This window comes from Mus caroli, unplaced genomic scaffold (genome assembly GCF_978045245.1).
Source record: "Mus caroli unplaced genomic scaffold, Mus_caroli_1 scaffold_11, whole genome shotgun sequence".
NCBI classification, from domain to species: domain Eukaryota; kingdom Metazoa; phylum Chordata; class Mammalia; order Rodentia; family Muridae; genus Mus; species Mus caroli.
The window spans coordinates 37,758,939-37,817,799 of record NW_028227266.1 but is presented as its reverse complement, the minus strand read 5'-3'; the positions used below and the strand labels follow the sequence as shown (position 1 = coordinate 37,817,799).

General features: G+C 38.2%; 4 protein-coding genes across 4 annotated transcripts; 3 read left to right on the top strand and 1 right to left on the bottom strand.

Moving 5' to 3' along the window:
* The first annotated feature begins 6,647 nt into the window (after window positions 1–6,647).
* LOC110301981 (olfactory receptor 10G9-like) lies at window positions 6,648–7,580 on the top strand. Its single transcript, XM_021172716.2, has one exon. It carries the CDS (start codon window positions 6,648–6,650, stop codon window positions 7,578–7,580), a length of 933 nt encoding a protein of 310 aa, XP_021028375.2.
* A 4,791-nt stretch (window positions 7,581–12,371) lies between these two features.
* On the top strand, window positions 12,372–13,291 carry LOC110301982 (olfactory receptor 10G9-like). Its single transcript, XM_021172717.2, is given in 2 exon segments — window positions 12,372–12,780; window positions 12,783–13,291. Coding segments are annotated over 2 exon segments (918 nt in total).
* A 9,545-nt stretch (window positions 13,292–22,836) lies between these two features.
* Window positions 22,837–23,772, bottom strand: LOC110302265 (olfactory receptor 10G7). The gene has a single exon (XM_021173103.2). The coding sequence runs from the start codon at window positions 23,770–23,772 to the stop codon at window positions 22,837–22,839; it is 936 nt and encodes a 311-aa protein (XP_021028762.2).
* A 19,556-nt stretch (window positions 23,773–43,328) lies between these two features.
* On the top strand, window positions 43,329–44,309 carry LOC110302298 (putative olfactory receptor 10D4). Its single transcript, XM_021173142.1, has one exon. The coding sequence runs from the start codon at window positions 43,329–43,331 to the stop codon at window positions 44,307–44,309; it is 981 nt and encodes a 326-aa protein (XP_021028801.1).
* The last annotated feature ends 14,552 nt before the right edge of the window (window positions 44,310–58,861 follow it).

Below are 58,861 nucleotides of genomic sequence, written 5' to 3'. Positions count from 1 at the left end.
AAGGAGGGGAAACTCCTTCCAAAGGGACATAATCTTATTTTCTTCCATTTTGAAATAGAAGGAAAAAAATGGGGCAGGATAAATCTTGTTCTAAGAAGGTGTGAAGAAAGGGGAGAGAACAGGAAGGAAGAGCAAGGAAGACTGGAACTCAGAAGGAAGGAGAGTCTCTGTACTGGAAGAAGAGTCACCTAGTTAAGTGAGTAGGCTTGCAGGCTGGTTGAATAGGTCAGTGTGGAAAAGTGTCCAAGCCTGATGATCTGAGTTTGATTTCTTAGAACCAGTTTACAGGTACCTGGAGAGAACCAATTTCACAGAGTTGTACCAAAGGCATGTGACTCACCCTGCTACCATACACACAGGCACACCAATAATTGTTACTAATGTTTAAAAAAAAATGAAAGAATGAATGTCATTTTCTGAGAGTAACAGAATTTGTGGTTAAATAAAATCAGATTTCTGAAGCAGATTTATTTATTCATATTGTTAGGCTTTATGCATTTTAAACTCTTTCTGCAAGCAAGACAACCTTTTCTTATGAATTTGGACATACAGACACTGCATTCCAGGAATATATTCTGTTAGTAGGAAGCATTAGTGTATACGTTTATTCACTAAGTGTCTGTGCTGATATGTGATTTATATTGGAAAAGAGTGGAAATACAAGTGAGGATAATTAAATAAATTGAAACATTATGCCAGTATGAGATATTAAATGGCAGTAGAGAAAACTAAACCATAGCCACTGTATTTAATTCCGAACGTTTACCTGAGATAACTTTAGTTGGTGGAGAAAGCAAGAGCAGAAGTATGGTTAACCTTTTACTATTTTCCTAAATGAAAAGGGCTATTCAGATATTATGTAAACATAGAGGAATGGGCAGAAAAATATAAATCAGATTACTAGCATAAAGTTAAGGGATGGTGATTAAAATCAAACAAAAGAAACAGTTACACTTTACCTAGCAATTAAAGTAACAATGTAGCAAGTAAGACATAATTTAATAATTTGGAACTGTGTCTTTGTTTGCATTTGTCTCTCTTCCTCATGAATATACATGAGATATATGTGTATTTGTGTATGTTTTCTAGGCAAGTGTGCACACGTGCATGCTCTATTTTAGAAGCCAGTGGTTGAGGTAGGGTGACTTTCTCTTTTGTTTTCTACCCGGGCCTTTGTGGTTATGCAGCACGCACATCATCCAAGTGCCTTTCAAGATCGTTATGAGATATCTCGCCCGACTCCCTGTTAGAAATTTGAACTATACCAACTACTAATGGATGCAAACAACTTTGTGATACTGTTGGCTTTGTTCTGTTGTGAATTATTAATATATATTTTTGCCTAATTTCCATTTAAAGGACAGTTTTTATTGATTTGTGGACATAGTCTAGTTTTTATCTCAATTATTTTTTTGTCAGATATGGGTACTGTGAATAATACCTCTCATTCCAAAGCTCATATTTTCCTGTTTAAATTGTTACATAATGAACAGTAATGATGTACAAGGAGAAAAATTATCGATGGAAAAAAGGATGCCATGCACAGCATCACTTAACAAAAATAATGAAAAATTCTTAGTTTTATTTTTATTTGGAAAGTGAGAATTTTAAAAACATAATTAGAAGATGCTCTATACCCTCCAAAAGCCTAAAATGAAAAAAGTTGGTTATAACAATATACAGAGGGAGTGAAGATGTCAAGCCTTCTTAACAAATCCTTCATTAAGGATTTGTTAAAGGTATAAATCAAACCAATAATATGCAGTTCTTAGGACCCAGAAATTTTACTCCAAGGACTGTCTGTGTGTGTGCATGTGAGTGTGCATGTGTCATGACCAAATATCCATATACAAATTCAAATATGTACCAGAAGTATATCATGTGTAACTGTTTGACCAATAAAATTTTGTAATAGCATCTGTATCTACATAAGTATCTGAAAATGCACATTCTAATTTATTGCAACATGATTTTGAGTGGGGAAAAATGGACAGGAAAACCGCTGGAGTTGAATGAAAAATCAATGGCTGTACAAGCTTTGATTTTCTTAGCAATGTGCTGTAGTGCATGTATGTGTGCTCTGAAAGTATACTTCCCATGTGTTACATCATCTATATCCATGACAGTTCAACACACAATACAATTCATCTTTTCAACATAAAGACTGATGATTCTGCTATCAGTTTTCATTACCAGGGTCATTTGATAGCATATGGACACGTTACATTTAATGGGCATGAGAGGCACAACATTTCAGAGTGCATAAACAGTGCACAGGAAACTCATCTTGAATAAAATGCCAATAACACTGATAATGACCAGATCATTAGCATAAGTAAAGATGACTAACACTTTGGCAACAGAGCTAGCAAAGTACTTTTGAGATCAATGTAAAAGTTGCCAATGAAACAGAGGGCTATAATGCACTAATAGATGAGGGAAACTGAACATTATAAAGATCACATTTCTCCTAAAGCACTTGTACAGATTTGAAGTATTACAAAAAACATTTCAGTGAGTTCTGGACACATGGAAATATAGATCTTAACGTACACAGTACATTGAAATGGAGCAGATGGCATGAATGATCAAGATAGTCTTAGATAAATTAAAAGAAAAAATGGGAAGAGTCCCAAACCTACACATAGAATCCCACTAAGTAGCTATCACTTGAATGAGGACAGACAAATAGCAAAAAGCACACTGAAGAACAATGATATACAAAGGTGCATGCAGCAAGTTTATGCCCAGTGTGGTAGAGAAAGATAGTCTTCTTCAAATGATTATTTTGGATTATGTGGAACTTCAAGTGATAAAAGTCTTGGCCCTGGTTTTCAAAGCATGTATCAGAAAATCAATCACATGTAGACTGTAGTTTTAGGTACACCAGCCTTTGTGATACTTAGGTAAAGATATTTAAAGTAAACAGACAGATAAGGCTAGACATTCAAAATTATACTGTGGACTTCAGTTATTTCACTGTGAAAGAAAGATTTTGCAGTTTACTCTAGCCATAATGTAACAGATGAAGCACATTAAGTGACTGGCAGAATGGAAACCGTAGTTGGAATCTTAAATTTCTAAAAGAGCACATCAGCTAATGAGCTAACCCCAGTGTTAATCCCAGGTTATATAGGAAATAAAACCATGTCTATATAAGTTCTAAGGCAAAATTAAACCCAAATAAGTAAAGGAGAATAATCATTTAAAGCACAATTATGTAACAGAAAACTGATAAACATTTTACACGAGTAAACTTTTGTAAAACAACATAGCAATTGTGAAACTATACTAAAATCTTTGGATAAAATTCCTTAGAGTATTAAAAAATACAGAAAAGTAAATATCTAGATGATGACAATATTGGTGTTTTCTATTTGCAAAAAGTGTTCACATAAACCAATAAGACAACACTAATACTCCAAAGAAAGAAATAAAGGAAGTCTTACCTCTTACAAAGAAGCTAGCATAAGTGTTCTATAGGTTTGTTAAAAAAATACAGAATCAATAAATATGATCATGGCATACAATTGGGAAGCCAGGTTAACCTGTAGGTATTCTTTTAGAAATAGTGAGTCTAAAATGCTAAGTAATAACAAGAAAATTTGGAAAATTTGGGCATTTTATCTCTGTATAAAGATGGTGAAAAAGACAATGATATGAACTAGAGTTCAGAAGGGCATGGCCATCCAAATTGGGAGCAGTGTTCAGTGCTGGTCAAGTAATATTTCATTATGAGGAGAGAGAAAAGGATAACAATCCAGCTTTTCCCTTCTTAGGTATAAAAATTCATTCCAGGAGACATGAATGGTCCTAGGAGGATTCAAGAGAGAAATGCATTAGGGAGATGTGCCTACTTATTAAAATTTTTCCTTGGTGACTTCCTGTTTTTGTACTCATTGAGTGAATATGGAAACCCAGTTTTTTCCTCTGAGACAGAGAACCATGTCAACCACATTAAATATGTGTTCATTTACCCACGTTGACTTCCAGTTTCCACACTTCACATAGTTGGTTGCTGATCAGAAATGGATCAGTTTTTGTTAAGTTGGTGTATCAGTTCTGGGAATGATAGCTTACAGACTAGTACCTTCCTACAGTATGTAGGAGGTGAAACTTTGGGAGGAAAAGCTCAGATGAATTTTCTCCTGCATTAAATCATATCCTGTAAGGTGAGTTCTATTTAAGTTTAACAATTTTCTCCTGCTCTCATTTTCCCTAACTTTAATTTTGAATACAGCAATGTTATTTGAACATTATTTAATTTTATATAGCTAGTTTTCTTATTAAATGAATTACGTGTAGGCAGATATATAAGATCTATAAATAGGTAGATAGGAGGATATATTTATATGTATATGTATGTATATGTATATGTAAAGATAGATAGACAAGGTGGTTATAAATGTGACCATATTGTTAAAGTATATACCATGGATAACACCTGATAAAATATTTTTTCATCAAACTTAAATATGAATTTTTCTTTGTGATTTCACTCTGTTAATATGGTAGAATTTTTAGGCTTGTATTTCCTCCATTTAATGAGTCTTGAAGTAAAGTTGGTAAGTGTCACAAACCTATCTCTACTATCTCACCGTTGAATATAAAGAAACTTTAATTTCTTCTGAAAACTCATCTCCTGAGGTTAAAATAAATTTTATTTTATGTTAAATCTCTCAGTAGCAGATCCTAATTTCTCTTGAATGGTGGACATCTCTCAACATCTCTACCCACCAAAACAATTAACTATTATTATTTCAATATATCAATGAATAGATATTAACACCCATGGCCATATTTCTATTAAGTAAAAAGAATCATAGCTCATTTCATCTGTATGAGATTTCAATTTTTCTTGACATCAATTTTCCATAATTGTCGTGGTGTTATTTTCCTGTGTCAGGTCACAGGTTGTTGAAGAAGCAATATAGACTTGACCAAAATGGAGGTGAATAAGGGTACAGCATGATATTAATGAACTTGTAGTCACAAAATGTTCAGAAAACTAGGTGTAAGGGTGAATGACATGAACTGTTGGGTTCCTAATAGATCCTTTCTGGCACTGCACATAAGATGCTGATGCTCTGAGAGCATGATGGAAGATTATCAATGGAGTAAGAACAGGATCTAAATTATGTTGAGGTTGAGAAGCCCTGTAAGTATCATGGGGTGACTGTGGACACCAATAACAGTAGCAAGGATAGAGGATTTCTGGAAAGCTTTTTTTGAAATGAAGAATTGTCTATAAACACAATGATAGTATACTTATACTTTCTGTAAGTTCCAAAAGGGCAATACTATAGTGCTTCTACAGGGATACAATGTGTGATTGACTATCAGTTATTAAGCTGCTATCACATGACAATGTGCTGCAATAAGTTCTACTGTCTATCTTATTTACTGCTCATGACTTCTCAAGAAGATATTACTAATGTCAACTAACAGGTGAAGGTAACAGTATGACTTAAGGTTGTTGTGAATGTAAGAAATACTCATTACGGCAACAAAATTCTTGCATCAGTAAGTTTTTACATCACCTTTGGAGAGAAAATATAGAATGAGAGGTAGAATTCCCAGAAAGCTGCCAGGCAGCTTACAGTTCTTACACAATCATCTTTTTTCTCCAGTGTGGCTGAATGTCATACATTTGATGGGGGTACCACTTGCATTGACTACACTGCATTATCTGACACTTTGTCATACGGGGTAAGTGGTTGTTCTAGTTTTCAAAGTTTAACTGCCACATTTTAGGAATCCAGATGACTATGACTTCATGGGACCTAGTTTTGCCTGAAAGGATCCTAAAGTCATCTACCACTAATGACCAAGAGCAGAGAACCTCATTCCAGAATGTGCAAGAAATGAAGTTACATGATTGATCTCAATAAAGATGCAAGAGGCTCTTGGGTTGGAGATGAGATTAATTCCCCAGATGATTAAACTTTGAAGATACCTTGAGTAGACACCTAACTGACCTGACTTCTAAGAAAGGATGTGGATACTACATTTGTGTTCTATTCACTACATTTTGTAACTTATAGCATTGGCTGTGGCTAGGTTAGGTAGGTGGCCACCCAGAAGTCTCAGATGGTAAAGACTTGACAAGTTAAAACTCTTAAGGCATGGGTTCTAAATAAGAGGCCTACTCATCATAGAGAAAAACATCCTTAGAAGAGGATATTTGGAACTTTGCCCTTTCCTTCATCTTCTTTATTTTATGTACTGGTCATAAGATGAATACTTTGTCTATGTAACTATTATGATATGGTGCCTTGATGTGACTCAAGAGAAATGGGGCCAGCCAACCAAATACAATAACCTTTTTTTCTTTTTAAAAACTGTTTCAGGTACTTGCTACAGTAATGGAAAGGTAAAATATATGAGAAAGGTAATGAAATGAAACTCTTCTCTGTCATTTATTTGGTGGTGTATGTGCATATTGCTACATCTCCTTTTACATGTCCTTGCCTGAGAGAAAAATAGATACTAAATTCATTTCATCGTCTTTATGAAGGAAGCTTTGAAATATGCCAAATTGGGCAAAAACTAGAATTACATAGCATGGCTGATACAGTGGTCACATAGAGAAGTAATTCTCTGTTCTAAGTTACATGCAAATTGAAATAAACAAAAGATGAGAAGAAATGTTAAATGGAAGTGTAGTGACCACGTTCTTCCTCTCAGGTCTTCCCCACCCACCAGTCCTGGACTCCATGCTCTTTGGGATCTTCCTTGTGATTTATATTCTTACTGTGTTGGGAAACCTTCTTATCCTGATGGTGATCAGGGTGGATTCCCACCTCCACACACCCATGTACTACTTCCTCACCAACCTCTCCTTTATTGACATGTGGTTCTCCACAGTCACAGTGCCTAAAATGTTGATGACTTTGGTGTCCTCACGGGGCGGGGCTATCTCCTTCCACAGCTGTATGGCACAATTCTATTGCTTCCACTTCCTGGGTAGCACTGAGTGTTTCCTGTACACAGTCATGTCCTATGATCGCTACTTGGCTATCAGTTACCCACTCAGGTACAGCAGCATGATGGGTGGGAGAGTGTGTGCCCTCCTGGCAGCAGGAACATGGCTCACTGGTTCCCTGCACTCTGCTGTACAGACCACACTGATTTTTCATTTGCCCTACTGTGGACCCAATGAGATTCAGCATTATTTCTGTGATGGACCACCCATCCTCAAGCTGGCCTGTTCAGATACCTCTGCCATCGAGATGGTCATCTTTGTGAACATTGGGATAGTGGCTTCGGGCTGCTTTTTTCTGATTTCGTTGTCCTATGTGTCCATTGTCTGCTCCATCCTGAGGATTCACACTTCAGAGGGCCGGCACAGAGCTTTCCAGACATGTGCCTCACACTGCATCGTGGTCCTCTGTTTCTTTGTGCCCTGTGTTTTCATCTACCTGAGGCCAGGCTCCAGAGATGCTGTGGATGGAGTGGTGACAGTTTTCTACACTGTGTTGACACCCCTACTCAACCCTGTTGTGTACACCCTGAGGAACAAAGAGGTGAAGAAAGCACTGTTTAAACTCAAAGATAAGGTAGCATTTTCTCAAAGATAGTAACACTACAAAGGAGGCATTTAGTTTTTAAAACATCAATAATGAAACAGCCATAAATCATTGCTTAAGACCAACTTCTCTGGATTAAACAATTTATACATTTTTAATGGTCTTAAAAATTACAATTATATCCATCATATATGGTAAATGCATTCATATTCATTATAATTTTCCTTCTCAAATTTATTAATTTTTTTAATCTTTAAAAAATAGCATTGTGATGTTGTCAAGATTCAATGAGAAGGCTAAATTGTCTTTCTTTAGGCTGAACTCATACATTGCTTTCTAAAAGGTTTATGTCATGTGAATGACTTTATGAATATGCAATCATTTTGCTACTGTTCAGAAGCAGCCACAGTTAATAGAAGTCATGATATCTTGTTACTGTGACTTTTCAAATGTAGATTTTTCTTTTAGTAGTTCGGTTGTATTTCCAGTAGTGTATTTGTAAGGCAATGTTAATGTATTAAAAAGCTCATATATAACATACTGTGTCTATACCCAATTATTATATCTTTATACAAATTTATGTTTCTTGAAATGCTAATGTTCTAGTACACAAAAATAGGAAGCTATTCAAATGTGCAACAATTGGCTGAAATTATAGTTTTGTGTGTGTGTATATATATATATATATATATATATACATACATATATATATATATATATGCTTTAATGCAATGGTTCAATGATGATCTAGAAATACTTTCAAAATGCATTATGGAATTATTATTTTGACTATGTTTATTAGGAATCAATATAATGAAACCCCAAGTATTTAGGTTTTAGAGGTGGTCATTGGTTAAGAATATTGATGTTTTTGTAGAGAACCTGTGTTAGGTTTCCAGCATACATGGACGCTTACAACAGTCTAACATTTCAATTTCAGGAGCTCTGACACCCTATTCTGGTCTTCACAAGTATCAAGTGTTCATATGGTAAACATACATATTTGAAGAAAAATAGTTTTATGCATCAAAATAGAGGATTGGATTGTGCTCATAGACTAGGGGATTCAGTATTAAACTTCCCTATATTTTCTATTGACTTAGATAGTGACCCTCAACTGTGTATTTAAATGATTCCATGTTGTCACAGTAATCTTGAAGAAAAAAGAAATGAGGCAATTTACAATATCTAACAAGCTGAGAAACCCTGCATTCATTAAAGATGGTTAACAATTCAGAGGATTATTTGTATGCGGTTTAACAAAAGCTATAGGAGATTGAAAAATAAAGACAGAGGTAAATGTTCACATGGTGAAGATAACCTGTTTTGCAACAGAGAAAGACAGACATCTTCAACAAGTTATTTTGATGTATTTGTGCAAATTAGAATACATTGGACTACATCTCATAATATAGTTATAAAACACACAGCTTAGTTTGATTTGCTTAATTTGGTAATTTCTATGACATTTGTTTAGGGTCTAATCAGACAAATATGTAGTAGACTGAATTTATTATACCATATATTGAAAGTTTTGGATTCATTTTCACTAGTGAGAATGTAACAAATCTAAATAGATAAGAATATATATGAGCATATCTGATTTAAAAAAATCATTGTAGTTAGTGAAATAATTATAGCTATAACTTTAAATCATGTGGAGAAATTCTCATTCTTAGTGCAATAAAGGTCTCAAAGGGAGAATGCCTTACAATATTAAACTTTATCAAACTTTATTTAATTTAAAATTTATTAAAAACTTATACATACAATATATTTTGACTCTACTGTCTTCCCTCCTCCAAATCTCTCCAACCCCCTTTACTCACCCAACTCTACACTTTTCTCTCTTACAAAAAAAAAGAGAGAGAGAGAGAGAAAATGTGTACTTAAGACAAACAAAAAACCCTCAACAAGACAAAAGAGGAATATGTCAAAAAGAAACAAAAAATACACAAAAATACGTATGTAGAACGTTTTGTTTTGGCAACCAACTTCTAAATATGCACATCGTAGTGTGCAGCTGGTATATACTCCACTAGAGAAAACTGATATTCTTTTTCAAAGTAACTATCAGTTGCAAATACTTTGTGGTTAGGAGTGAGACTTGGTGTCTACTTCCCCTTTTCTGGAGGTCTCTCTTGTGCATGCTCTCACAGTCTCTGAGAATCCCTAAAAGTATCAGCTCTGTTGTGTCTGGAAGGTGCTAAGATATTGAACTTTTATGCAACTCAAGGTTAGTGAGTCTCATGTGTCAGGATGAGTTCCCACATTGAAATCAATTGACAAACTTCCCTGGAAACTTCAAATCTACACAGATGTTAGGAATGTGGATGTTGGTGTTGATGAGAAAAGATGGTTCAAGAAAGAGTGACATATTCAAGCGATGCCCATGTGGACTTTGAGAAATTTTAAGCGGAAAACAGGCACAGGAGAAATCTGAGACAAGGGATAACCTGAGAACAGACATGTATGTTTATGAAAAGCCTTTCCTTTCTGTCTAGCTTTTTTTTCTCATTAAGAGAACCTGAAAACCCAAGAGCAATCCCATCCCTTGAGACATGAATTCAACTTAGGCTTCTACATATTTAGTCATCCTGGTTTCTAGTCTCTGAACCAATTGTCTTGGATTTTAATTAGAGAAGGGCATCCTTTTCTCTTCTCAGAGTGTCTCTTTATATGATCAGCTTCAAACTAGTGATTGTCCTTAGCATGTAGAAGGTGAAATATTTTTGGAAAACCTCAGGTATGTTTTGCTACTAAAATGAATCATACGCCATGGATGTTCTTGAGTGGATTTAACTTATTTTCCATTCAGTTTCTTTTTTTCTTTTAGTGCAAATATTAACATGCATTGATGATATTTGCAAATCATTAGATCTCATCCTAACTTTAGCTGCCCAGTCTCTCTGACTAGATGGAGAGTTATGTAGGTAGATGGATTAAAAAAAAAGATAGATGAGTACCTGCATGATTTCAAGTAATATTGATGTTGTTACAGCAGCCATGTAAATTAAACATTCACCTTCTTGGTTGAGATTCCTGCTGGAGTCACAGGCTATCTTGGACTTTTCCTCCTGGGTATTTTCATTGTTATCAACTCTGAATATATTTTCTTTGTGACTGGGTCTTGTTGCTGCAGTAGAAATTTCATGGCTCACTTTCCCTGATCGAGGTCATATAGATAACTTAATCTAGTTTTTCCCATATTACCTCATATTTGTGAAAAGACTATTTTTCCTGTAACTGAAGCCACCTTTCTTACAGAGGCATCATTTGGAATCTTCTAAGATTCACACTAAAGTAAAGTTAAAACAAATAAAAATAAAAACAGTTGCTAGTAATAGACAATACTTTGTATCAAGTAAAAATAACCATTTTGGTCTCAGTTATACACAATATTCCTACGACTGAGTGACATGGAACAACAATATTTGCACTTGTTTCAGTTTTAAGTCATAGATGCTGAATAAGCAACACAGAATTGACTGAATCCTTACCTTCTGTGAGAGCAATGTCTTGAGGGTTTGAGAGTTTCAAGAAAAGGGGGTGTTGATAAAATATAATCCCTAACAAAGCCAGTATCAGAAAGTAACCATAATCCTAGTACAAAAATATGCTAGCAAAAAAATCTTCCTTAGCATTTGTGGTTAAGAGAGCACATATACACATCTTGATGTTCTTAATGATATATAAGTATAGAGGAATGAGGGGTTTAAAATGTATGAAGCTTTCTGTTTTCTGGACTGAGGCAAGTCTACTATATAGCTGATATTTTTATGTGATTTGGAGAGTCTAGAGAGACTCTTTGAGAGCAGGCAGCCATGGGGCACCACAAAAGGAGAGGAACAAAGCCCTTGACAGCTTGCTGCCAGATTGGGAGGTTTCTGGAAACCAAGAGACTTGACATATTACCTTTCTAAGATCCAGGAAGGCAAGTCTTCAGTTCTTCAAAAAGACTAGTACTGTATACTCCACTGTCAATCCCTGGTTTCATGGTTAACCTTAGCTTGAATCTTTTCAGTTATGGAGACAGTATTAGCATTGTTCAATAATGTGTATAATAGCAGGCGACTGAAATATGGCATAGGCTTCAAAGATACTTATTAATGTCAACAAGTTTTTGATTCTTGAAGTTTCTTTGGAGATCCAATGGAGAAAATGATTTTGGAAGGCAGAACTGTAAAATAAACAGACTCCAATATTGCTACACATGACTACATTTTCCCTGAATAATCATGTTTTTCCAAATATGTACTCAGCTATTACTTATTTCACTGATTCTCTGGCACCACACTTTGTCTTGCCAATAGAAAAGTGATTCTCTAGGTGACAGAAAAGCACCTGCCATGCAGTGAAGTGGTCACCTGCTTAGGATTAGATAGGTCCTAGGGTGTCTTCTAGAACCCTAGGTTAATGGAATCTGCTAAGAAGCATTAAACACATGAGAAGTGCAGATCTAAAATTGCACAAAATTAAGACTCATCACTGCTGTAATAGCACAGAACAAAATTGTGACACTCCTCAGGTGAGATTATTCAATCTGTTTTTCACCTTGAGTTTTAAGACAGATAAGTTTTACCATAGCAGGTCTGAGCCACAAAATGTTGAGAATAGCACATTTGTATGTTTTATGTAGCTGTAAGAATTCTTCGTGCTTCTAAATCAAACTAAAACAAAGACGTTTTCTTGTAACCTTTTCTTCTGGTATGCCACTGCTTGGATTTCTAGGTTTGTGTGGCACCATTGTTTAAGTCTAGTATTATGAAACATGGTTAATTATTTGTTAATGTCTGAGTTATTCTTATATCTCTATAGGGAGAATGATCCAAGGTGGAAGAAATGTCAAATGTGACTCTAGTAACCACATTCTTCCTCTCAGGTATTCCCCATGCACCAGCCCTGGACACCATGCTCTTTGTAACCTTCTTGGTGATTTACATTCTAACTGTGCTGGGCAACTTCCTGATTCTGATGGTAATCAGGGTGGACTCCCACCTCCACACACCCATGTACTACTTTCTCACCAACCTCTCCTTTATTGACATGTGGTTCTCCACAGTCACAGTACCCAAAATGTTGATGACGTTGGTTTCCCCAAGGGGAGGGGCTATCTCCTTCCATAGCTGTGTGGCACAGCTCTATTGCTTCCACTTCCTGGGTAGCACCGAGTGTTTCCTGTACACAGTCATGTCCTATGATCGCTACCTGGCCATCAGTTACCCACTCAGGTACAGTAGCATGATGAGTGGGAGAGTGCAGGAACATGGCTCACTGGTTCCCTGCACTCTGCTGTACAGACTACATTGACCTTCCGTTTGCCCTACTGTGGTCCCAACCAGATCCAGCATTATTTCTGTGATGCACCTCCCATCCTCAAGCTGGCCTGCGCAGACACCTCAGCCAATGAGATGGTCATCTTTGTGAACATTGGGGTAGTGGCTTCGGGCTGCTTTCTTCTGATTTCGTTGTCCTATGTGTCCATTGTCTGCTCCATCCTGAGGATTCGCACTTCAGAGGGCCGGCACAGAGCTTTCCAGACATGTGCCTCACACTGCATCGTGGTCCTCTGTTTCTTTGTGCCCTGTGTTTTCATCTACCTGAGGCCAGGCTCCAGGGATGCTGTGGATGGAGTAGTGGCTGTTTTCTACACTGTGTTGACACCCCTACTCAACCCTGTTGTGTACACCCTGAGGAACAAAGAGGTGAAGAAAGCACTGTTTAAACTCAAAGACAAAGTAGCATATTCTCAGAGCCAGTAACCACTGGTAAATAGACATTTCAGCTTTTCACCATCAACAATATAATTTAATTATGGTCCATCATTCAATCCAGCTTTTCCGGAATACTCAGTCTAATATTTTCTAAGGATTTCCTAAATTTAATTAGATCTCTGACATGTGACATATGTGATCATAGTTTGAGGTTTTGTCTCTTTGCAAAGGAGTTGATTTTTGCTTAAAAATAATACCAACAAAACACTGTGAAATTGTCTCTTTTGTTTTATGAGGTTGAAATTCTCTTTCAGTTGACCTGTTAGAATGCTCCTTTTGGCTTTATTTCTATCATGCTAATACTTCAAGTACATAGTCATGGTCTCATTGCAATTAGCAGAGGTCATATTATTCTTTGGTTTAGTTCTTCAAAAATATTTTTTTACTCTTTCAGTAGTCCTGTGTTTGTTTGTATGCATAGATATGAAAACATCCAAAACAATGCTTATAATATGTAATATATAGTTTCCTATGAGTAATTCCACATAGAAATACACTTGTGTATGAATATATGTATGTAATCTCTTTATAAAAATTTAACTCCTGGAAATGCTCCATGTCTAGTGGGCAAAAAGTCAACTATTCAAACGTGTAAAAATTCAGTGAAATTATAGGTTGTTTTGTTTTGTTTTGTTTTGTTTTGTTTTGTTTTGTTTCGAGACAGGGTTTTTCTGTATAGCCCTGGCTGTCCTGGAACTCACTTTGTAGACCATGCTGGCCTCAAACTCAGAAATCTGCCTGCCTCTGCCTCCCGAGTGCTGGGATTAAAGGCATGCGCTACAACGCCCAGCTGAAATTATACTCTTGTATACTCACATAATGGAGTATTATAGAGCAATGGTCAATCTACAGCCCCTTATAACATGTATTTTAGAGTTATAGTTTTTGCTACAGTCGATATGATTCAACATCTAAACGTAAAAATACGTTAAATACACAAATATATTGAATCATAACAAATATCATCAAAAATAAAGTCCTAGTCATCTACCCTCCTTACAACATAGTAGATACTTTTCTATCACCAGGAAATACACTTTCTCATTGGTTAAACAAAGTGTGCAACTACAAGACAATCAGTGAAGGAAATGATCTCCAGTTATGTTTATAGCTCAATACACATTTTGGGAACTGTGACTATCCAGGAAGAATTATGATGGACTGGGAGATTTATTATATTAAGTGTGCTAATTCTCAGACTAGATTGCCACACTTAGGATAGAGCAAGAGGTTGGGGAAGATTGGAATAAATCAATCTCTTTGGAGATGGCAGGATGGTTGCACTCATGAACTCATAACATGTGTCATTACACACAGGAGGTACACAAAATCCACCCACTCAACCTTTATTCAAGGAAGGAGGAGTGGAATAAACTCCCAGAAGCTGAGATGCTATTGACAACTGATGCCTTCTAGAGAAAGGGTAATCAGTTCTCTCCAGTCGCTTTTTGCCTTATACTTATAAGTTGACAATTCTCCCGTAGATGGATGTGGGATGGTGTTAGACTCAGTGGGTCATTAATAAAACTTAAAATAAGATGTTATGAAGTTGACAGAGAGATGCATGTGTCAGGTACTCAGGTTTTAGATGAGGAGGAAAAGGATGAACATGATCCAAATACCTTTTATATTTATATGAATGTCTGAAAGAACATATCAAATATTATATCTAAGATGCTATTATTTATTATTATTATTATTATTATTATTATTATTATTATTATTATTATTATTAGGTTTTTTGAGACAGGGTTTGTCTGTATAGCCTTGGCTGTCCTGGAACTCACTTTGTAGACCAGGCTGCCCTTGAACTCAGAAATCCACGTGCCTCTGCCTCCCAAGTGCTGGGATTAAAGGCGTGCACCACTACGCCTAGATGCTTGCTTTTAAATATTAACATTACTTCAGTATTTCACTGTGCTGTTAAGGTTTTTGTGAACTCCTCCATTTCATCAGTATAGAAAGGATAGTTGATAATGTTACTGCACTTCTCCTTTTAAGCTGAAGATTTATCAAATTCTTAACCATCAAATATTTTGAATACTTTATAGGGCAAAGGGATTTTGTTAATAGAAATAATTTTCATAAACTTGGTATTGACCTGGATCAATCATAAAGTTCCTCTTATAATAACCATAATATTCCAATGTCATTAGAGGGCATAAAAGAAAAGTTCAAAGTCATAAGCAAGAGATGTAATAATAAGGCAGTGGGTGGAAAGGTAAGCTCAAAAAAAGAAAGGGTTTAAAATAAAGGAATATAGATCAGTGTTAAAATATAGAAAAAGCAAGTAAATAAATGGTCTTTTAGATGACTGTGAGCATCCACTTCTGTATTTGCCAGGCACTGGCTAGCCTCACTTGAGACAGCTATATCAGGGTCCTTTCAGCAAAATCTTGCTGGCATATGCAAGATTATGGGATGGGTACCCAGGTGGGGTAGTCTCTGGATGGTCCATCCTTTTGTCTTAGCTTCAAACTTTGTCTCTGTAACCCCTTCCATGGGTGTTTTGTTCCCTATTCTAAGGAGGAATGTAGTATCCACATAGCCCACCCCCCCATGGAGGAGCTATAGAAAGTACCCAAGGAGCTGAAGGGGTCTGCAACCCTATAGGTGGAACAACAATATGAACTAACCAGTACCCCCAGAGCTCGTGTCTCTAGCTGCATATGTAGCAGAAAATGGTCTAGTTGGCCATCATTAGGAAGAGAGGCCCTTTGGGCTTGCAAACTTTATATGCCCCAGTACAGGGGAATGCCAGGGCTAAGAAGTAGGAGTGGGTGGGTAGGGGAGCAGGGTAGGGGGAGGGTATAGGGAACTTTTGGAATAGCATTTGAAATGTAACTAACGAAAATATCTAATAAAAAGAAAAAGAAAAAAGAAATGGTCTTTTAGAATCTCCAGAAGAAATTAACTTTATTCACATTTTGAAGAATGCCCAGTTTGTTTCTCTTCCCCAGACTATAGACAGTGAATTTGTATTGCCTCAATAAAGGAAGCCAAGGTATCTGTGTGTCTGTTTAGGACAACATGAGGATGGGCAGTATGTCATAGGAAGAACTTCCTGCATCCACATAAGGACCAGTAATCAGTGCTTTCTGGACAGAGAGTTCAGGGACCCTCTGAACCAAGTGCTAGCAGCCAGAAGAGCACATGTTCTCACATTCGTCATATTGCTATACTGAGCAGGTAATGTCCAGCAAGGGATGCTCATCATACATGGTCATAGGACACAGGAATCACTCAGCTAATTCTCTATTGCAAAGAACTAGAACTTTGCCTTGCACATAGTATATGTATTTTTCCAATTTAAACAGAGTGGAGGCTGGCATAAAAACTCCAAATTTTAGAAATAAGGGAGAACTGCAGCCACCATTGTATAGAGATGCCTCTAATTACAAAGATTAGTCAATGGTGCTTTTATTTAGAAAGCAAACATGTAAAAACATAATTATGAGATTTCAACATGTATCTTTTAAAAATTAGGAAAATAGATCTGCATATTCCCAGGCCTAGCTTAGGCCTAGCTCATGTACTGGCATAGACAAACAAGTTCCTTACAAACACCCACATACTGGGTCACAAAACAAATATCAACACATGCAGGTAAATAAAATAACTCTGTACATACCATCTGTCCACAATATAATAAAAGCTAGAATCAATTAAAAAAAACTCTAATAATTACACGAACCTCTGGAGACTGAATACCACATTACTAAATGATGAATGGATAATAAATTATCAACAATAAATAAATAAAAAGCATGGACATAAATGAAAATGAAAGCACACCACCACAACAACCCTAGGGCATCTTATAAGAGCCCTCTGAAGGAAATTCATAACTCTAAATGCATACATTAAAGAAAAGAATCTGAAAAGATCTAGGAGGAGTTGAAGGAGAGGAAATAATATGTATAGTAAGAGAGAAATCAGACAAAAAGAAAAATAGAAATAGTTTTAAAAAGAGAAAAAAATTTGAGAGCATGAATAAAATATGCAACTCAAGAATTTGGAAAAGCAAAAACAAACTAGACATTAGCAGGTAGGAAGATGTAACAGAAGAGCAGAACTTAATTAAAACAAAGAAAACAACACAAAGAATCAACAAATCTAAAAGCTGGTTCAATGAAAAGATAACAAACCCTTGGCCCAGCTAATCAAAAGACAGAAAGATATGATTCAAATGAACAGGGAAACATTCTGACAGACACCAAAGAAATTCAAAATATTCTGAGTATTTGTAAACCTATACTTCTTTAAGTTAAAAAAGAAACTAAAAAAAAAAAGGATGAATTTTTAGAAAAATTCAAACATGAAAGCAAGAAGAGATCAGTGACCTAAACAGACAGGTAACAACAAGGAGCTTACAACAGCAGTAAAGTGCACTGGAGTAAAAGATGCCCAGGTCTGATGGTCTCTCAGTGGTATTCTACCAGGACTTCAAAGAGATCTACAACCAACACTTCTTAAATTATGAAAAAGAAAATCAAAAGAGCTCTTTCTGCAAAACCAGTGTTGCTCTAATACCCAAACCAGATAAAACACATTAAAAATAAAAGAAAGAACATACAGGTCAATATTCTTATGAACATAGAATTTCAAAAATTCTCAATAATATACTTGTAATTACACACACACACACACACACACACGCGCGCGTGTGTGTGTATATCACCCAACATAATCAAAGTTTTCTTTATCATAGATGTGCAGGGATAGCTCAATATACATCGACCATATTAAAATCATATAAATGGAAATAAGTAAAAAGTTACACAATCATTTCAATAAATGCAGAAAAAGCCTTTGACAAATTTTATGATAAAATTCCTAAAGAGAGACAGTACATAGGTCAACATAATAAAGGACATTGCATGAGAATCCCACACCAACATCAATAACCTACTATTGATAACTGACACCAATAGACTTAGTAATGTGGAAGGAGAAATGCACATAAGGCCTCAACCCTACATTAAGAACTGTAGGCAACTAAGGAATGCTGAGCACAAGAGAAATTCTTCTCAGGAAAAAGGACACCAACTGGGTATCCAGTACCAAATGGCTAAGTCTGAACACACACACACACACACACACACACACACACACACACACACACACACACCATATAGACTGAGAAGGTTGTATATATGTATAGTTAGGAATATATGCAATATATAAATATACATAACACACATATACATACCATGTAATATATATAATATGGAAGAAAATTTAACAGAAGAGGTCATAGATTTTAAAGGGAGAATCACTTATAGAAAGGAGGAGTTGGATGGAAGAAAGGGAAGGGTTAGTTGATGTAATTATATTATAACCTTAAAAAATAACACATATATATATATATATTCTTCCAGGACTGGTGCGTGAAGAATATCTGAGTTGGAGGGAGAGAAAGGGTATAGAAAGGATATAAGTAAAGTAAATGCAGTATCCTTCTGTAATTTTTCAATCCCTCTCCCAAAGTTAAACTTTAACAATAGGAAAATAATGCTAGACACAAGATAAGATGTGCTTAGATATATTAAAAGTAGACTGAGCAAAGTCTGTCCTTGTGTCCATCTCCATGTAATGGAGTAGATTTTTGACTTTTGGTAGTATCCACTATTTTCTGTCTATGGCCTGATTTGCATTTTTCTGATGATTATTGACATTGAAGGCCTATCTCTCAGTCATTCACATGAATTTTTTAGAAAATATTCAAGTACTTTGACCCACTTTTTCAGAGTCATCTCTTATACATGCATGCAATATTTATGAGCTTGTAAACACATACTGTTATGTGTTTTGAATGATCTCTTTTGGATATTAACTCTGCATAAAATAGATGGCTTGCAAATATTTCCTTCAGTCCATGGCTGTTTCATTTTGTGGAGTGTTTGTTCTATGCAAACATTTTTGCTGGTTGGAGTCACAGTGATCAGTTTGCACTTTTCTTGGCAGTTAAACAGTATTTTTAAAGAGGAGAAATGTAAGTTCGTTAAACTGCTGATAAGTTGCTCAACAGATAACAATGTAATTTACAATACAGCCATTTTTCTGTTCAATTAGATATTTCCCTTTATTGTATGTACCAATATTTATTAACTTTGCAACAAATGTAATGATTAATGAAATTTATGTAATATTCAATCATACCAAATTAATTTTTAAAGAAAAACCATAGACATTATTGAAATTGTGATATATTATATACTGTACCTGCATTGTCTTAATTTAATCTTTAGAAAGAATTCTGCTAGGTACTGTCCTCTAGATGGTCCTAATGGGAAAAGGATATGGTCAAGCTTTGATCCCACACTATCTGGAGACAAAAATGAATATTTTGTAGTATATTTTATTAATACTATATTGTTTTAGACAACTTTTAGGCTACTTCTTTTTTGCATGTCAGGGTAATATCAGTGAATAACAGTAGCCATCGACTTAAGAAGGCACATATTTTTGATTAGTTATTGTTACACATGGGGATATGATTTTTGCTAGTGTATATTATTTGTATAGAGAGTAATTTAATTTTCTCTTGACATTTACAAGAAAATATAAACTGAAACTCAGAATATCTGTCTTGTCCATCTTTAAATGAGACATCTTCATGCAACTCAAAATAGATAAGGGATAAAGAAAATAATGATGAGGCACTGAGGAATGTGGGAGGGCATGAACCACCAGCAAAAGCTCTGAAAACAAAAGGACTGATTTTTAAAATTAATGAGTCATTTATAGTATTGAGGTAACTTAATTTTTAAAATATGTGTCTGTATTGATACTCCAAAGAGCTATCAGTTTTGTTTTTAAAAAAATAATTTTAGAAGGAAGTTAAAAATAAGAAAGAAAATGCAGCTGAAGTTTGTTCTCCACATATGCAATGTTGAAACTTTAGAAAATCTTGAACCACATTACACAATATTTTGTTCTATTCCCTTGGATTTTTTTTTCTTCAAATTAACATCTGGCGAAGCATCAGACTACAAAAGTGTCTACAGAGGCCTGTGGGCAGGAATGGTAACCTGCATTTCCAAAATATAGTTTGGGTGTATTTATGACATATCTGATAGAATCTCTGAAAGTTTATGTTCTGAGCAAATGAAGTATTGAAAAGAATTTAAAGTTATAAGCAGTAACTGGATAACATGTAGGGATTCAAGTCCTTAAAGGATGCGGTAAGTTTTATAATAATCCCCGTGCTGATATTTGTGCTCAGCTCTGCTGTCTCAGCAATTAATCAATGCTGCAATTTCTTCAATTATTTTAATTAAGTGACATCTAAATTCAGACATAGAAGACATAAAGCTTTAAGGCATGCTCTAGAGCTCCAGCGTGTGATTCTAGAAAGTTACAAAGCCCACGTGAGATGGCATGGTAAACTCATGGCACACCACAAAGTGAGGCGAGTCAGTCAGTCACCCACACCCAGGAAAGCTGATGGTTTTCTTATATAAGTAACACAAGCAGATGTCCACCATGTGGTTTTAAATGAAAACTTCACATAACATGTATAAAATTTATGAGTGTGCCTTAAGTTCACAGAGCTTTTCATTTGTACATCAAATTATGTTCCGTTTGAGTCTTTTAGTTCTAAGGAGAGAAAAATTGGCCTCCAGAGACCCAAACCAAATCATTCTACATTTCTTTTTATTGCATTAGAAACCTCAATCTCAGATGAGATACATAAGTCCACAGGGACTTGCGTCAACTGGTCAGAAGGCCAAGGTTGCTTGTCCCTGTAAGTCTGCCAGAAGGAGGTTCTAGCTGGGTTGTCATAAGAGATTTACTATGAAATTTAGTGTGACTCAACATTTTTCACACTGTGGGAAACGTTGCTAAAACAAAAACATATCTTATCCTCTTCCTGATAATCCTGGGGGACACTTTCATAGAGAGTGTTGTATACTAAGTCATAGTTATCACCGGGCACAGTCTGGCTGCACACAGCTGTAACTTACAGACTGAGGCAGGAGAACCGAAAGTTCAAAGCAACTTGGGCCACGTAAGGAGATGTTATCTTACAACACACAAACACACAAACAATCAAACAAACAAGTAAAACACTTGTGAGGGTAGACATTTAAGTTACAGTCAATGTCAGCTCAGTGTTTAAGTACTTCTGCACATTAGCTTTTGACTTTGCTAACTGAGAGGAGTTGTATGACTGGCCCTGGCCATTGCAGACCCTTGTGCAAAGTACACAACTTTATGACAGATGTGTGCCATGCTACCACAGTTAGTAGGATACTTCTTCTTAGCACAATGTCACAGCTTACTCAATGAAGCGATGGCAAACAAGCACAATCAGATGCTCTTTCTTAAGCATTTCTGAAATGCAGTACGAACAAATATTAGAAGTCTGGGCACAAGCTATATTAGATTTCCAGCTTTACCTTTCTCATCTGCTAGAAAGAATGGCATGCATTGCATTAAGAGGGTGTATGTGATATGTAAACATTTTTTGAAAAATAATTCACACACTATATATATGTGTGTGTGTATACACACACACATCTATATACATGTGTATATATATATGTGTATGTATGTATATATATACATATATATATATATATATATATATATATGATTGTGGGGCTTATTTTGCAAATTTTACCTCCTAGAAAGTATCAAAAGTACACTTTATACTTTAAGTCAAAACAAATATGGCTCGTGGAAGTAGCATAATTATATGAGAATCTGTTAATTTCTAAAAGTTGGAGAATAAAACCAATGAGAACTTGTTTTTATTTTTTATTTTTATTCCTCAGGATATTTGTTTTATTTTTATACTTAATGTCTGTTCTGTTTTCTTACAGAATAGAATTAAAAATTTTTGAAATGGAAACTTTGAACTTGAACACCCTGTCAGGAATTTTTCATAGAAGGACTGTTGATAGCTATTATCAGTAATCAATAGAAAGCATGCAATGTATATATCACATTCACGGACATATGTTTGCCCCTCAAAGCCTTGGTTTTTCAAAGTATTAGAAAAGTAAAGATCGATATAATTTAAGCTCATGAAAAACAAATAAAGACAGATTGGGGAATAAACTGTTTTGTTGAGTGTTTTCTAAAATGTCCATTTCCTCATAAGCATATTATGTCATTTAGTGACTGAATTATATATATAATTTTTATTTTGCGATGTTTAAACATACAAAAAAGGATATTCCTGGAGCTCTTATTTCAACTGAGAAAACATACTGCAAGAGTATCACACTGGATTGCAAATTTTGCGAAGTGTTTGTAAAGTAGTAAAGTTAAACTGTTTTTCTGACGTGCTCCTCATACTACAAAAGCCAGGCAAGAGTGTGGTCTTTCTGCTGAGACAGGTTCACAGGGTATTTTCTTTGGGATTCTTACAAGTATTTATCAAGAAACGAAAACATTATCAGTCACTTCATTAAAAATTAGGACTAGACATTTGAAATGCTCTTTGAAATTCTCATGGTGACATCAGCCACACAGTTTAAACACAGATGTTGCAGATGTTAAGAGTATTCATCCTTACTTGATTATTTATCCTGAGGAAGCACAGACCCATATTTTATTTTCAACAGTGCTTTCTTCACCTCTTTGTTCCTCAGGGTGTATACAACAGGGTTGAGTAGGGGTGTCAACACAGTGTAGAAAACGGCCACAATTCCATCTACAGCATCCCTGGAGCCTGGCCTCAGGTAGATGAAGAGACCAGGGCCAAAGAAACAGAGGACCACGATGCAGTGTGAGGCACATGTCTGGAAAGCTCTGTGCCGGCCCTCTGAAGTGCGAATCCTCAGGATGGAGCAGACAATGGACACATAGGACAACGAAATCAGAAGAAAGCAGCCTGAAGCCACTACCCCGATGTTCACAAAGATGACCATCTCATTGGCTGAGGTGTCTGCGCAGGCCAGCTTGAGGATGGGAGGTGCATCACAGAAATAATGCTGGATCTGGTTGGGTCCACAGTAGGGCAAATGGAAGGTCAATGTAGTCTGTACAGCAGAGTGCAGGGAACCAGTGAGCCATGTTCCTGCTGCCAGGAGGGCACACACTCTCCCACCCATCATGCTACTGTACCTGAGTGGGTAACTGATGGCCAGGTAACGATCATAGGACATGACTGTGTACAGGAAACACTCGGTGCTACCCAGGAAGTGGAAGCAATAGAGCTGTGCCACACAGCTATGGAAGGAGATAGCCCCGCCCCCTGGGGACACCAAAGTCATCAGCATTTTAGGCACTGTGACTGTGGAGAACCACATGTCAATAAAGGAGAGGTTGGTGAGGAAGTAGTACATGGGTGTGTGGAGGTGGGAATCCACCCTGATCACCGTCAGGATGAGAAGGTTTCCCAACACAGTAAGAATATAAATCACAAGGAAGATCCCAAAGAGCATGGAGTCCAGGACTGGTGGGTGGGGAAGACCTGAGAGGAAGAACGTGGTCACTATGCTTATGTTTGACATTTCTTCATATGGATTATGGCCTTCATATGGATTATTTTCACTGATGGAGAACACCCCGTAGAATTATTTTATATATATTGTATAGACACCACAGTCCAAAGGAACTGTCGATTTCTTATTCCATTCATACCCCTGTTAGCCATAAGAAAAGAATGCTAAACTTATATGAAATGGTTGACTTTTAACAAGAGGAGTAAATTAAGTACTCTTTCTTTTTTATAATTAGAGAAAATATGTTCAAATAATAGTAAGTGCTAATAGCTTTCTCCTAGCACCAATGTCCATTCATATAGCCTTCTCTCTTTTTTTTAATCATGTGCCTGCAAAGATACACACACACACACACACACACACACACACATTCATTTTTCTTTTGATCATTAAATAAACATAGATGATGAAACTTTACAGCATTCTTCCTCCTGGATAGAAGCTGCTCTCTCGTCAGCAGTGGATGCAAGGCATGAGTTTGCAACATTATTATGTTGCTAATTGCCTGCCTTTTTTCCTGTGTCCTGTCTTTCTGGTCATATGAAATGCTGAAGACTACCACAGGAATGGAGAGAGCACATCGACTCTATTTCTTTTTATCACTCCAGGACTTTGAGTTAGTGTTCACTCTATGGAATCAAATGATCTCTGCATTTTGAGATGCTCATGAAATATTGTGTTTCAGTTGTAAAGAGACCTAAACATTGACTCATCTTTAAGTATCAGGTCTGAATGAAATATAACAATACAAGATACTTTGAAATCTAAACATTCAAATTGTCTATATAGTCTGAAAATTATTTTTACTTGTTGGTGAGATATCTGAGACAAGAATTAATTTTTTTTCAAAGAGCAGACTGGGTGTCTAATAAATAATATACTTAAATGTAAATAGTAGTGAAAAGTAACAGAAGCTGAATGGAAATCTAGCCAGAATTCTAGATTAAATCCAATTAAAAGAAACATCACTCGTCCAGTGTTTAGGATACTTCTGCACTTTTTATCCTTGCCTCTCTACCAGAAGCAGTCCTTTCCTGTGTGGAAGTCAGGTGGAGTTGGGTTGAATGCTTAGAGGTGAAATGCTATGGTGTACAGAGAAAGTACTTAATTGACTGATGCAGTATATAATAGACTTTTATTAAAAACCACACAGTGTTAGTTAAGTCAAAACTAAAGCAATAGAAACTGATTTAAAAAACAAAACCGTGAAGAATCTAAGAGTTGCACCTGAATATGTTGTAGAATTTCCAGTGTGAGCAGCCAGGAAGGAAGTATTGAGTTTAGACACTTTGGACTACTTACCAATTACGGAGGTCTGCTTAGGATCACTAGGCAGACATTAAACTTTAAAGAACCTTTATGCCCTTGATGAGCAGTAGCCGTTCTTCCCCCTCATGGTTAAAAACACAGTAGAAAAAATATAAAAGCAAGAACTATTGGAACCAGAGCTTAGAACTGGGGTTGATAGCTCGAGAGATAAGAATTTGGCTTTATATTCCTCATTGGTAAGAATATTTTAACATTATTATAAACATTGAGGATTCTACCCAAATCCATGTGTGCAAGCCAGTTCTGCTTTGATGGACTATCCTTTGTTTAACCTTTTTATTTTGCCAAAATGTAGTGATTAACCATCAAAGTCTAGCTCCCAGACTTTTGCAGGGAGTGATCAACACCCCTCCTGGATTTCTTCTCTGATTTCAAAAGTGGGCTTTCATGGCCTTGGGGGAAATTCTCCGTAGAGACTCCCAATCTCTCTGATGACTCTAACCTTTCTGTGCTCCAGGGACATTTGGTTGTAATCCCTCCTAGAAATTCATTTTATTAATTCAGTCCCTCCTCTCCAGGGCATTGCAGGCTTGTGAGCTTCTGTCCAAGAATGGATGCACCTCACATTTTCTGGCTCTGAGATTTCTCTGAGTCTTCTGCCTTTGTTCCTTCTTTAAAATTTAAATATGTTTGCATTTTTCTGTGAAGGTGCTTTTGCTGTTTTATTTTCACATGAATTAATGAAGCTAAAGATATTTCTTTCTGGAAACATCCAGAAGATGTTTCCTTTTGGAACTGATGTATGTCTTAGCTACCGGGGAAAGAGTCCTCATGAAAATAAATAGCAAACCAAAGGCTGCACTTTGCCAAAAGTCACGCCAGCAGCATTACATGAGTAATATTCTTCTCCATGGAACTGATTCGAATAATGGACGTCCCTTAAATGAACATTTCTGAAGATAAACCTATCACAACACTCTATTTCCTAACACTGGATGTACAACTACATGAAGACATATTTGGTCTATGTGAAACCATCACACTCTTTTATAATGTTTATTTTAACAGTTACTGGCCATTTAGTTCTACTTAACTGGTTTCATTGTCACTTTATGGCATGCACAATTTTGGGATCCTAATGTCCTGAGAAATGTATATCCTGGTCAGTATAGGGTTTCTACTAAGAGGACCTCAAAGATGACATTGGATGACTTTGCTATTTTTGTAATAAGAAAAGAATTATCCAATTTTGGGGCTCTTTGTCTTAATATGGTGAGAATCAAGAATTCTGCACTCAGGCCAGCAAGATGGCCAGTAGGTTAAGGTGCTTACGGTATACTCTTGGCCACCCAAGTTGGATCCCATTTGGACCTACGTAAAGGTAGAAAGAACTAACCTCTAAAATTGTCCTCTGACCATCACAAGTGCACATGACCTGTGCACATTCTCACATACATCACGTACACAATGATGATGATAATACTACCAATAAGTTAAAAATAAATATAACTCTTCACTTGTAGATTTTAATGGAAGATCATGTTCCATAGCCCAACCATCCCCATGTGATAGTGCCCTGATGCTTTGCAAATGCTCAGAGAAGGGCATTTGCATGTATTTGGCTACCATATTTATCCCTGGACTTGCTGTGCCAGTGTTCCTTCTTGAATCATCATTTCTTTAAAACAGCAACTTTGCTCTCAAAGTTTTTTGCACTTTCATGTTATTTTTGAGTAAACTTTTAAATTTTTACAAAAAGATCTCTTTAGGTTTTAGTTAGCATTGCATTGACTATGTAGAGTCATTATGGTAGAACTGACGTTTTATAAGTACTCATGGATACCACATATGTCGTTGATATCCCTAAACAATGCGTGTAATTTCAGTGCTGAGACAAAGCTAATTTTCTCAGATTTATCATTAAATATTTACTGGCTAGATATTTTAAGTGGTAATTTTAAACACATAGTAAGACAATAGATTTCTTTTATCAGCATTATTTCCTGAAGTTCATATACTCACTGACTTCAGATACTGTATCAGATTTCTTTTATTTAGATGGCCATGCTGTCTGCCTGTTCTCTGTGTGAGAGTCCTGAATACCAAATTAGGAAAATGCCTCGAAACAAACGTGGTCAGCTCCTAAGTTCTCCTTCCTCAGAAACTTCAGCTGCCTATAATTTTCACAGATTGAAAGAACCTGTTTGTATACATTTGGTATTTTGTCATTTACTTTATATAATTGCATAAAAAGTATATGGACAAAATCTTGTAAGCATATGTACATAGGTCATATATTTTAAAGATTACATTCTTTTTAAAATGATTTATTTATTTACAGTATGACTGCTTTATCTGCATGTACACCTGCATGCCAGAAGAGGGTGCAACATCACATTATAGATAGTTATGAGCTACGATGTGATTGCTAGGAATTGAACTCAGGGCCTCTGGAAGAGCAGCCAGTGCTCTTAACCTCTGAGCCATCTCTCCATCTCCCATGGTTTATATTTATCATGACCTAAGCACTTCTGTAATTATCATTGACATTAGAACCTTATACATTGCCAGCTATTTTTGGGCTCCTCATTTCTGCATTCATTTCCATTTTGGTCACACTTCTTTGTTCATTCATTCTTGTGATTTCTTTATCATGATTTCAGATTGCTTTTCAAGGCATTACTATTTTAGTTAAATGTGCAGTTTTGAAATTTAATTAAGTGGATACTATGGAAATATCTAAAATGTAGCTTTGATTAAATAACATTATATTTTGAAGAGATTTATATATTGATATATTGTATTAGCTTTATTGATGAGATAAGATGATGAACCTTAAAGAAGGGAAGATTTACTTTTGTTTATGATTACAGACTCTTGACTTCATGGACATATGATTTTATTGCTTTGTGATTATGTCATGGCTGATGCCTGTAACCACAAATAGAAATTGTGACTGCTCACCTCCAAGGGCTAGAAGGCAAAAGAGAATGGTTCACCTACTATATACTCTTCCTGAGTAAACCCTTCTTCAAACTAGACTCTGCCTTCTAATATGCTCCTCTTTGCATATTCTCATTGGCTGAGGACCAAATCTTCTACACATGGGCTTTGGGGAACAGAATAATAAAAAAATAGAAATGCATATACATGTATAGGCCTATTGAAGAAAACTCTCCTTTGCTAGAAATTGAGTTGAAGGAGAAGATAATTTCTAATATTTATAATGGAAAAACTGGATTTCAAAACAAAGAATCTTTCTGATTCCATGTTTTTATTCTTCCCTTTACATACCAGGTTCCTGATCACACACACACACACACACACACACACACACACACACACACACCCTCCCAAGCATAATACACTAATACACTCACATGAAATTTTATTCCCAACATTTTTCTCCTCCATTGTGTCCTCAGTAGGGATTTACTGATAGATCTTGATGCTTGCCTTGTTAAGAATTCTCTTCAGTGCTAGGAATCTCCTCTTCTCTCTTGTGCAAGTTAAATGACCACAGTACAAAGCATGCCCCATAGGACAGAGGAGACTAAAGGGAAGAGAGTCTTGTAAGCAGAACCCAGGTTAAAAGAAGCAACCAGAACTCCAGACACATAGCAGCTGCTCTAATGTGGAAGAGAGATAGTTTCCCTCAAGTTTTCAGGGTCCCAGAATGTGTTTCTAAGACAAACTCCTTATTTTTCATAAGATGGAATGGCACAAAGGCAAGAGACAGGTTTGGATCTTCTTCCCCTCAATCCAAGACACAGATCACACACTCATCCCTGTTAGATGTCCAGCTTATTTCAAAGGGTTAATAACTTCTAAATTATGAATGAGTGTAGTAGCAATAAATTCAAAAGGTTCATAAAAGTGTTTGTAATAACAGGCTTAGAATTTGAGTTGAATGAAGCATCTAGTTTTTAATCTGTGCCAAAGAATGAGAGACAATTCAATAAGTTCTTCTGGAAGTCTACTTTCATGGAAATTCAGTAACCTTTCAAATGATTCTTCATTCTGAATGAGGTCTGGTTTAGTTTGTTTTTCACTGGGGCAATGTCAGATCCTTTTAAAACTTAATTGTATTATTTTTGGAGACAGGGTCTTGCCACGTAGTCATTGCTGGCCTGAAACTCACTACATAGAACAGAGTGGCTTCAAACTCCCAAAGGTTCCTTTTCTTCTGCCTCCCAAATGTTGAGATTAAAGGTGGGGCCTCAGATGCTTTCTTGAAAAGAGATGTGTATGGAGGTATTGAGGGCAATGAGAAGAGGATCGTAAAAGTATAGTTAGGGAATTTGTATGTTTGACTTAGCCCAGAGCAGTATGCAGTGAAAAACTGTGCCATTTAGCATTGTGAGTTTATTTAGAAACAGAAAAGCACAAATTAAAAGAAGATTTTAGGAAATTACAGTTTGCAAAATGTTTAATTTTTTCTGGTATATTAAAATAAAACAACCTTTAGAATCTGAGTAACTTTCTCTCTCTTTTAAAAGATTTGCTTATTATTATATCTAAGGACACTGTAGCTGTCTTCAGATGCACCAGAGCAGGGCATCAGGTCTCATTACGGATAGTTGTGAGCCACCATGTGGTTGCTGGGATTTGAACTTAGGGCCTTTGGAAGAGCAGTCAGTGCTCTTAACCACTGAGCCATCTCTCCAGCTCGTAACTCTCTTTTTAACCTGTGTGATTTATTTGGTTTTTTACAAGTCTCACAGATACTTAGATTTCATTTCTTAGTTTGTAGTGATATCATCTGCAACATTTATTACTCTTATGCCCAAGTTGCAGGTACCCAAAGACTACCAAGGAGCCAATTCTGATCTAAAACACATAAAGGCCTTTATTTTCTTTATTAGATATTTTCTTTATTTACATTTCAAATATTATCCCCTTTCCTAGTTTCCCCCCCAAAAGCCCCCTATCCCTTCCCCCTCCCTCTGCTCATCAACCCACCTACCCCCACTTCCTGGCCCTGGCAGTCCCCTACCCTGGGGCATAGAACCTTCACAGAACCAAGGGCCTCTCCTCTCATTGATGACCGACTACGCCATCCTCTGCTACATATGCATCTAGAGCCGTGAGTCCCAACATGTGTACTTTTTGGTTGGTGGTTTAGTTCCTGGGAGCTCTGGGGGTACTGGTTAGTTCATATTGTAGTTGCTCCTATGGGGCTGCTAACCCCTTCAGCTCCTTGGGTCCTTTCTCTACTCCTTCACTGGGGACCCTGTGCTCAGTCTAATGGATTGCTGTGAGCATTCACTTCTGTATTTGTCAGGCACTGGCAGAGCCTCTCAGGAGACAGACATTTCAGTCTCCTTTCAGCAAGCAATTGTTGGCATCCACAATAGTGTCTGGGTTTGGTGACTGTATATGGGATGGATCTCCAGGTGAGCCAGTCTCTGGATGTCCATTCCTTTAGTTTCTGCTCCACACTTTGTCTCTGTAACTCCTTCCATGGGTATTTTGTTCCCCCTTCTAAGAAGGATTGAAGAATCCCCAGTTTGCTTGGTCTTCCTTCTTCTTGAGGATCATGTGTTTTGCAAATTATGTCTTGGATATTCTAAGTTTCTGGGCTAATATCCCCTTATCAGTGAGTGCACACCATGTGTGTTGTTTTGCGATTGGGTTGCCTTACTCAGGATGATATCCTCCAATCCATCCATTTATCTAAGAATTTCATGAATTCATTGATTTAATAGCTGAGTAGTACTCCATTGTGTAAATGTATCACATTTTCTGTATCCATTCCTCTGTTGAGGAGGAGGGGGAAGAAGATAGGGGGTTTTTGGAGAGGAAACCAGGAAAGGAGACAACATTTAAACGTAAATAAAGAAAATATCTAATAAAAAATGGAAAAAAATCTGCATTTCTGGAGTAATCTGAGGGAACTGAACACAGAACCAAAAGCAGCTGATGAACAGGATGGCTAAGTTATCTATTCTCTGTAGGATGCCTTACATTATCTATATATACCTTGACCCTGCTATTGTAGCTTGATTGGCTATTGCTGGGGGGGGTGGATGGATTGTCATAGGATGCTTGCTCAGGAGAACTCTGTGATTTTCTTCCCGGAATTAGAGTTTAGCCTCTGGTCTCATACAAGATGGAGTTCCTTAAAAAAAAAAAAAAAAAGGAATTCGTTGGGCTTTACAATAACCACTGCATTTTCTCCCTTATTTCTGTCTTATATGCAGGAGGTTTAGTTGTTTTTAGACTGCAAAGAAGTGTTTGCTGTGACTACATCAGTTATATCATTGTATTACTTCAGCTATTCCACTGAGGACAGGGAAGAGGTTCAGGATCCTGCTTCCTTCACTTCTTCAACCTTGCCAGTTATTGTACTTGCTGAGACTTTTTGTCCAGGGCAAAAGCTATTATTACTATTTATGAGTAGCTGCTTAACTATGAACAGACTTATTTATCTTCTATTGAACTTTAGTTGACACCTGACTAAAAGTAATCAGGGAAATTAGTAATGATCATAATTACTGATAAGCTAGATTTAGAAGAACTAGCTTTTGGATCAAAGTTTAGCAAACCAGGAAATGATCAGAGTAACAATTTATAACCCAGCATGAATAGATTTATCATTTTTTCATGTAGAAAACTATGATTACAGAAAAGGAAACTCAATTATATATTATGGCACCACATCAAGTATCAAGATAAAATGTGGCAAAAACTTGAGAAGATATTGGGGATCAGGCATGAAGGAGCTGTAAGTTGGTCTTCCCCATAGAAAGATCAACAGTATCAACTAACCCGGAACCCTGGGAGTTCCTAGAGACTAAGCCACCAACCAAAGAGCATACATGGGCTGGTCCGTGATCCCCAGCATATGTGTAGCTGAGGACTGCCTTGTCTGGCCTCAAGGGGAGAGGATGAGCCTAATCCTGTAGAGACTTGATGCCCCAGGGAAGATGGATGCAGGGAGGAGAGGGATGAGGCAGGCGTCAGTGGGTAAGGAGGATAGAAAGTGGAAGGTGGATGGGGAGTGTGAAGGTGAGGGTGGGGGAGCACCCTCTCAGAGGCAAAGGGGATGGGGGATGGGGTGAAGAACTTTTAGAGCAGGGACTAGGAAGTGGGGAAACATTTGGAATGTAAAAAATAAAATAATTTAACAAAAAAGAATTCATAATTCAGATTAGATTATTTAGTACTCATATTGATTACTACATATAAGTAACATAAATGTTACTGCAATTCACAATTAAAGACTTCTACAGCTTCTAAACTAAATCTTAGGGTAGAATGTCTGATAGTGTTGAAAGACCCACAACGTGAGGACTCCCCCACATTCTGACTCAGGAGAGGCGACACCCCAAAATCACCCACAAGAAACGGTCTTGCTGCAACTGCAAGAGGATTTTTATTCAAGAGCGTTCTCGGGCCCATGGTCATACACCACGCAGGGGTAGAGGACCATGGCGCCCTGAGTAGCTGAGTAAGGGGGTATTTAAAGGAAGAAACCACAATTCATGGAGGTGGGGAGGGCGTTGTTGGAAAATACCAAAAATACCAGTTAAGAGTCACAAGGAAGTATAAAGTCACAAGTGTCAGGTTATCTCTCAAGACAGTTTCTAAGAGCCCCTAACAATCTAAGAGCCCCTAAAGATAGCACATTTGCATTGCAGGTTCCAGTAATGGTCAGGGTGCCATTCTTTGAATTGAACCCAGGAAGCAGGTGGGTGGAGGAAGGAATGTCGCTATCTGTTTTATGACCAGTACCTGGAGCACTAAGCCACAAAGGCTACACTCCCAAGCCTGGGCCCAAAAGCCTCGAATTTTGTTTTTACTTTGCTATACTTTTTTAATACTTCTTCATTCCCCCCCTTTTTTTTTTTTAATAGTTCTAATCTTAGAACTAGACACTATCTTTTCTCTGACATATTTGATCCTTTAGGGCATAGTACTGTTGTCTCAAAACTAAAAGCCGCACTGCACTAATTCTTGTTCTAATAAAGGTGACTTGTCTATTTAACACACATGCACCTATAATGAAAAGCAGACGCAAAATCAAAAGGGGTCTCATAAAGGTAGAAAGTAGGGTGGTCAAGAGTACAAGATAAGGGCCTTTCCACCGGAGTCTCAAGGTTTTCTGTGCAGAGACGTCTAATGTAGCAGGTCTTCTTCTCTTGAGTAGGCCTTCTGGAGCTGCTTTTTTGCTCGCTGTCTCACTCACTGGAGCACCTTGAGCCTAGAGAACAAAGGCTGGGATAGCAGCATGTCAGCACTATGTACAGAGGCTATTTTTACCAGTGGAGGGGGCCCCCTGTAGAGTAATTCATAAGGGGGTCAGTCTAAACTGTCCAGGGGTGTTTTTAACCCTGAAGAGCAAAGGGTAGGAGAGGAGAGCTATCCAATCATTAGCGCCAGTCTCCGCTGTCAATTTGGTAAGGGTCTCTTAATGGTTTTATTTATTCTCTCTACCTGTCCTGAGCTTTGGGGCCTGCATGCACAATGTAACTTTTAACTAATCTCTAATATCTTGGCCAGTCCCTGATTTACCTGGGCAACAAAGGCAGGTCCATTACCTTGGGAAGATTTCTTTTAGGATCTTCAGTCCTGGTAGGAAAAGCTTCTATCTATCTTGAAACGGTGTCTATAAACACTAACAAGTACTTGTTGCAATATCTAGCTGGCTTAATTTCTGTAAATTCTACCTCGTCATAGCACAGGCCTTGCAGCTTTTGGCTATTTCTTCTGTCAAGTCAGAGAGTCCTGTAACATAGCAGTCAAAGGACCTAACCACACCTTTGAATTTCTTGGCCCCCAGGTGGGTCAAATACTGTCCATAACTTGATAGTGCTCAGGGGTGTATCTAAAGCTGGTCTCTCTGATGTCATAATAATCTTTAGGCTCCTTGACTGCCAGGATCATTGCTCCTTGAGTCACCTGTTTGGCAGTTAGATCTGCTATCTGATTTTCTTTAGCCACAGCATCTTAGGTCTTTCTCTGCAGATGTCAACAGCCCTCTTTGTCTGTATATTGCTCCGTACAGTGGCAAAAGCATACCTGCTGTCAGTGTAGACTTTTCTTTTGCCATTTATGGACCTTGTCTCAAAGTCACAAGTTCAGCTTTCTGGGCCGACGTCCCTTCAGGGAGGCTGCTGGCCTAGATCACTTGCTTTCTGTCCACCACCGTACTGCTGTCCCCGCCTTCTGCTTACCTTTAACCTCAAGGCTACTGTCATCAGTGTACCAGCTCGAACCCTCAGGCCAAGGCTGATCTGATCCTTCAGATCATTTCAAGTACCAGTTTCTCAGCACAGTGATGAGTAGGTGCAGTCTCACGCAGTGGGACAGCAGGTGGAACGAAGCGAAGGTCACTCGTTCAGTCAACAAAAAGTTCTGATGTGTCACAGGAGCATTGGTAGTCATCCATCAGTCAGGGGGCTTTTGGATAATGCTTTCAAGAGCGTGGGATGCCATTACAGCTAGTTACTGTCCCAGAGTGAGCTTATCAGCATCCTTGACAAGCAGATTATGGCAGCAATAGCTTTCAGGCAAGAAAATCACCCGCTGGCAACAGGGTGTAACTTCTTGGATAGGTAAGCCATTGGCCTTTTTCAAAGTCCCAAAGTCTGAGAAAGGACTCCTCTGGTGACCCCTGATCTCTCTTCCACATAAAGAGTGAAAGGCTTGGTTAGGTCAGACAAAGGCTGGCCATCAGTAGGGCCTGTTTTATTTTTCTAAAGGCTTTCAGGTGATCTGGGATCCACACAAACACTTCCCCTTCCTTGGTTAGGAGGTACAATGGGAAGCTAAGGTCGCCAACCCAGGTGTCTAGAGTCTGTAGAAGCCAGCAAGTACCCAAGAATTTTCTTACTTGCCTTGGCGTAGTTAGCCACTACTTCCCGTCTCGAAGGGTGTATCTCAAGTAAGTAACTTCAGTCTGACACAGCTGAGTCTTTTTAGCTGAGGCTCGGTCTTCAGTTGCCCAGGTTTTCTGTCTAGATCCTGTCTTTTTCTTTCTCTCCTATCACTGTGGCCAAGATCCTAGTCAAATTTCTCTCTTGTCTACGATCCCTCCTGTTTTCTCTTTTTTCTGCCTCCCGCCTCTCTCTCTCTCACACACACTTTCTCTGCCTCTTTCACTAGATCGCCTAACTGTCTCCCTCTTTTCTCTGAAGCTTCTTTCTGATATCGGGGGCCAACTGCCTTATGGAGGCCAGCCAGGCCACTGAGGCCTTCTGGGCTTCCGAGGTAAGATTAAAGGGAGTGGACTGCCTGAAGGCTTCCATAAGTCTTTCAAGGAACATTGAGGGAGGTTCGATCGGCCCCTGCATTACCTCTTACCTTAGCCAAATTAGTGGGCCCATCTTGAGGCACCTTGGAGACCAGAGCCTGGCGTTAGATTTTCAAGCTCTCCTTACCTTCAGCCATGTTGCATTCGCAACTGGGGCGAGTCAAAAGGAATCCCATGTTGATCTCATTTTGTAGCTGTGTAAACCGCTGTTGGCTTCCGGGCCATTTTTCTAGCTTCTAACAGAATTCTCTCTCGCTCTTCGGTTGTTAAGAGCATCTGCAACAGCTGTTGATAATCATTTCAAGTAGGCTGATGAGAAAACATAAGGAACTCTACCAACCCTGTGAGGCGTTGGGGATCCTGAGAAAGGGGGTGGTTAGTTTTTCAGTTATAAATACCAACAGAGGAAAATGACCAGTACTGAAGGGTTTAAAGTTTGGGCGGGTCCACCAGAGTCCGCCCGGACTCTGTGCTCTGCAGTTCCATGTACCCGCAGCGGTCCGCCTCTCGACACCCCGAGGGGTTTAGGGTTCCCTCGGCAGCTGGGGTTGAGGCTGTGGATAAGGGGAAGGTTGTGGACTAGGCCACTCAGGAGGCTTCATAGATTTTGGAGGAGCCGAATTGGCTGGTGGCTGCGATTTGGGAGAAACCTTTAATTTCTCTTGTAACATAAGAGTACAACCACAATTTTGAGTAGCAAAACCCAATTTTAACAGTGAAAACAATCTAGTTTTTTCTTTAAAAATGAACTCCAAAAACATTACTTGCTACAAATTTTGGTGGCCTGTTCCTGCACACAAACACAAGAAGGTGTAGCTGCCAATATTTCAAAAAGACACTACCCTAAATCTTATCTTTTATAAATCGGATTTCTAGGATAAGAATTACATAGAATATTACTCAATTTAGGCGTATCTTTAGAGACCTGTTCCCATGGATTGTCTCATGCTGCATGTTGTAGTTCTAAATTACTCTAACCCAGAGTTACCAGTTTTAAGTCAACTTTTTGTTACCAATGTTACAAATTTTTAATCATAACTAATAACTTATGAGCCACTAATCTATAACCAAGACATATAAAAACATATTTATACTTTTGAAACTATTTAGAAACAAAAATGAAATGGCCGCATACATTTGTTCATTTAAACCAAACAAAATTCTTAATTTTTCTAGCTGTAATTTTAAGAGAGGAGCACCTTGTCACCTGATGAATCCAATAATCACAAGCACAGAGATTTTTGTAGGAAAAACAGCCATTTGTTCCCTTACCATAGAACTTAAGAACTTGAGAAGCTGGTGGTCCCTATAAGAGCAGCGTTTATAATCAGCTCCTAACAGGGCTTCTCTAGCCACACTAGATTCCTAACTACAGGTGCAGGGCTCCAAAGACCAATTAAAACTGTTTATTTTATTTTATTTTTTTACCAAATTATCCCCAGATAGTCGGAGAGTACTGCTTTTCTCAAAACCCATTCTCTCACATCTCAGGTGTAAACTATCTCTAGTCAGGGTATAAAGCACCTATGAGAATTACCTTTGCTTTTCTAGATTTTCACATAGCTCTAAACACATACACAAAAACACATAAAACAGAAACCAACAGATCCGGACACATTCGACCCTTTCTTGTCCTCTACAAGCAGGCAAGAGAATTAGACGATTTTGGAGGGGGAAGCTTCCGCTTCAACAGAACTCGGTCCCTCTGACCGATCCGGAGACGGCCAGGCGTCCCTGGCTCTCCTTACCTCCCAGGGCGTCCCCCAGGGCCACAGCCTGTGGTCCTCCTAGCACGTCTGCCGACCACAGTCCTCCGGTCCTTACGGCCCAAAAGGACAGCTGCAAATACCGACCGCGCGCGCATTTCAGACCCCATCACCCCATCGTCTACAAACACCAGCATCCATTTCTACCTAGACGACCAAAACCAGAGAAGCACACTTGTTCCTCACTCTGCCAGGTGTAAAACCAAGGCACGAGGTGGGACTCGAACCCACGATCTCGCAACCCGAAAACCAAGACACAAATTTCACTCTGCCAGGTGTAAAACCAAGGCACGAGGTGGGACTCGAACCCACGATCTCGCAACCCGAAAACCAAGACACAAATTTCACTCTGCCAGGTGTAAAACCAAGGCACGAGGTGGGACTCGAACCCACGATCTCGCAACCCGAAAACCAAGACACAAATTTAATAAACTCAGATGGATCCGAACTCAGACTTCGCCATGCTTCAGAAACATAGGACAAGACACAAACAACCCAACACAACAAGCACATGTTCCAATGTTCGTTTCAGAAAACAGACACTCAAAACAGAGACACCGGCCGGCACACACACAAGAGGGGATCCCCATACCTCCAAGTCGGTTCTCGGGTGTGAGGGGTGGTCGCGTTTCCCGGCCAATGCACCAAATGAAAGACCCACAACGTGAGGACTCCCCCACATTCTGACTCAGGAGAGGCGACACCCCAAAATCACCCACAAGAAACGGTCTTGCTGCAACTGCAAGAGGATTTTTATTCAAGAGCGTTCTCGGGCCCATGGTCATACACCACGCAGGGGTAGAGGACCATGGCGCCCTGAGTAGCTGAGTAAGGGGGTATTTAAAGGAAGAAACCACAATTCATGGAGGTGGGGAGGGCGTTGTTGGAAAATACCAAAAATACCAGTTAAGAGTCACAAGGAAGTATAAAGTCACAAGTGTCAGGTTATCTCTCAAGACAGTTTCTAAGAGCCCCTAACAATCTAAGAGCCCCTAAAGATAGCACATTTGCATTGCAGGTTCCAGTAATGGTCAGGGTGCCATTCTTTGAATTGAACCCAGGAAGCAGGTGGGTGGAGGAAGGAATGTCGCTATCTGTTTTATGACCAGTACCTGGAGCACTAAGCCACAAAGGCTACACTCCCAAGCCTGGGCCCAAAAGCCTCGAATTTTGTTTTTACTTTGCTATACTTTTTTAATACTTCTTCAGTGTCAAAGTCACTTCTATTCCTGGGAACAGCTCTCCTGAATTCCATTCTCTTTTGATACTTGTTTGGGAGGATTATAAATAAAACTTGATGAGTTGCACACTTTTTTAAAATTAAATGTAAACAGTGAAGAATGAAGAGAATATTGTGAAAAGTAATTAAATATATACAAGTAATTTCTAATTAGGTTCAAATGTCTATTTCTGAGTAGCTGCTTAACTATGAAAAAACTTAGTTATCTGATATTGAACTTAAGTTGTCACTTGACTAAAAATAATCAGGGAAATTAAGTAATGAATATAATTACTGACTGTTAATGTTGTCAGGAGACTTGATGATCTTGTAAATGTTCTGGGTATGAGCAATATTTGCAGGTAACTATAAATGTCCTAAATATAATTCAATTTTCCATCTTCAGTAGGTGGAAAAGCTATATATATTGCTGATAAGCTATTCTTTGAAAACAATGTTAATTATAAAAAGTAAGAGGGTCCTATCCTGAGAGTCCATTATTATTGTTCTGGGTAGAGATGCATAAGAATAGGGATATTTCTTCCTATCTTGAATACAATACTGTTTGCTTTCCCTCTGCTCCTTCCAGTTTCTCCCACCTCCCCTTCCATTTGTGTTTCCCAATAGGAAAAAATAATGAGTTTCTAAGAGACAATAACAAAAGAAACAAACAAAAAGTATGCAAAGATAAAACAAAAACCATCACATGGAAATTGGAAAAAGAAATCAACAGAAGGAAAAGAGCCTAAGAGAAGGCACAGGAATCAGAGAGCCACTCATCCACACACTCAGGAGTCACATAAAACCACTAACCTGAAAGCTCTAACATATATGCAGAGGACGTGGTGCAGATCCATGCCAGCCTTGTGCTTGCTGCCTCGTGGAAAGTGTAATAAGGTGGTGAAGGAAAGTGAATCAGAAAGTGAATACTTGAATATAATAATTTCATCTTACCTTATCTTTATATATTCAAAAAAACTTCCTATGAATGGATTCAACATTTTATTCATACATAGAGTAAATTATGGGCATGTACATAAATTAAATATAAATCTTTATGAACAATGTTCCATGAGCCAACTTCATTCTGGCTGGCAAACAAAAAATTTACAGAGGAAACTTGCTTAACGCATGAGGGATTTGATACTGAGAAACAAAAACTGAAACAAATGACACATTTTCCAGCTCCCGTGCCACATTATTTAATGGCTCAGGGTTTTGCCAAGAACTCCAATTCTTGGAAATTATAAAGACAAAGCAGATAAACAGACTAATTGCTATTTGCATGCTCCCTTCCCCCCGCCTTCTCTCTCTGTGTTTGTGTGTGTGTGTGTGTGTGTGTGTGTGTGTGTGTTAGGGGTAGTAATTACTAGATCTGAATTAATTCTTAGAATTATTTAGGAGACAATTTCAAAATATAATGTATAATAAGAGCAACCAAAAGAGAGGGGATTATAAATTGTATTAGTGTTGTGCTGATTTTTCTTAACTTAGTGTTGCTTTTTATAGTGACCCAGAGGGAAGAAATTGAGATAATTATCTAGAACTGGATAATTACTGACACACATATTCTTGTCTACAATCACTCATTTAAGTGTTTAATTCATAATACAACAAGCCAAAATAACTCATTGCTGTCTAGATGTTGATAACAATTTTGAAATCAACAAATGGTTCTAACTTTGTACCAAGAATCTTCTAGGGACCTGGAAATGACATTACAGTGTTAGCATATATCTAGGAAGCACAAGTGACCACCACCAAGAGCAAAACCAAATCCTGGTTCTATGAATTTAGAAACAAGGTTAAAGAAGTCAGCTCAAAGAAGCACGTTTTATAATTCCATATAAAATAATTCCCTGAAAATGCAAATATGTAGAAGTTGAGAATGAATTTGTGATTCCCTGAAGTGCGTGGTGTGAAATGGGTGTGAGGGTTGTCAGAGTGAAGGAAATATTTTTCAAATTAGATTGCCTGGATTTATAAGTATGCATTGTCTCTAAGTTCAGTGCTGTGGGTTCTACATTTTTCTTCTTTCCGTGTGTATGCTTGCTTGCATGTGTGTGTGTGTGTGTGTGTGTGCGCGCGCGCGTGCATGTGTGAGTGCGTGTTTGAGTGTGTGTGCGTGCGTGCATGTGTGTGTGCTGTTTGTGTTTTCACGTGGAGGCCCCATGTTGATATTGGGAATCTTTCATGATGGGTCTTTGCTACATCCACTCTAGTAGTGACCCGTGTGACAGGCCCAAAAGCCTGGACACAGTCCTGAGGTGAAAAGTTCACAGAAACTTAGCCTCCTGGAACTGTGGCTTCCTGAAATAATGAATGCTCCAAATCTGTCCTTGCTTTAGTTGGTGGACGGATCTGTGTGCTTTCCCTCAATATTGCTTCATTATAAGAGCCTTTAAGGATTGATTTTGACATATAGCTAAGTTTGATTAAGCCTTCACCAGTTTTCCAATGTCCTAGGCAGTTCTTGAGCTGACCCTGGGCATGGATAGCTGAGTCACTGCCCTATACAGGAATTTACAATGACCTAGGAAGAAGGAAGGTTGTGGTCTAAGAGGAACTAGAGTAAATACTTAGAATTATAGATAGCTGAGCCAATCCCATACACAGGAATTTACAATGGCCTAGGGGGAAGGTGGACTATACAATAGACTAGAATTGGAACTATGGCAAGGCCATGAAGCCCTTGCCCCTGGCTTCTAAGATTAAGCTGACCTTAGGTGGGGCTGCTTTTGATCCCAGTTGTACTGTTAGCTTTTGGTATGCATTCTTCTGTTTTGTTGTAAAAGTAATTTTGCATCAGATAACTTCAGTGTCCCTTGGATGGCCTTAATGTATCACTTAACTTCTTTGTTTTCTGTAATATATAAGACTGATTCTCTCTTTGACAAATTACATTCAGATACAGCATACTCCCTTGCGTCAGTGTCTGTTTGTCACCCCTTTCATTGCCAATTCCTTGCCCACATGTCCGGAACCCTGATTTCTCCCGCGGATTGAGGGGGGCCAACTGAGGGTAGTCCGTGGCAAGTCTTCAACCATATTCACCGAGGGAAAGGCTCCCAGTCAAACTCATAGTCTATGATAATGCTAAGGTATCTCCTAATTCTCATTTCTATGTTTAAAATGGTTAGTTTTACAGTTTTTAAAATTATGTTAGTGAAACTTTTTGTAATACTTGTAATTATCTCTCCTTAAATAGAGAGATTTTTAAAAAGAGAAATATTATCATTAGAGATTCTACATATATAGGACATCTGCACATACATACAGAAAAATGATAAATGGAGTTAACATGTAACAGGACAATGATACCCATACTAGACCCCACAGGATAACAAATTAAAAACTCAGCATCAGGAGTATGTTATGTCTTTTGGAATTGTTGACCAGTCAGTTCCCATAGACCCTTAACAATTCAGCTACTGCCAGTGATATTGGTTGTCTTCAAAAGATGTCAGTAAAGCTCTCTTGCTGAAGACAACACGTACTTGATTCATTCTGTTGTTACTGAAAGGAAATAAAACTTGAGACCTGAGATTCATGTAATTTATGTCAAATAGCCCAAAGAGTTGTTTGTGAGCTTTGAAACCTGGGGCTGAGAACATAGTAGAACAGGTCAGGACATGCCTGGGCAGGCCCTTCGTTAAGACATTCCTGAGGCTGCATAGCCATAAAGATAATGACATGCCAGACTGGCCCAGTGCCTCCCTATCTCCCGCCCTTCTGACCTAACTTAAATGTTAACAGGCTGCTGATGTTTAAATGAACCAATCATGTGAAACCAAGCCAATTCCTCCCCCATCCCCACCCCTTTTCTATAAAAACCCCTAGCTTCCAAGCCTCGTGGTCAAAACCACTGTCTCCTGTGTGAGATACTGTTGGTCCGGAGCTCCGTCATTAAACTACCTCATGCTTTTATATCAAGATGGTCGTCTGTTCGTGATTCTTGGGTGCACGCCGAATTGGGAATTAAGTGGGGGTTTCTCCACTTAGTTCTTTCATTACTAGTTCCACTATGGACACAGGAAAGCAGATATATCTTTGTCACAGACTTCTATTGCTTTGTATACATACCCATGAATGAGATTGCAAGATCATATGCTAATCCTATCTTTAATTTTTGGTAACCTTCCAACCTGTTTTTTCATAACAGTTGTTCTAATTTATATTTTCTGCAATGCATCAAGTTTCTCTATTTTATATCTTTGCTAGCACCCGTTATCTTAATTTATTTAGCAATAGTCATTCTTAAGTGTAAAATATTGAATGGGTACAGAAGTATAAGTAGATGAGTTCTGGTGTGCTATTGAAGGTGGGTTGGCTGTATATAATAATTCAGTGCATAATTTATATAAACAGAGAATTGGGATTAATATATCAGATTATAAAATTATAAAAAAGGGAATGAGAACAGAATAAGGCAAGAGATGAAAGCCTATAATTACTCTCTTTGTTTCTTCATGTTTCTTTCATCTGGGGAGGGAGCCATTGGGGACACTGTCTCAAAGGAAATCATACATGAATACTCTGCAGCTTGAGAGTATTAAGTCAGACATTTGAGGCTGTGTTAACAGCAAAGTTGTGTATATTCAATGGCTTGGATTCAAGAGGAGAAGATGCCATTCCATCTTATGCAAAATACAATTTTGGATTAGAAATATATCCTTCTACTCTAAAGACATTAGGAAAAACATCTCTATGTGTTTTCAACTTGCTGGTGCGTGGTTAGAGTTCTTCCTGTTTCTTTTTGTTATTTATTCATTTATGTGAATTATGACAGTTTATGTGATGTTAGGCCAGATTGGATGAGACTAAACAGAACTGGTGACAAGTGTCGATTACTTTAAGACATTTGAAAATATACAGATGAAGTATGTCTTTATATAACTTAACACATGAGGATATTGGGGCTGAATGTGGTCCATCACTTAACTGATTGCCAAGGGCAGATTCATCCCTGGTCCTCTTTTCCTCACTGGCTTTATTTTGTTTGCATCTACTGCTTTGGATAGGAATCCCTTAGTCAGGAATCAGTTACTTATGGATGCCTTTGCTTCTCTTCACCAGGGTTGCATGTGCCATGAGCATGAGGAACCACACTTCTGTGACAGAGTTCATCCTGCTGGGAATTTCCAACACTGAAGGACTAGAGAGCATGCTGTTTGCCCTGTTTCTGGTCTTCTATGTCTTTGCCTTGCTGGGGAACCTGCTCATCTTCCTCACCATCCTGGCTTCTCCCAACCTCCACACCCCCATGTATTTCTTCCTGGGGAACCTGGCAGTGTTTGACATATTCTTCCCTTCTGTGAATTCTCCTAAGATGATGGACTACCTAATACGGCAAGGCCGAACCATATCATACCAGGGTTGTGTCTCCCAAGTCTTCTTCTATCACACTCTGGGTGGCACAGAATGTTTTCTATATACAGTGATGGCTTATGACCGCTTTGTGGCTATTTGTCACCCTATGAGATACACAGTCATTATGAACCACAGGGTGTGTACCTGCCTCACAGTAGGCACTTGGGTTGGGGGCTTTGTCCATGGGAGCATCCTCACATTTCTTATTTTTAAGTTACCCTACTGTGGTCCGAATAAGGTGAACAGTTTCTTCTGTGACATTCCTGTGGTGCTGTCCCTGGCATGTGCAGATACCTCTCTAGCAAGAACTGTGAGTTTTACTAATGTTGGTGTCGTTGCGCTCACATGTTTTCTTCTCATTCTCACTTCTTACACTCGTATTGTGATCTCCATCCTGAAAATCCGGTCCTCGGAAGGCAGGCGCAGAGCCTTCTCAACCTGCAGTGCCCACCTGACATCTATCATCTTGGTGTATGGCCCCGTGATTCTTGTGTATCTCAGACCTGCTTCTAGTCCCTGGCTGGATTCTGTTGTTCAGGTGTTTAACAATGTCATCACGCCCTCTTTGAACCCTCTGATTTACACCCTGAGGAACAAGGATGTGAAATTAGCCCTGAAGAAGGTGCTATCTCAAGGGGCCCAGCCTTTAGGTTATAAGGAATAGTAGAAATTCTTATCTGAGGATTTTTGTAGCTGTTTCAGGCCCACTGTGTATGTCTGTCTTCTTTCAGAAGAGTCTTAACAGTTATGTCATTGAATTTGTGTGGGTGGACTGAGTTTCAGATTTATATCTTTGGCAATAATTTCTAGATTGTGCCTTAAGTTTCTCCATTTTTAGTTTGCTAAAGTGATATATCTTTTCTGTTCTATGTACTCTGTGCTTGTTGAACCATTTCAGTAGCTTATCATGAAACTGCCTGTTTCTACTTCATGTTTTACATGGAGCCTACACATTATATATTTTCTTTCTTTCTTTCTTTCTTTCTTTCTTTCTTTCTTTCTTTCTTTCTTTCTTTCTTTCTTTCTTTCTTTCTTCCTTCCTTCCTTCCTTCCTTCCTTCCTTCCTTCCTTCCTTCCTTCCTTCCTTCCTTCCTTCCTTCCTTTCTTTCTTTCTTTCTTTCTTTCTTTCTTTCTTTCTTTCTTTCTTTCTTTCTTTCTTCTCTCCTTGCTTTTGCACACAGAAAAACCGTGTTTTGTACATGGCTCTTTATCTTTTAAGAGGAAAAAGTGACCATTGAGCTATGTCTTAAAATAGCAGAACAGAGACTGTAAATTCAGAAAGTGCTTTTGAGCCAGAATTTTCTATATATTAGCAGGGGCAACATTTATTTATTTATTTATTTTTATTATCAAATGCCAACATTTTATTTAAACCAGATGAAAGATATTTGTTCTAGATGGTTCTAAACAGTAAATTTTAAAATAAAATGAAGGAAGGAATGATATGCATATAATTTTCCTTCTGTTTTTATTTTCTATACTGAAAACTTAAAGATTTTCCAGAAGGTTCTAGGTACAAAATTTCAAGCAAGATGTTGCAATTTCTTTTTTTCTTAAATTGGATATTTTATTTATTTACATTTCAAGTGTTATCCCCTTTCCCTATTTCCCCTCCAGAACCCCCCCATCCTACCCCTCCCCCTGCTTCTATGAGAGTGTTCACTTACCAACTCACACACTCATGTCTCCCCACCCTGGTATTCCCCTACACTGAGGCATTGAACCTTCCCAGGACCAAGGGCCTCTCCTCCCATTGATTTCAGACAAGGTTATCCTTTGCTACATGTGTGGCTGGAGTCCTGGGTACCTTCATGTGTACTCTGGTTGGTGTTTGAGTTCCTGTCAGCTCTGAGAGGGTCTGGTTGGTTGATATTGCTGTTCTTCCTATGGGTTTGCAAACCTCATCAGGTCCTTCAGTCCTTTCTCTAACTCCTCCTTTGGGGATCCTGTGCTCAGTCCAATGGTTGGCTGTAAGCATCCATCTCTGTATTTGTCAGACTCTGGCAGATCCTCTCAGGAGACAGCTATACAAGGCTTCTGTCAGCAAGCACTTCTTGGTATCAGTAATAGTGTCTGGGTTTGGACTGTATATGGGATGGATCCCCAGGTGGGACAGACTCTGGATGGCCTTGCTTCAGTCTCTGCTCCGTGCTTTGCCATCGTATTTCCTTTAGACAGGAGCCAGTCTGTGTTAAAAATATGGAGATGAGTGGGTGGCCCCTTCCCCTTGCCTTGCCTAACCTCTGGATATGGTCTCTACATGTTCTCCCTCCCCTTTGTTGGGCATTTCAGCTAATCTCATCCCTGTTCGGTCCTGGGAGCCTCTTGCTTTCCTGGCATCTAGGACTTGCTGGAGGGTACCCCTAGTTCTCCATTCCCCATTGCTACACACCTCTGTTCAAATTCCTGACCCTCTGTATATCATCCCCATCTCCTCTCATACCTGGTCCTGTCTCCCTTTTCCCCCTACCCCTCCTGTCTTCCTCCCAAGTCATTCTCACCCTCTATCTTCCGTGAGTATTTTGTCCCCCCTTCTAAGAAGGACTGAAGCATTCACATTTTAGTTTTCCTTCTTCTTGAGCTTCATATGATCTGTAAACTGTATCTTGGGTATTCGGACCATTTGGGCTAATATCCACTTATCAGTGAGTGCATACCATATGTATTCTTTTGTGACTGGGTTACCTCACTCAGGATGATATTTTCTAATTGTATCCATTTGCCTAAGAATTTCATGAAGTCATTGTTTTTAATAGCTGAGTAGTACTCCATTGTTTAAATGTATCACATTTTCTGTATTCATTCCTCTATTAAAGGACATCTGGGTTCTTTCCAGCTTCTGGCTATTTTAAATAAGGCTGCTATGAACATAGTGGAGCATGGGGGTAACTTTATCATTTGGAGTTTAATATTTCTTAATTTTAAAACTATAGCTCTTATATTGAGGTCCATCTACTAAAAAACTTAAAATAATTTGTTCATGATAGTGTTTAAAGTGTTTTTCAGTTTTGACTAAATCAATCATAGTGTTCTAATACACAGCTTCTATGTACATTCATTTTCCAGTGGAAAAAAGTGTGAATATGGAAATATTCACTATTGCAACTCAAAACTCAACTTTCATCATTCCTTATGTTATCTAGTTGCAGTATGAGAACTGCAGGGTTGTCAACTTCACATAATGACAACTTGGGTGGAGGTTTTCTATTAATCTTTCTCTATGTATCATTCATTGGTCTCATTACTTTCATTTAGTATCTAGTATAATCATCACCATTTCTCTTTACTGACAAGAAAACTAGGCACAGGGTTGTTGATGTAGTAATGACACCATGGAGGGCAGGGCTGAGCAGGACTCTCCGCAATGTCTACAGATTCTGGCAATCTTAAGACAACAGTAATTTCAGGTTGTTTCCATTCTGAAGTAATACTCATTTGTTCAATCTGATGTAAATTGATGTGTTAAATTAAAACCTCCACCTGACTTGTTTAATGAGGAACTAGATAGCATGTTCATTAAATGACTCATAAAGATGAAACAGGAAGTTATTTAGAAAAACAACATCTTATTCTTCATTATATGCCTAAAGCAAGTGTAACCCACCTTGTTTACATCACTACATTGCCTGTTGTGACTAACTTAATGTCCATTATTTGGAAGGTCTTATATTTTACCTATGGTATAGTATTTGATGCTTATTTTACTCCAACAATTTACTATAGAAGTTGGCAGTTTATAACACAATTCATTATTTTAGATTGTCAAACGTGGTCAGCAGCATTGGGGGATGGCTTAGATGTGGTTCTTGGCCCAGGATCTAATAAGGTGTTGCTGTTACATTTAACAACTATGTGGTAGGCTTCTGATGGAGCTTTCCTTTCTTTTTTCTTTTAATAGATATTTTCTTTATTTAATTTGAAATGTTAGCCCCTTTCCTGGTTTTCCCTCTGAAAACCCCCTATCCCAATACCCCTCCCCCTGCTCACCCATCCACCCACTCGTGCTTCACTGTCCTGACATTCCTCTACACTGGGGCATTGAGCCTTCATGGGACCAATGGCCACTCCTCCCATTGATGTCAGAGCCTCTCAGGAGACAGCTATATCAGGTTCCTATCAGCAAGCACTTGTTGGCTTCCCCAATAGTGTATGGGTTTTATAACTGTATATGGGCTCAGCGCAGGCCTATTGTCAAGAGGCCTTCACCCTCCCCTCACTACATGGGCATTTCCATTTACCTACCTCCTGTACTCACATTCACATCCTGGAAGCTGCCTGCCCCAACAGAAAGTGCCAAGGACAGTCTAAGCAGAAGTCTCTGTTATCTTGTCTTCAGGATCAAATACAGACACTCTATAATTCATAATCAAGTGGAGAGAAATGAAGCTCCATATTATAAAGGGATGTCCAAAAATCTGACTACATTTTTAATGTGTAGTCACAGATCTAATTATATAAATGCTTCCCTATTGGAAATCTTTCTGTTTAGGATTGATTGTTAGGGTAACACATTTTTAAAACGAACTTTTTGATTTATAAGTTATACGTATCTTTACCAGGCATGACATCACATGCTTGCAATTTCAAAACACAGGTAATATGGGCAAGAAGAAAAGCCATTCCATTCATCCCTGTCTACATAGTTTGAAGCCAGCCTATGTCACATGAGACTTTATCTGGGGCTGGCGGGGGTAGTAATCAAAAAAAATAAGTAAAGCATTCTTTGTGAAGAAAATCACATCGTTTAGATTTTTTCAGTCCTTTTCATTTGCAGAGAACATTTGCTACTGACTCTCCCAAAGTATTTTTTTTTTAAATATAGAAATTGCGACTCTTTTCAAGTCGTTACTTAGTATACTGTTCAGTTTGTAGTTTTTTTTATTCAACAGTTTGTGAGTACGCTAAGATAATATTTAGTTCACAGGGCAGCCATTGGGTAGTCAGATATTTATCGGTAGTTTAGTGGTTATAGACATAATGCTTATGGCAGAGAGAGGGCATGATAGAAGACAGATATAATTCTCTATGTAGGCTGTGAAAGCCCAAGACAGATAGAATAAAAATGTAGGGTTTATGTTGTCAGTGCAGAGTTAGATGTCAACTGCAATGCTTAGGAAATGAGCTTCATAGCATCGCTTCTGGCCTCTACACAGCCAGTCTAATGCACTTGGACCCTAACTTGTCCAAATTGGCAATGGCAAGTAAGTAAAATCACACTTGTGAAATGAATGAAATGCCACATTAGAAATGATAATAACACTACATATAATATAAATAAATTTATAATATTTGTATGCACATAATATAATATATAACATATATAATTATATTATATATATTTATGTAATATATGTATACATAATATATTTGCTATGCTACATATTCCAGCATGTTTTTTTCTTTGTCATAAGAACATTAAAACCTTTTTTTTTTTTGGTTTTGCGAGACAGGGTTTCTCTGTATAGCTCTGGATGTCCTGGAACTCACTTTGTAGACTAGGCTGGCCTCGAACTCAGAAATCCACCTGCCTCTGCCTCCCAAGATTAAAGGCATGTGCCACCACTCCTGGCAAGTCACACATTAAAATCTTATTCATTAGTTGCTTTGAGTTTTTCTCATTTTTTATCGTTCAGTTGTTAAAATCTTTGCTTCTTATTACAAAATGGAAAAGTTTTAAATAAGGACAATAGTCATTTTAGATAATTTTTGTCTAGACTCTCAGTTCAGGATGTTAAATTGTTATTTAAAGAAGGAGGGAGGAAGGGACCTTGGAGGGAACAGGAAGTAGGGGGAGAGGGAAACTTGATCTGCTATTGGGTGGGGGAAAAGGATTAAAGCCTGGAGGGCTAGCAGAAAGAATGGAAACCAGCAACCTCAGTGGACAGGAAGTTGGGGGGACTCTCCAGAATGTACCAGAGACCTAGGTGAGAGACTCTCAGAACTCAAAGGGAAGGACTCTACATGAAATGTTCTACAGTGGGAAGAGGGAACTTGTAGACCCCACCTCCAGCAGAAAGTCAGGGCATAAAGGGAGGGATGGGGTTACCATCCCACAGTTTAAACTCTGACCTATAATTGTTCCTGTCTGAAAGAATTACATTGATGGAAGTGGAGAGGAGCCTGAGGAAAAGAAGGTCCAGTGACAGGCCCAAAGTGGAATACAGCTCAAGGGGAGGCCCTAAGGCCTGACACTATTCCTGAGGCTATGGAGTGCTCACAAAAAGGAACCTATCATGACTGCCCTCTGAAAGACCCAAGAAACAGCTAAAAGGATCAGATATTCTTTTTTTGGAGTTTGTGGGCACATTAAGGATGTGATGTACATACATGGTCTAATAAAAAACACGACACATATAATAAAATAAAGATAAAGTGTGTGTGTGTGTGTGTGTGTGTGTGTGTGTGTGTGTGTGTGTGTGTGTGTGTATGGGACACCTGGAGGCCAGTAGAAGTCAGATTCCCTACAGCTGGAGTTGCAGGCTGTTGGGAACTTGCTAGGGATCCTCTGAAAAGGCAGGGATTTTTCATAACTCCAGAGTCATCTTTCCAGTGAATGATTTATAAGAGTCTGTTCATGAACTGTAAAAGGAAAAATGTCTTGAGGGTTCCTAATTTCTGGTTTTGTTGGGGGGGTGTGTGTGATTTCCATTCTTGGCTATCAAATCTTACTTTACAGTTTGGTTTCCTCATTAAAGTAAAGAAAGAAGCTGTATACAGGAAAGGGTGCTATTGAACCACAAGAAACTGGTTACATCTTCCAGGGGCTGCCTGACCCCTTGCAGTGGTAAAAAGCTTGGGACAGAATTGAGTAGAACAGAAATAGTTGCAAAGGATATTGATGGAGTTGTTACTGTTGTTATTGTTGATGATGATGATAGCTGTGTGGGTGTGGTCAACAATGCTTATGGAAGCTGCAGGAAGCAGTGTGCCAACATCTTTCAAGAGAACAATCTTGAATTATTGATGCAATTGTGGCAGTGTATAAATCTGGAGCCTGACACAATCACTTCCTGATAGCAGGAGATAAGACACAAGGCAAAATGTGTGGAGATGGTTACTGGCTGTAGAACCCAGTAGTATGCTTGAAGGCTGCAGAAAGACAGCTTTATGCTGCAGCTCTGGTCTGCTTTAGCTCATATTCTCATTATTCCTTCCTCTTTTGCAGGAAGGAAGGAAGTCGAACTTTTCTTTTTACTCTTCTCTTCTCTTCTCTTCTCTTCTCTTCTCTTCTCTTCTCTTCTCTTCTCTTCTCTTCTCTTCTCTTCTCTTCTCTTCTCTTCTCTTCTCTTCTCTTCTCTTCTCTTCTCTCCTCTCCTCTCCTCTCCTCTCCTCTCCTCTCCTCTCTCCTCTCCTCTCCTCTCCTCTCCTCTCCTCTCCTCTCCTCTCCTCTCCTCTCCTCTCCTCTCCTCTCCTCTCCTCTCCTCTCCTCTCCTCTCCTCTCCTCTCCTCTCCTCTCCTCTCCTCTCCTCTCCTCTTTTCTTTTCTTTCTTTTCTCTTCTTTTCTTTTCTTTGTTATGTCCTGTCCTCTCCTGTCCTTCTTTCATTTTTTTCCTTCCTTCCTTCCTTCCTCCCTCCTTTCTTCTCTCTACCTCCCTTTCTTCCTCCCTCCATCTCTCATAAAAAGGAACTTGTTTCCTTTATCAAGATGCCCAAGGGATTATTTCAGTTAGTACATTTTGTGATGTAAGTTTTGGTTCAACAAATCAGGTTTACTTGTTCCCAAAAATTAGTGTTGTTCCTTGACATCAGTGCTGACAATGGCATTTCCATCTAAGTGAGTACACAAAGCCTTCTTATTTCCTACCTTGAGAGACTCTACTCTGCAGTGGATGTCACACCCTCTGGCTTCCTTACTTTCCTCAATCTTTTGTCTTTGAGATGCATTTACTAGTTTTCTGTTTTCTGGACTAGAAACCCACTGCAACACTCTATTGTAATGCTAAATTAATCATTACTTTCAATTTTGCTCCTACACAATATTTTTCAAACTATATATTATTATTAAAATTTAAACTTAAATTTTAAAAAAAACTTTAAATTTTAAACTTCCCCCCATTTCCCTCCCTCTCTTTTCATACACTTATGGCTGCTGCTCATTCCTTTTGGTTCTTTTAGATCATACAGGTGAGAGATTATGTATATATAAAATGATGTGTTTTTTTTTTTTCAAAATTCAACAGCCATCATAGCTGTTCTTTTCTGTCCTTCTGTATTTATTGTCACCCATCTCTTTGTTGTTCAGAGGTTGGTAAGACCCTTCATGCAAATGCAGAAACAGAACATTTCCCCAACAAGAAGAAACCAACAGGATATTTGCTGCATTGTGTTAAGAATTATTGATCATGAAGGGATATAATTTACTAAAATCCAGAGATACTTTTGTAATGAATAAGCCAGGACTTCAAATATCATCAAGGGTTCTGCACTTGTACTCTTTGGTTTGTTTGTATTGTTGGCAAAATGCACAAGAAGCCCATCCCATGTTCTTGGTGACTATTAATGGTAACTAACAACACAGAGGGCTGGAATCCATGCATGTCTGCTGTATACCTTTCACAGGATCTGTCCCACCAATGAACTGCTCTCAAAACACTGGTTTTTCAAAAACTTTGCTATTCAAAATTAATTGGATTTCCGTATGAAATTTTAGAACTAATTTGATATTTTCTACAGTAAGCCTAGTAGAGTTTTGATTAGGATTTTATTTGACCCACACACCAATCATTAGTGATCTAATATATTAACACAATAAAGTCTCATTCATGAATCTAATATACACACTTTATTTCTTTCAAGATGTCTAATGTCAGTTTTCATGTGTAGGCCAGTTATATCATTATTTTCTATGTTGGTGTTACTTAGAATGTTACTCTGATCATATAAAGAGTTACAATGAATTTGTCTGTATCAACTATGTAAATACTGCAACTTTACTAACATACTTGCTAATTACTAATCATCGAAACATTTTCAGATATTCCCCAGACATTCTATATGGATGATCACATTATCTTCAATCCCAACTTACTCCTTTTTAAAATCACCTTTTACTTTTTTCATACCTAATTGTCTTATGAAAAATTGTTCAACATTAAGTAGAAAAGGTGAGAGTAGTTAGGTTGATTGCTAATTCTAGAGAATAAACAACCAGGTTGTAACTGGCAAATATGACATTAGCTTGAGGGTTGTTTTTTGCTCTTGTTTTATTCTTTGACACATTGGGAATGATTCCATTTATCCTTAGTTAGCCAACATAGTCCATCAGAGAATAATTTTATAATTTTTCAGATTGGTTTTGGACATATATCAAGATGGTCATATAATTTCCTAAGCTAAAATAGTAATGATACTTGAATTTTGAAAGCCAATTTATCCCCTTCTGCCTAATTCTTGCTGCTGGGTCAGACCTATAGTTGGTCTGCATCTGTGAAGACTCCATATCTCAACCCATCCTAGAGGAACATCTGTAGTCAAAGCAGTTGAAGATCTGCTGCACTCAGAGCAGTTGAGGACCTGCTGCACTTAGAGCAGTTGATTCTTAGTTGGTCTGCTTCCGTGAAGACTTGATATCCTGATACATCCTAGAGGACCTGTTGCACTCAGAGCAGTTGGACACACTGCACTCAGAGCAGTTGAGAAGTTGAGGACCCTCTGCACTCAGAGCAGTTGGGCAACAGCTTGACTGCTCTACTGAAGGCCAAACAGTCTGAAGGCCTCCCATGACATCTACTGCAGCCAGTGCAACAGATCAGCAGCCTCTATGCCCCTGTGAAGAGCCCCAGTTGGAAGGCCTCACAAGTGTTCTGATACAGCCAGAGCAGCAAGCCTACCAGGAGAATTGAAGAAACCCAGGGACAAAAGAGGCAGATTCCATATAGTCACTCAATACAACAAACACCAGGGATGCCCAGATGGAGAAAGGCAAGTGCAAGACAATAAACAACAGAAGCCAAAATATGTGGGCATCATCAGAGCCCAGTTCTACCACCACAGCAAGCCCTGAATATACCAACACACCTGAAAATCAGGAATCTTCCCTAAAATCCTATCTCATGAAGATAATAGAATCCTTTATATCAATAACTCACTGAAAGAAATAAAGGAAAACACAGGTAACCAGGTGAAGGAATTGAATAAAGTGATCAAAGACATAAAAGTGGCAGTAGAAATAACAAAGAAAACACAAATGGAGGAAAACCTGAAAATGGAAAACTCAGGAAAGAGGTCAGGAATTACAGATGTAAGTATTACCAACAGAATACGTGAGATAGAAGAGAGAATCTTAGGTAGCAGAGATTGACACAACTGTTAAAGAAAATTCAAAACATAAAAATCCCCTAACCCAAAGCATCCAGGAAATTCAGGACACAATGAAAAGACCTAATCTAAGAATAATTGGAATAGAGGAGAATGAAGATTCCCAGCTCAAAGAACCTGAAGATGTCTTCAACAAAATCATAGAAAAAAAACTTCCCCAACCTAAAGAAAGAGATGGACATAAAGATACAAGAAGCCAATAGAACACCAAATGAATGGGACCAAAAAAGAAAATCTTCTCATCACATAATTATCAAAACACTAGATACACATATCAAAGAAAGAATATTAAAAATTGCAAGGAAAAAGGCCAAATAACATACAAAGGTAGACCTATCAGAATTACACCAGACTTCTCAACGGAGACTATGAAAGCCAGAAGAGTCTGGTCAGAGGTCATGCAGACTCTAAGAGAACACAAATGCCAGACCAGGCTACTATACCCAGAAAAACTCTCAATCAACATATATGGAGAAACCAAAATATTCCAATACAAAACCAAATTCAAACAGTATCTATCTACCAACCCAGCCTTACAAAGGATCCTGAAGGAAAAATCCAACACAAGGAAGATGCCTGCACCAAAGAAAGGACAAGATATTAAGCATCTCACTACAAAGTAAAAAACAGAGAGCCACAAGCCCATAAAATCACCTACAAAAACAAACATGTCAGGAATCAACAGTCATCTCTTTTTAATATCTCTCAATATTAATGGACTCAACTCACCTATAAAAAGACATAAGCTAACAGACTGATATTCAAACAAGATCCAGCATTTTGCTGCATACAAGAAACACACCTCAACAACAAAAAGAAGCACTACCTCAGAGCAAAAGGATGGAAAAAGGTCTTCCAAGCAAATGGTCTAAGGAAACAATCAGGAGTCACCATCCTAATATCCAATAAAATAGACTTTCAACCAAAAGTTATCAAGTGTGATGAAGGAGAACACTTCATATTTATCAAGAGGAAAATCTTCCAAGAGGAAGTCTCAATTCTGAACCTCTACGCCACAAATGCAAGTGCAACCAAATTCATAAAAGAAACTTTACTAAAGTTCAAAACACACATTGAATTCCACACAATAATAGTGTGAGATTTTAACACCCCACTCTCACCAATGGATGGGTCATTGAAACAGAAACTAAACAGAGATACAGTGAAACTAAGAGAGGTTATTAATCGAGTGGATTTAACAAATATCTATAGAACATTTCACCCTAAAGCAAAAGAGTACACCTTCTTCTCAAAACCTCATGGTATTTACCAAGCATCCTATCAGACCACCATGGCCTTCAATAACATCAAAAACTACAGAAAGCCCACATACATGTGGAAACTGAACAACTCTTTACTCAGTATAACTTGGTCAAGGAAGAAATAAAGAAAGAAACTAAAGACTTCCTGGAATTTAATGAAAATATTGACACATCATACCCAAATCTATAGGACACAATGAAAGCAGTGCTAAGAGGAAAGTTCATAGTACTAAGAGCCCTGGTAAAGTAACTGGAGAGATCTTACACTAACAACTTAAAAGCACACCTGAGAGCCCTGGAACAAAAAGAAGCAAACTAACCTAAGAGGAGTAGAAGGCAGGAAATAGTCAAACTCAGGGCTGAAATTAACCAAATAGAAATGAAGAAAACAATACAAAGAATCAGCAAAACCAAAAGCTGGTTATTGGAAAGAATCAACAAGGTAGATGATCCCCAAGCCAAACTAACCAAGGGCCAAGAGGCAGTATCCAAATTAATAAAACCAGAAGTGAAAAGGATGACATAACCACAGAAACAGAGGAAATTAAAAAAAATCATCAGATCCTATTATAAAAGGCTATACTCAACAAAACTGGAAAATCTACATGAAATGGATGGTTTTATAGAAAGATGCCACATACCAAAGTTAAATCAAGAGCAGCTAAATTATCTAAACAGGCCCATATCACACCAAGAAATAGAAGAAGTCATTAAAACCTCCCAACCAAAAAAGCCCAGGGCCAGATGGATTTAGTGCAGAATTCTACCAGACCTTCAAAGAATACCTAATACCAATTTTCCAAAAACTATTCCATAAAATAGAAACAGAAGGAATACTACCTAATTCATTCTATGAAGCCACAGTTGCTCTGATACCTTAACTCCACAAGGACCCAACGAAAAAAGAGAACTTCAGACCAATCTTGCTTATGAATATCGATGCAAAAATACTCAATAACATTCTTGCAAACCAAATCCAAGAACATATCAAAATCATCATTCACCACAATCAAGCAGGCTTCATCCCAGGGATGCAAGGTTGATTTAATATATGAAAATCCACTAACATAATCCACTATTTAAACAAACTCAAAGAAAAAAAATCACATGATCATCTACTTAGATGCTGAAAAAGCATTCGACAAAATACAACACCCCTTCTTGGTAAAAGTATCGGAGAGATCAGAAATTCAAGACCCATACCTAAACATAATAAAAGCAATTGACTGCAAACCAACAGCCAACATCAAATTAAATGCAGACATATTTGAAGCAATCCCACTGAAAATGGAGACAAGGATGCCCACTCTCCCCATATCTATTTGAAATAGTTCTCAAAGTGTTAGCTAGAACAATAAGACATCAAAAAGAGATCACGGGGATACAAATTGGTAAAGAAAAAATAAAGGTATTAATATTTTCAGATGATATGCTAGTATACATTAGCGACCCCAAAAATTCTACCAGAGAACTTCTCCAGCTAATAAACACTTCTAGCAAAGTGGCTAGATATAAAATTAACTCAAATAACTCAGTAGCCTTCCTTTATTTTTTTTATTTTTATTTTTTGATTTTTAATATTTTTATTACATATTTTCCTCAATTACATTTCCAATGCTATCCCAAAAGTCCCCCATAGCGCCCCCCACTTCCCTACCCACCCATTCCCATTCTTTTGGCCCTGGCATTCCCCTATATTGGGGCATATAAAGTTTGCAAGTCCAATGGGCCTCTCTTTCCATTGATGGCCGACTAGGCCATCTTTCGATACATATGCAGCTAGAGACAAGAGCTCCGGGGTTCTGGTTAGTACATCATGTTGTTCCAACAATAGGGTTGCAGATCCCTTTAGCTCCTTGGGTACTTTCTCTAGCTTCTCCATTGGGAGCCCTGTGATACATCCAATAGCTGACTGTGAACATCCACTCCTGTGTTTGCTAGGCCCCGGCATCGTCTCACAAGAGACAGCTATATTTGGGTCCTTTCAGCAAAATCTTGCTAGTGTATGCAATGGTGTCAGCGTTTAGAAGCTGATTATGGGACGGATCCCTGGATACGGCAGTCTCTAAATGGTCCATCCTTTCATCACAGCTACGAACTTTGTCTCTGTAACTCCTTCCCTGGGTGTTTTGTTCCCAATTCTAAGAAGGTGCACAGTGTCCACACTTTGGTCTTCATTCTTCTTGAGTTTCATGCGTTTATCAAATTGTATCTTATATCTTGGGTATCCTAAGTTTTGGGCTAATATCCACTTATCAATGAATACATATTGTGTGAGTTCTTTTGTGATTGTGTTACTTCACTCAAGATGATGCCCTCCAGGTCGATCCATTTGGCTAGGAATTTCATAAATTCATTCTTTTTTTTTTTTTTAAAGATTATTTATTTATTTATTTATTTATTTATTTATTTATTTATTTATTTATTATATCTAAGTACACTGTAGTTATCTTCAGACATTCCAGAGAGGGAGTCAGATCTCGTTACGGATGGTTGTGAGCCACCATGTGGTTGCTGGGATTTGAACTCCAGACCTTCGGAAGAGCAGTCGGGTGCTCTTACCCACTGAGCCATCTCACCAGCCCCAAATTCATTCTTTTTAATAGCTGAGTAGTACTCCATTGTGTAAATGTACCATAATTTCTGTATCCATTCCTCTGTTGAGGGACATCTGGGTTCTTTCCAGCTTCTGGCTATTATAAATAGGGCTGCTATGAACATAGTGGAGCATGTGTCCTTTTTACCGGTTGGGACATCTTCTGGATATATGCCCAGGAGAGGTATTGCTGGATCCTCCGGTAGTACTATGTCCAATTTTCTGAGGATCCGCCAGACTGATTTCCAGAGTGGTTGTACAAGCTTGCAATCCCACCAACAATGGAGGAGTGTTCCTCTTTCTCCACATCCTCGCCAGCATCTGCTGTCACCTGAGTTTTTGATCTTAGCCATTCTGACTGGTGTGAGGTGGAATCTCAGGGTTGTTTTGATTTGCATTTCCCTGATGATTAAGGATGTTGAACATTTTTTCAGGTGTTTCTCTGCCATTCGGTATTCCTCAGGTGAGAATTCTTTGTTCAGTTCTGAGCCCGATTTTTTAATGGGGTTATTTGACTTTCTGGAGTCCACCTTCTTGAGTTCTTTATATATATTGGATATTAGTCCCTTATCTGATTTAGGATAGGTGAAGATCCTTTCCCAATCTGTTGGTGGTTTTTTTGTCTTATTGATGGTGTCTTTAGCCTTGCAGAAGCTTTGCAGTTTCATGAGGTCCCACTTGTCAATTCTCGATCTTACAGCACAAGCCATTACTGTTCTATTCAGGAATTTTTCCCCTGTGCCCATATCTTCAAGGCTTTTCCCCACTTTCTCCTCTATAAGTTTCAGTGTCTCTGGTTTTATGTGAAGTTCCTTGATCCACTTAGACTTGACCTTAGTACAAGGAGATAGGAATGGATCGATTCGCATTCTTCTACATGTTAACAACCAGTTGTGCCAGCACCATTTGTTGAAAATGCTGTCTTTCTTCCACTGGATGTTTTTAGCTCCCTTGTCGAAGATCAAGTGACCGTAGGTGTGTGGGTTCATTTCTGGGTCTTCAATTCTATTCCATTGGTCTATTTGTCTGTCACTATACCAG

Coding starts and splice junctions, on each gene's coding strand:
- LOC110302265 (XM_021173103.2), bottom strand. CDS start 23,772: ATGTCAAACATAAGCATAGTGACCACGTTCTTCCTCTCAGGTCTTCCC.
- LOC110301981 (XM_021172716.2), top strand. CDS start 6,648: ATGTTAAATGGAAGTGTAGTGACCACGTTCTTCCTCTCAGGTCTTCCC.
- LOC110302298 (XM_021173142.1), top strand. CDS start 43,329: ATGCCTTTGCTTCTCTTCACCAGGGTTGCATGTGCCATGAGCATGAGG.